Source organism: Ictidomys tridecemlineatus, chromosome 3 (genome assembly GCF_052094955.1).
Source record: "Ictidomys tridecemlineatus isolate mIctTri1 chromosome 3, mIctTri1.hap1, whole genome shotgun sequence".
NCBI classification, from domain to species: domain Eukaryota; kingdom Metazoa; phylum Chordata; class Mammalia; order Rodentia; family Sciuridae; genus Ictidomys; species Ictidomys tridecemlineatus.
This window is the reverse complement of record NC_135479.1, coordinates 161,095,923-161,168,011: the sequence shown is the minus strand read 5'-3', so window position 1 is coordinate 161,168,011 and position 72,089 is coordinate 161,095,923. Positions and strand designations below refer to the sequence as shown.

At 35.3% G+C, this 72,089-nt stretch overlaps 1 pseudogene; it reads right to left on the bottom strand.

The window, feature by feature from the left end:
* Positions 1-22,546: 22,546 nt before the first annotated feature.
* On the bottom strand, positions 22,547-42,711 carry LOC101967524 (CDK5 regulatory subunit-associated protein 3-like; annotated as a pseudogene).
* Between the last annotated feature and the right edge of the window lie 29,378 nt (positions 42,712-72,089).

Below are 72,089 nucleotides of genomic sequence, written 5' to 3'. Positions count from 1 at the left end.
GCTTGATATGTACACAATATATAGTTGTAGATATGTAGAGGAAAAGCTAAAAATAAAAAAGATCAGCAAAAATGAATATACTTGTTCTCAAGTATTGAGATTGCAGATTGTTTTCCCTGTTTTCTAAAGTTTTCTGTACAGACTATATATTGATTCCATAATAAAGAGCACGCCATAAATGTTATAATAATAGAAAAACAGAGTTAAATTAGGTACCTAGAAATGAATACTACTTCAAATATAGAATTTTCAGTGAAATTTAATGTAGAATAACTTTTTTCCCTGCTTATTCATATTTCTATGAATGGGAGCCTGAGATTGTATCTGATGTTTTGAATAGCAGCAATATGTTATTATTGACTAATTTAGAGTTTACAGTCAACAAAAACTCCCAGATCTTTTCTCAGGAATTGCTTTCCAGCCCAAATTTTCTGCTTCCATTCCTTTTATGTTATTTGGAGAAAATGGAAACATTTTTTTACATAGCACTATATTAAAATTATTTGATGAAAATAAAATCCAATTAAAATGAAACAACATAAACATGCATGTAGTTTAATAAGAATCAAATAATCATGAAATTAATTATCTCTGCCCTATATAGTGCTGTGTAGTGGCAATTACTTTCATATATTTTAGTGGAATCTACAGATACTACCTATGTATTTAAACACACTTATATTAAAAGTATAATTTCTTGAGCTTTTTGTTTTAGGATTATTTATTGTGGTAGGAGGAATTTTAAGATGGCACTCATGATTCCCTTTCTATAGTGTCCATACTCCTATCCTCTTGAGTTTGGGAAGGATGTAAAACTTGCTTCTAAACAATTGAACTGGGAAAGCTTATGGAATATCACTTCTGTGGTTCTGTTACACAATATGGCAAAAGTGAAGAGGTCTTGCAGTATGATTAGAGCTTCTATTCAGGTATCTTCAAATTGTTCAGAAGACTGAATAGGCCTGACCTAATCAGGAAAGTATTTTAAATGAATGTCTGTAGGTAAGAAATTGAACATCTCTCCTTTTTTTTTCTTCTTTCTTTCTTTTTTTTCTTCATCTCATTCTAACCCTCTCACTGAATTTGAAGAATCAAATTCTATATCTGGAAAAAATGAATTATTTTAGCCACTTAAGGGAACTCAGAAGTTCATCCTTCCGTAGTCCAGTCTTCATATAAGAATGTAGCACACAGTTTACAACTTGATTTCAGCTTTGTGAGACCCCAAACCAAGTACCCAGCTAAAGTGTTTCCTTACTTCTTATGCACAAAACTTCATGACACAAAATGTTGTTGTAATTTTTGTGCAGAAATTGGGTAATTCCATAAGATAGAAATGGCAGGTTTGTAATCATTTCATATACTGGAACAGAAAACTAATGCATCTATTTGCTTCCTGTTAGGAAATAGTGATCTTTCACCCTTCATCCCTGATCCCACCCCAACTTTTTGTTCCTATCACCATATATTACATTTTCATGATAATTTGGGAATAGATCAGCATTAGTATATATATTATATTGACTATAAAATACTATTCACAATTGAGTCAAGGAACATATTATATTTCTTTAAATATTTATGTTTTTGACTTTCTTAGTTTTTAATGTAGTTGTTGCTAATTCACCCTCAACTTCACTCACAAGTTTTTAAAATATTCTCTCAAAATAGTCACATCCATTAGGTATTTTATTAGTTTCTTCTGTTTGAAAATGAAACAAACAAAAAATCCCACCTGCTTGATCTCTATGATTATTTCAGTCTGAACAGAGTTGCTTTTGCTTGGTGTTATCTTCTGTGAATTCCTTCATCTCATTGGCTGAATTTAGTCTCTTTCTTGGTTTATGCCCAAGTTTTGATATAGAAGATCTTCTACTAACTTCCTGAGGAAAAACATTTGTGAAAAACTTTATTTTTAATCACCATATATATATCAGAAAATATTTTATCCTTACAATTACTGGTTTGACTGGGATTAAATTTCTATAAGGAAAATTATGTTCCTTTCAGAATTTTGAAGGAAATAGAATTACTGTCTTTCATGTTATTACTTTTATAAAGTTAAGTTTGTTTGGATTTTTTAAAATTTTACATAAATTATGTTTTGTTTCTTACTATAAAGTCATATCTCTGTAATTAGTATTCTAACATTTTACATGATACACCTAATATTTGTATTTATTGTATAGGGACTTGTTGTGCTTTAATAACCAAAAATAAATTATTGATGAGTGAAATCTTCATTTCTCTCCTCAGTGATTTTCTATCACTGGTTTCCTTTTGGGGAGGACTTTCATTTGTATGTTGATATTTCTAGGATGCTATTTAATTTTTTTCCATTGCTTTTTCTTTTAAATTTTTAATTTAAATTTGTTATATATGACAGAATATATGTTATATATGACAGCATTACAATTCATATTACATATATAGAACACAATTTTTCATATTTCTAGTTGTATAAAAACTATATTCACACCAATTCATGTCTTCATACATGTACTTAGGGTAATGATGTATATCTCATTCCACCATCTTTTTTATACCCTTTTTCCTATCTAGAGTTCATCTAATCCTCCTATGTTCCCTGCTCCAACCCCTCTATGAATCAGCCTCCTTATATCAGAGAAAACGTTCAGCATATGGTTTTTTGGATTGGCTAACTTCACTTAGCATTATATTCTCCAACTCCATTCATTTACCTGAGAATGCCATGATTATAATCTCTTTTAATGCTGAGTAGTATTCCATTGTGTATATATACTACATTTTCTTTATCTATTCATCTACTGAAGGGTATCTAGGTTGGTTCCAAAGTTTAGCTATTGTGAATTGTGCTGCTATAAACATTGATGTGGCTGTGTCCCTGTAGTATGCTGTTTTTAAGTCCTTTGGGTACAGACCAAGGAGTGAGATAACTAGTGGTTCTGTTCCCAATTTTCCAAGAAATATCCATACTGCTTTCCATATTGGATGCACCAATTTGCAGTCCCACCAGCAATGTATGAATGTGCCTTTCGCGCCACATCCTCACCAACAGTTATTGTTGTTCGTATTCTTGTATGCAGCAGTCTGGGCACAAAATCACAAGCCACTCAAGCAGGAACAAACTTTATTTCTGAAACTCCTGCCAATGTTATGCGTGCTCCCGGGAAATATGCCGAACCACACACGCAGCGTTCTCCCAGGCCACACTACACCAACAGGAAGGTCCCTCCTCCGGTAATCCCTCTTACCGCATTTCCCCAACCAATGGGAACTCTCCGGGAGTCCAGCTAGAGCTCCAAAGTATCAGGCTGAGGAGGACAGCAGGGGTCTAATATCCAATTGAATGCAGATCTTAACGTAATCATATCATCTCAATGGCTTGCTGGCGTCACCTTTCAACCAAAAATGCCATGCATCATTCCTACTTGGCTACGGCTCTTAGCATCTCCCCCCTTCTATTTAATTAAGCAACAAGCAATGTGGCTTAAGGACCGTGCCTGGTAGGTTGCCCAATACAACATATGGTTTTTACCCGTCATTGGATGAGCTGACCTCTAGGCATTAGCCTCCTGTCTTAGGTTGGTACCACTGCAATTGGATCAAACCCGTCACTGACTACCGGTCCAGCATACAGCCATACTTGTGGATAGGCCTATGAACCAGTGGGGGGGGGGGGGTGAGGTTCTTTGCCTCCCCTCTGTTAGCCCCCAAATTTAGACCATCACTAGTAGAAGGGAGGAGGATACAGAAATGCCATGACACCAAGCCAATTGATGGCTCCTTTGAAAAAATTGTATCACTGGTGACACCATCAGCAAAGACACGCCAGCACTACTACAATTCTCTGCACCAACAGATAGTTCACAATGCATGCAAGTGATACATAGTCCAGGCAAGTTCTGCAAGCAGTTCAAATGGAGGCAACTATCAATATGTCCATTTCCTCCCAAAATAAATGGACTCCTTGATTGAGCATTTCTTGTTGAGTTATTATTCATTGATGCATCAGTTTATACAGTTTACTGTGATAGCTATCCAAGAAGTTGTAGCTTGGTTTTATTTTTGTCTTCACCAGCACTGGGATGAAGGTAGGAATTCTGACAATGATGGCTAAAAAAAAATTATGTAACATTCCAACAGGCAATAATAAAACAATTTTCTGAACAATTTACATTATTCTGAAAAGAATTATTAAATATAATGAGAAGAAAAGGTAAAAGTAAACAAACAGATCTGTTAACCTCCTTATTTGTTCACATATTAAAACAATCCTCAACAGCTGTTTACCCAATTAAAATTAAACTACTTAAATCATGTGAATAATAAAAAATATTTGGGTCCATTTTTTCATGAGCACTCCTCATATATGATCTATGAACATATGCACATATAGGCATACAACACAAAACAGAAGTGTGCACATATAACATACAACATGTAAGACAATAGTAAAGGCCTTGTAGCTTTACCTAGGTGAAATCCCCATTGCAATGTTTAAAAACTCCAAAGTCAAAAAATAAAACTGATCAGGAAAACATTAACCTAGGTTTGTTTGAGCTCAAAAAATAAAATAGAACTTTATGATGTGGGAAAAGGCAATAATAAAAATAGATATTGAAAAAAGCACCCTGGTTAATCACTGTCACAGATGTAAGAATAGCCAAGCTGGAGCTCTGGATATCAGCTGTTATGGATTTGAGTTAAATCATCTTCTTTTTGGTGTGTATAAATCGCTTTGGTTGGTCTCTCTGGAATCCAAATTGGCTGCTGTTCTCCCTGTGGAAACACAAAAACAGAACCCTGACTCCAGACAATCACTGGGTCAGGACCTTTCCATTGTCCTGTTAGAATATCTTTCCAAATTATCTTAGGCTTATGTACATTTTTTGGACACATATGCCTTTCCACAGCACTAAGCCCTGATGAATCCAAATTTAAAAAGTTTAGAGTAAAAAGCGTTATTTTAAGTTTATCTTTGGGGGATATATACCCTTTTCCAATTCCCTCGTTTTGCTTTAATAAGTTTATTTTAATAGTTTGATGAGCTAGTTCAACTATGCCTTGTCCCTGTGGATTGTATGGGATTCCTGATATATGAGTAATGCCAAATCATGAGCAAAATTGTTTAAAAGAGGTAGAGGTATAGCCTGGACCATTATCTGTTTTTAACTATTTTGGAACACCCACAGTGGCAAAATTTTGTAAGCAATGAGCTATAACATCTTTAGTTTTTTTCTCCGGCATGAAGGGAGCCCATCAAAAATCTGGAAGAAGTATCAACTGTAACATGCAAATATTTTAATTTTCCAAATTCTGGCAAGTGTGTGAAGTCCATCTGCCAAATATGGTTAGGTATCAATCCTCTAGGATTGACTCCAAGATTAACTTGTGGTAAAAAGGTCACACAATTTTGACATTGTTTTATTATATGTCTGGCTTGTTCCTTAGTTATTTTAAAATGCTTTTGTAAAGTATTAGCATTGACATGGAACCTTTTATGAAAATTTGTAGCTTCTTCTAGTGTAGAAAAAATATGTACGTCATGTGTAGTTTTATCTGCTAAATCATTGCCCAAACTAAGTGCTCTAGGCAATCCTGTGTGTGCCCTGATATGTCCTTTAAAGAATGGATCTTTTCTGTCTCAGATTAGACTTTGTATAGTGGAAAACAAAGAGAAAACAGTAGAGGAAGGGGAAATCCTACCAGAATCTTCAAGGGATACTGTAGCATTAGCTATATACTGACTATCAGAAAATAAATTAAATACAGAATCTTTAAACATCACAAAAGCTTGTAATACTTCATTAAGCTCTACCTTTTGAGCTGATTGTTTGGTACTAAAAATGGAAAAGTATGATCAGGGGCAACTACTGCTGCTGTACCATTATTTGACCCATCAGTGAATGTATTTGGAGCATTCATGATAGGGTTTTTCTTGTCATTTTTGGAAAAACTACAGGATGCGAAGACCAAAAAGACAACAAAGGATTAGATGGTAAGTGATTATCAAATGAAACATTAGATTTACATATGATTATTGCCCAAGTATTTAACTCATTAGTTAACTCATCCATTTGATCCATAGTATATGGAGTAATAATTTTATTGGGAGAAATTCCAAACACTCCCTTTGCTGCTTTTATTCCTTTGAGTATTAATTGTCCTACAGCCGCAGGATACCTAGTAAGAATAGTGTTAGGAGAATAAGATAAATGTATCCACAATAATGGACCTTCTTGCCAAAATACTCCTGTAGGAATATTTTTTGTTTGTAGTACAATAAATAATAACGGCAAACTTATATCAATTCTATCCAAATGCATATATTCCATATATATTTCAATGATTTTTAATGCCTTTCTTGCTTCAGGCGTTAACACGCGGGGTGAATTTGGATCTGATGTACCTTTTAGGATATCAAATAAAGGTCCCAACTCTCCTGTTCATATGCCTATATAAGGCCTTATCCAATTTATGTCTCCCAATAACTTTTGAAAGTCATTAAGTGACTTGAGTTGATCTACTTGTATTTGAATTTTTGGTGGACAGACCATGGTTGAGGATAAGAGAACTCCTAAATAATTAATTGGAAGATTTAATTGTACTTTATCTATTGCTATCTATAGATTATAATTTTTTAATAAATTTGTAAGTGTGGCATAACATTCTAGCAATGTGTTTTTATCTTTATGTGCTAATAATACATCATCCATATAGTGAAATATTTGTAGTTCAGGATTTTGATTTGTAAGTGGCTGGATTGCTTTGTTAACATAAATTTGACACATAGTTGGGCTGTTAGCCATCCCTTGAGGGAGTACTTTCCATTCATATCTCTGATCAAGACCTTCATGGTTCAGTGCAGGGATAGTAAATGCAAAACGTGGACTATTCTCAGGATGAATTGGAATTGAAAAAAAAATAAACAATGTTTAATATCTATAGCTAAAACATACCAGTTTTTGGCAAAGCAGACAATTGGGGAATCCTCAATTGAGCAGGTCCCATAATAACCATCTCTTTATTAATGGCTCTTAAATCTTGCAATAATCTCCATTTACCAGATTTCTTTTTAATGACAAAAATGGGAGTATTATGGGGAGATACGGAAGGTTGTATATGTCCCTCCACTAATTGTTGTTTGACCAGGTCATGGGCTACTTGTATCTTTTCTTTAGTCAGGGGCCACTGAGGAACCCATACTGGTCTTTCTGATTTCCAAGTAATTTTGATTGTCTCAGTGGCCCCTTCTGAAAGCCCAATCCATGTCTATTTATTCCTTGATCTATTTGAATTGGTGCTGCTATACCTTGTTCTTGTTTTCCTAATCTTTTTTCTTTCCTAAAACCTTGTCTATCCCTAGTAGTGGGCACATTAGGATTGATGTTATTTGTTAATGTCAAATCTAATTGATCTAGGACATCTCGTCCCCATAAATTTATAGGAAGATGATCCAATACATATCGCTGTATATTTCCTTCAAATCCTTCAGGATCCTTCCAATCTAATACTATTGCACTTCTATGGGGATTAGTCGCCACTCCTAGGCCTCGAAGCGTTTGAGTGGCTTGTTGTAATGGCCAATGTTTTGGCCATTCTTGACGAGATATGATGCTAAGGTCAGCACCTGTGTCTAGTAGCCCATTAAATTCATGTCATTGAATATTTAGTTTTAGCATTGGGCGAGAATCTAAATTTAAAGACAGCATAACCCAATGCACACCTGTGGAGCCTAATCCCCTGGAACCTCTTTCTACAGTACAACTGGAAAATTTATCATACAGGCTGGGTATTATTAATAACTGTGTTATTCTATCTCCTGGTGAAATTACTGATATACCTCTTGGAGAACTAGCTATAATTTTTATTTCACCGTCATAATTGGGATCAATTACCCCAGGACTTATCATAAGTCCTTTTAGTGTAGAAGAGCTGTTCCTTGAGGAAGAGGTCATTTTACTCCTGTGGGAATGATTTAAACTCCCATCTCTGGAGTTAGTACTGCTCTGGTGGAGGCACAGATGTACAACCCTGTGCTCCCTCAGGTTTGTCTGATGAGGGATTTAATGGAAAATGTGTCCTGGGCACTACCCTGATTGTGTTGTTTGGTTCCTCCATTGACCTGTATATTTGTGGTTGTGGCCCCCAGAGCATTGGGCCCCCCAGTCTGTTTTTTTTGGCAATGGAGCCTGATGCCTTTCTCCACGATATCATGGGTAAACACTTGGATTTTGTCCATTTTTTTGATAATGGAATACCCTCAATGGTGGTTTGAGAACGACATTCATTAGCCCAATGTCTCCCTCTATGGCATTATGGGCAAATACCCGGTATTCTATTCCTTTGATACCTAGCTTTGTTAAACCCTCCTCCTATGGGGCAACTCGTTTTAAAATGTCTTGTTTGTTCACAATTGTAGCATGTTTTTGGCCTGGCATCTAAAGCCTATTGTACTGCAGCTGCCAAGACTTACCCTTGTTCATTAATGTCTCTACATAATTTAATATATGTGTTTAAATCTTCATGTCTCCATGGTCTAATGACCTCTCTGCAGTAACAATTTGCTTGATCATAAGCCAGTTGTTTTATGAATGGCATTCCTTGTTCTGTATCTCCAAAAATTCTGGCAGCTGTTTGAATAAGCCTATCTACAAATTCAGCGTAAGGTTCATTAGCTCTCTGTATTACCTTAGATAACTGACCTTGTAAATCTCCATGTCCTTGTAAAGTCTTCTATGCCCTAACTGTGTCTGCAGCAATTTGTGCATATATAGCAGGATCATATTCAGTTTGTTGCTGTTGACCCTCATAAGGTCCTTTTCCTAACAACATATCTAAATTTCTTTGAGGGTAACCGGCTGCTGCATTTCGCCTAGCTGTCTTCGTGCAAAATTCCTCATTGGCAAACTTCCATAACAAATACTGTCCTCCATTTAGCACAGATTTACACGTTAGCCCAATCTGGTGGCATCATGTCCAAGTTGGTAATGGATTTAACCATGCTTACAGTGAAGGGTGCTTGTGGACCAAAGGTTGTTACAGCCTCCTTTAATTGCTTCACTGTTTTGAAATCTAAAGCACGGTGAATCTGTTGCCCTCCTGCCTGCTCAAGTACAGGACATGCTAATCTTTGGGGTCCTGCCTTAGGATTCTGTCTATCAAGTATGGGGGTTGAGGGCCACTCAGCTATCTGTATAGATGGAGCTATTGGTTGAATTATGCCCTCTGGTGATAGAATGGAGTTAGTAGTAGCCTCCTGTTGTAGCTTCCCTCCTGATAGCTGTTTGTCCTTTAAGCTTTCTTCCTTCTTAATAGCTGCCATTCTGACTGGAGTGAGATGAAATTTTAGAGTAGTTTTGATTTGCATTTCTCTAATTGCTAGAGATGTTGAACACTTTTTTATACATTTGTTGGTTGATTATATATCACCTCTGAGAAGTTTCTGTTCAGTTCCTTGGCCCATTTATTGACTGGGTTATTTGTTTTATTTTTATTTATTTATTTTTTTGGTGTGTAGCTTTTTGAGTTCTTTATATACCTTAGAGATTAGTGCTCTATCTGATATGCAAGTGGTAAAAAATTGCTCCCAAGCTGTAGGCTCTCTATTCACCTCACTGATTGTTTCTTTTGCTGAGAAGATGTTTTTTTAGTTTGAATCCATCCCATTTACATTTTCCATCTCTTATTTGTTTGTCTTCATTCTCCTTTAATTTTACTCTTCTTTCTGTTATCTTTTTTTCATCATTATTTTCTAAACTTGGGCTTTGTGATTCTTCTATCCTACATTCAATTCCTAGACTCTCTTTTTGAGTTCTCTGAATAATCCTTTTTATAGAAATCTGCTCTTGTTTTATGTTCTTCATTACTTTGAATATTGATTTTTTCAAAAAATTATGTTCATAGTCTGATATTGCTGAAGTTCTAGAATTCTAACAACATATCCCCCCAAAGATGTTTATAAACTCCATCCATTATTTCCTTTAGGATGAAAACTACTATGTATCATGTCACAGGCATCCTCCTAGGATGATGTTCATTAGTAATCGGCCTGCCTTTAGGGGTACTTTGGCTTGATTTTCTTTCACTATTTGCTCCCAGAATGGAGAGAATAATACAAATTGTTTTCCAGATAAGAGAAAGCTACTCTTCCATAGACAATCTCAGTTTTTCCTGAGAACCTAACCACCCTCTGCCCAAGGCTATGGATTCTCTACTGGTTTGTAAAATCAACCCTCTTCACTAGACCTGACTGCCAGTAGTAACATCATGTCCTATCCCTTAATCTGGCCTTCTCAAAATTAGGGACAAATTTGAATCTCTTTAGAACAGATAGAGACATTTCTTTATGAAGAGAATGATCATTTTTCTCCCTAATATTGTTTTTGACATGTCTTTACATGTTTGTATAGTTAAAATACTAATAATCATAAAGAGATTTAAATTTAAAATAGTAGTGAAGTCAGAAAATGACAGATAAGTTTCAAATGATGTTCTCTTCCTACTTTTCTGGGAAGAGACTTCCTGAGGCAAAATGCCTTTGAAAGCCTGTTCAGTTATCTTTACCTTGCTCCTTTTCTTTCTAGTAGTTGACTTAGAATGCCAACTGCAAACACACACACACACACACACACACACACACACACACACACTCCCTAAATACTTTTTGTAAATAAACATAAAAGGCAACATGAACGTGAAGATAAATAAATACAAATTTAGGAGGTTTAAAATTTGTAATGAAGTGCCAAGATGTCAAAATATATGTTCATCTGTGTTTAAGGACAAATGTTAATGATCATAAAATTGAGATAAGTACAGGATCACATATATCAGGTATGGCTGCAGGTTCTGTTATGGGGAGGTTTTTGGAGATGGTGGGAAGGGATTTTCCTCACCTTCCTAAGTCCTTAGGCATTGCCTATCAGTCAGTCTGTTCTAACATGTTCATTTATTACTCTAGAATCCATGAAGTATGGTTGGCATCAGGATGTGATTAAATGTAATATTTGCAAACACTAGAAAATACTAGGAACTAATATTTTTTATGTACCTTACACATTGTGTTTCTTCTGACTTCATCCAAATGAGAATGAAAGGGATCAGAACATGCAACTGGAAATATGCTACTTTAGCATAATAAGTATTTTGAGCTGAGGGCAGTTGAGTAATCATTGACGCAGGAAGGACTCTCCTTCCCCTTTTACTCCAAAGCAGGCATCAGATTTCCAATGAGAAGGATGCCCTCTCTGTAACAGAAAGAGGAGAATATTCTTTTTATTGAAAACGCAGTTGATATAGAGATTAATCTGTATGAGCACAATTGATAAAATAATCCTTGTGTTTCATTAGTTACCACCATATTTTCCTTGGCACTCACTCACAATTTATGATTCCTAGCCTGACCTCATTTTTCTGTTATCCTGTCATTTCTCTGCAGTTCATTGTTCTCTGTTAAACTGGTATACAAATAACCTCTTAGGTTTACTAGTTTCTTTGAGTCTTCATTTCTTATATATGAAGGCCTCCATATATATGTAAAAATATTAAAATTAAATAAAATTCATTTTTTTGTCATTTTCATTCTCTGGCTCAGCTACAGAGCCTCAACATGTAGGGGAAAAAAATCTTTCCTTCTCTGTAAGTAATGCACTTTTTGCTAATAGGTTAAACTATCCATATGCTAACTAAAATGAGACAGTCTTTACAAAATTATTTGACCATTATCTTTATTTTAGCAAGTTTTCAATTGCCTTAGAAGGAGATATCAGTATAGTGATAGAACTTCATTTTATAAATACATATGATAATTAAGGATTCTAAAAGGTATTAGCAGTGTTAATATAAATTTAACTACTGCTCTTACTATTATTACATCTGAATAACATGTATTCAGTAGATTTTATGTGCTATTTATGATTTTGAGCATTTTACAAATCATTTCATTTAATATTCTCAATAAGCCTCTCAGACATTCATGACTCACATCATTTTATGGAAAGGAACCAAAACTAACATAAGCACTTTTGACCCAGTTTTGATTAAGTTCTTTCTACTCTAATGTGTGAGAAAAAAATGTGATCTTCCTAGCTTTCATTCCAGACTATCTGGATTGCTGAAGGAACATATGCAGAAATAAAATCTTTGAAAGGCCTGTGAAGACTGAAAGTTCAAGTGTAAAAGGATTTCATGCTATAGGACTATGTCCTGTGGGATGGTTCCCACTGACAGGAGAGACAAAGGAGAGATCACCTCTAAATGAGAAACAAACAGGGCACCTGCATGCACATGTGCATACATTATTGTGAATAAATATGGTAACAGGCTAATGTATGCAGCAAGGAAAAGACATTAGCAAATTAATGTAATGGAGCCTGGTTTTCATTCCATTGTGAAGGACAATCATTTATTGTCTATTTTCATGTATCAAGGTCATCCACTTCTATCCCCTCCATTCTTTCTCCACCCCAGATTTCATTTTTTCCCTTATGAACTATACCCAGTTTTCTGCACTAAAATTTCAGTGAGTCTCCCTAACCTAAAACTCTTCCAATCTGTTTTCCACACTATCACCAGAATTATCATTTTATGACTCAGATTTGATAGCAATCTCCTGCTTGAAAATAGTCACTATCTGTTACTATTTGTTAATAGACTGATTTTTTTTAGAAGGATACCCAGCTTTCTTTAGACACCCTCTATCTTTTCATTTTTTTTATCATTACAAATTCTTCCCTTAAATACTACAGCCATATTTTTAGGACTCAGTGGCAGAGGAAAATGCAGCTACTATGATAAGCTCTTCGATTTAAGTGGCTTCTGAAAATTAGGAATCCTCTCCCTCCCCGCTAAGTATTATCAAGTTGGCTTTGGATTTGTTCATTTCATGGACTATGACCACGGCTTTAGATTTCAGTATCACTGAGAATGACTTCACTAACACAATAAGCAAGGATTTTATTAATGAGCAAATACAAAACAATGAGGGACCTAATTATATAGAGAATATGCAATTCATTTAGACTGAAGAAAAGTTCAATAAGTTTACTGTAAACTTAAAGATAAAAAAGTAAATTTAAAAACCTAGATTTAAACACATCATTTAGAAATCAGTCATGCTCAAAAAAATCCACAAAGTACTGGATTCTTTTTAAATTTTAGCATTACTTTCAAATCAGAAGGAATGGAAAAGTAAAAGAGAAGGAAAGAAAGAAAGAACCCAGATGTTGAGAGCCATCTGTGGGCAGTGTGTGGACTCTCGCACATCACAGCCTGATGAATAGGAGAATCTGGTTTCTGGGAACTTCAAGTGGACATTTCCTCAGGTTGACTGCCCAGACACATTGTGAGCCATGTTCAAGCTCTGCTAAAGGTCCCAGTCAGCACCAGAGATGGGATGACTGCTACAACCACCCAGCCACTCAGCCCCTCTGAGATGCTGGGTGTGACCTGCCAAGATGCCAGTCAACCTGCTGACTTCAAGACATCAGGAAGTAAGACTCCACCCTTGAAACCTTACCTCTGCTTCTGCTGTACCCCCTTAAATAAACCACTGGAGCCATTTTCTAATTGTCTAACTCCAGCTCCTGTGTGGACTGGACCTATCAGGGATCCATCTTTAAAACTATCCTTTCTGACTCTTTGTCTTTTGTTCCTCATTAATTATTCTAGACTAATTTCTCAGGAGACTTATCCGTCTAAGCAAGCAAGAATTCCCTCGCAAGGTGTTGGCCACTCCACAATACTTAGAAATACAGTTAAGAGAATGCTTAACATATTAGAGAATAAGCTGGTAGGAAAGTTATGAAACGGAAAATGAGATGTACCTGTTAGTCAAGGAGTCCTTCTCTCTCCTTTTCCCCATTTTCTGCTCACACACATTTTCTCTTTTTTACTTTTTAATGCGTTACTTAATGCCATTTTTAATTTTGAAATAGTTTCAAACTTATGGAGAAGTTTGAAAAATAGTTCAATTTTCATAAAATTACTCAAATATTAATATTTGCTATATTAACTTTATTTCTCTCTGAACCATTTGAGAGACAGTTGCTGATATGATGTCTTCTTAATCATAAGCACTTTAGCATGCATTTCCTAACACAAAAGACCACTTTTTCCACACCACCATACAATTACAAAAATCAACATGCTGACAATGATAAAATTAGTATGAGCTAATCTAAAGAACTCATTCAAATTTCACCAGTTCTCCTTCTAATTTAGCTAAAAAAATAAAATATTTTCAAGTTGGGCATCACCTTTTACATTTACTTATCCTATTTCTTTAATTTACTTTACTTTAATCCATGTCTGTCTGTCATGAGCTTGACATTTCTGAAGCGGTAAAAACCAATTATTTTGTAAAAAATCACTCATCTCTCTAAGGCGTATGCTAACGGCTTTGGTTTCATCACTCCACCAAAACAGCTCTTCTTCCTAAAGCCACAATTAACTTCCATGTGAATACACATTAGGGTCAGTGTTCTAACCTTACATGTTTGCATTAGGCAGAGTCAATCAATTGCTCTCCTGAAACTTCCTTACATTGGCTTCTATGAAATCATGTTTTCCTAGATAAACTTCTCCCTTGCAGGGAATTTCTCCTTAGCCTCCCTTCTTAGTTCTCCCCACTCACCATGTCTTTGACTTATCAACCTTGAAATGCTCCTGACTCACCCCTTAGACCTGTTTCCTTGGCTTTGAATTCATCTATTCTTTACAATTTTTATCTTCGACGAGGACCTCACATCTGAACCCGATGTATGTCCAACATCCCCACTCTGCTATTCAACTGGCATTTCAGACTGAACATAATTAAAATAGGATCTGATAGGCTTCATTCTAACTCAAGTCTGCCCATCTCAGTAAATGGCACCTCAGTTTTCTGAACATAGATCACAGATTTGATTCATCTTTCCAATTTATCTAACAAAATCCTGAGTCATAACTGACTTCTCCCTTCCTCTCATGCTGTCTGGAAAAGTGTTACAATATCTTGTTTTTCTGACCATCAATATATATATATATATATATATATATATATATATATATATATATATATATATATATAAAATCACATGACTATCATCACCTGGGGTCCAGTGTCCTCCAAATTCCTTTTATGTGAAATTTTACCAATATTGTGAAATTATTTGTGAAAATAACTCAGAAAATGCATAGCACCAAAAAAGAGAAAAATATTTAAAATTCCATCACCCAAGAAAACATTTTTTTGCTAATATTTTGACATTACCGATTGTACTTTTTAAATTTGTGCGCATATAGCTTGAGCATCCTTAATCCATAAATCCAAAATGCTCTAAAATCCAATATTTTTGACCGCTACATGATGTTACAATTTGAAAATTCATAGCATTAATCTTTTTGTTTCATGAACAAAATTATCAAAAATATTATATGATCTTATCTCTAGGCTATGTGTATAAAATATATATTAAACCTATGTTTAGATTTAGGTCTCATTCCTCAAGCTATTTTATTATTTGTATGCAAATATTTCAAGATACAAAACAAAAAAACCTTGGAACTTTCAGTTCCAAGCATCTCAGTTAAGAGATGCTCAAATTACACATGCTAAAAAAATAAGCCTTATTAATTATGTTAAAAATGCCTTTTTGATGTAAATAAAAACTGCAAATGAGGACATACTCGTGGCATGATCCTCAAACCAAAAAAAAAAAAAATTGTCTTTTTCATATGTTTTCACAAAACACATTTGCATATATACAAATACTCATACATGATTTATTTAATAAATGGATAGCATAAGTATCTGTTCAATCTCTAGTCTCTTTCAATGTAGTAAGTGCTTATTTTCATTCTTCCATTTATTTAGTGCCACATCTTTGGAGACTCCTTTCTTTTGCTATCTGTACATGTAGATACTTGTGCAGTCTTGCATAAACTCATTTGGAAATATAACCAGAACATAAGCACTTCTCATCCCTCCACTGATCACCTAAGGATAAGCTGTCCTCATCTCTGGACTGCACTTCTACAGGAGCTTCATGCTTCTCTTTCCTTACTGGTCCTCTGGCTTCCTCCATCAAAGGTGCTTACTCCAATCTTCACTTTGTAACCAGGATGGGAATTTCAATATTTTAAAAATTGAAGATCAGATCCTTTTAAAAGCAAATCCAATAATTTTACTTTTCTTCTCAAAATTTCCCATTGGCTTCTCACTAGACTAAAATTAAAAGTTACTGAGCAGGTCCACTATGATCTATTCTCTTATCTGCCTCTCTTCACCTTCTTTTCCTGTTCCTAGAGCTCACTATGCTTTTGTTCCACTTGTCAAACTCAGCACAAGGGTGATAATCAGCCTCCACTCCATCTTCTCTAATCTGCATTACTTTGCCTTTATTTTCACTTATTGTCAATAGCTGCTCGCTCACTCTATCTATCTATAATCTCTATCTATCTATCTATCTATCTATCTATCTATCTATCTATCTATCTATCTATCTATCTTTCTATCATCTAAGTACTCTTCGTCAAGCTGCCACTTATTATCTGTTTTCTACCAATATATATATTGGAAAGTACCAAGTGTGTGCTTGAGGTTTATTAAATAACTATTTAAAGCCAGGCTCTGTGGTGCATGCCTATAATCCCAGTGGCTCAGGAGGCTGAGACAGGAGGATGGTCAGTTCATAGCTACCCTTGGCAAAAAGCAAGGTGCCAAGCAACTCAATGAGAGCCTGCCTCTAAATAAAATACAAAATAGGGCTGGAGATGTGGCTCAGTGGTTGAATGTCCCTGAGTTCAATCCCTGATACCTATCCCCCACAAAGAAAACTTTTTAAAGTCAATAACTATTATTTTATTAGAATTCTGTTTTAAAACATTAAATGTTGTTTTTCAGATTTATATAAAGTTGACATATTTATATCTGTATTTTGGAAACATTATTGACTCAAACAAGATAATATTTTTCCTCTCTCAAATTTTTGATATTACAATAGGAAAAAAAGTAAATAGCAATTTTTTTCATATCCATTATTATCAGAAAACAAATCACCATAGTAATAAAATTATCAAGTCAATGCCAATGGATTTTTTAAACTTCTACTTCTTGAGTAATTGACCTCAAAATCCACATTTCTACCAGCCAGGGTTGCATATGATCCTATGCATGACCTCACAAACCCTGCAAAATATTATTTGAAAATAAATCTTCTAGTGTTCTCAGTTTAAAATATTTACCTTATTATTAGTATTAATGATTAAATTTCCATGTTTTGAGATAATTTACGAATATAGGTAAGTCATTGTGAATGGCCTATTTTCATTCTTAACATAATTTTTAAACAAAGTACATGATTTTTAAAATTAACTTATCTACGCACTTTATATTTTAAAAGAAACAATGATTTAATTTTATGTATACTCACTTTCCCCCCCACAATTAGTTGCATACCTTTAACTTTTACTCTTTTTTGATATAGCAATTTAAATTTTATTTTATATAGTCAAATGAATATTTTCTCTAGTGGTTTTTAAAAAATCTTATGGAAAATAATTTTACACATAAAAATTTACCCAATCACATATAAATATTTAGAAAGATTTTATGCATTACTTTATTCACTACATATTATTTCATCATGTTGATATACTGTGGAATTGAACCATGTAAGGAGTTTAATGAATAAAGACAACAATTTAAAATGTAAGACAAAGGTCACCTAAGGTAAAATTTTCTCCTACTCGCTCCTTTTTTTTTTTTTTGTATCAGAGATTGAACTAAGGGGGCACTGAACCACATACCCAGTCCTTATTTTCTACTTTATTTAGAGACAGGGTCTCACTGACTTTCTTTAGTATCTCACTGTTGCTGAGGCTGGCTTTGAACTTGTGATCCTCCTGCCTCAGCCTCCCGAGCCCCTGCAATTACAAGCATGCACCACCTGCCTGACTTCCTGCTCACTCTTGATTTAATGAGTACCAGATGAAGTCATTGATTAAGTTTAGAATGCTCACAAATCCAGGTTCACTGAGCAAGATGATCCCAAGTGCTTCAAGGGAAGTCTGTCAAAGGAGATTAACATTCTCTCCCAAATGACATTTTCTCTAGGACCAACTTTACAAAAAGCAGTGTGTTAGTTTGGACTGGATACCATAAACTGGATAGCCTATAAATAACAGAAATTTACTTCTCATAGTTTGGAGACTGGTAAGTTTAAGCTCAAGGTGCTGCTGAGTTGACTTCTAGTGAGGGCCTTCTTTCTGGTTTGTAAGCAAGGGCTCTTTTCTTTACTTATGAGGGCACTAAATCTCATCACGAAGGATTCATCCTCATAACCTAAATACTTGCCAAAGGCCCTACCTTCTATTATTGTCAATTTGGGGTTAAGTTTCAACATAAGAATTTGTGGTTGTGGTGATGGGGTCTAAATATTCAATTCATAGCAGAGCTACGTGCAAGGTTGCAAGAACATCACAACTAAAATTATTTTTCTTTCTTTTTTGAATTTATTCCCCTGTGTGTTACAATATTATTTAACATAAGTAAAAAATAATGTGCATATGCTAGAACAAGAATAAATGATTTATTTTTACACCGTATTTATTTTCAGAGTTTCATTATGGCATATAGTATCTCACATTTCTCCTTATTTCCTTATAATTCCTAAAATGTGTCAAAACTTATAAACATCATTTAGGTCTTTGTGTGATATGTTAATCAGTACTTTTCCAGAAAGTTTATCAATGTACAAGGAGATGCTTGATGGTATCTGTCTTAAGATAGGTAGGATTTAGAGCATTGGAAATGGAGGGAGATGCAGTACATGCGTCATGATACATATGTATCATGAACAAGACACTAAAATATGATAATGCAAGAATATTACCCTAAAGTAATATTACCCTAAAGAATATTACCCTAAAGTAATGCAAGAATATTACCCTAAAGTAATGCAAGAATATTACCCTAAAGTAAGCTATCCACTATAAGGTAGGATCTTTGCCTGGCAACTGATCTGGATTCATACACAAAAACTGATAGCTATATTGGAGCAATTCTCCATGAATAGTCTGGTTGCTTACTGCAATCCTAAGACATTTCACATTGTATTATAAAGTCACAGTGACAAATTCAGATTGTAATATCTTTGCAGAAAGGTTCTTATATTCATAGTTATCTATAATCTACCTATTATGTGCCTGACACATAGAAGGTACTTGAAAATATTTACTGAACAAATAAATTCAACTTTCATAAATATGGAACATATCTTAAATGTTAACTTTATCTTTTGACACTGAGTCTGAATTCCTGCAATTTTAATTGTCTATATAATTAAAAATTATTGGCAAACTTAATTTCTTTTGACATTTTAAAATGTTGTTTTTAATTATTATTTTATACCATTATTCAACTTTCATGTAACTGTTTTATTTTCACATTTTGATTCCATATGCTTTGAAATCAAGAATAATGTCTCATTTCATTTGGGATCATTTATTTTGATTGTCAATTGACTAAAATAACCAAAGGGAACAGACAAGTGGAAGACAAAGAGTCACTTGGAAAGGTTTCATGAAAATATGATTGTCTGCATTTTTTCCCCCTAAGTTTAGGGCCACAAATGAAAGGGCACAAAATTCAGTTAGGCCACTGTTTCTGGCCACAAATGCCTCTGGACTTTATTACAATTGCTGTATCTGAAAAATAAAAAATGCCTTCTATGCATCTTTCAATTGTTTCATGGCTATTGCAAAGCTAAATGAAATATGATGTGTCATGCAGAATTTGGTGATGACTGAATTTTATAAGGAAATTAAAATAATAAAATAAAATGGAAAATAAGTAAAAATGGTGGAAATTCTCAGCTTTCCACCACTATCCTTACCCCTGAAATTCCAAGATTTTTAGGCTTCTCAGAAGAACTTACTCTGATATATAGATTCTGAAACCATCAGAATATTCTCTCAAGGGAAACTTAGATGAGCAGAACCTAATTGTCTCCAAAGTTTTTTTTTTCTAACTGTTTTGTAAGATTTACATTTTACAGAGTGGCATGAATCTGGCATATAAATCTCTCTCTCTCTCTCTCTCTCTCTCTATATATATATATATATATATATATATATATATATATATTTATATCTCCAGCATAATATGGGAGAACCGCAAATAAAATAACAGGAGAACTTAGATGACCTTGAGGCTAAGTTACAACTCTTTGGATTCTAAGTTCCTCGTTCCATAAATTGAGTATGCCAATAGTTCATAAGCTTGTAAAACATTAAGTTTAAATGTAGTAGATGCATAAATCTTAGTGGAATGAAGTAAGTGGAAATGTGAGGGCTCAAGTTCACAGGAGAGTTAATATGTCGGTTATTTTCTAAGAAAAATGAAGACAGATTTTTGCTGTGGGATGTGGGCAGCGGGCGGATAAAGTGGATGCAAAGGTGCCTTCTATGCATCTATCAATTGCTTCTAATCAAATTTTAAGTAAATATCTCTGGAAGTAAGTATTGATTCTTGCTTACTGGTGAAGGCCAAAAACATTCATCAAAGAGGCAGATGGAAGATTATTTTTTATGTACATAAACACAGAAAATTAGGAATTAGAAGGCTTATTTTCACATTCTTATTATTTTGCCTTTATATTTAGAAATAGAGAAATAGAAAAGAAATAGAAAAATGTTCCCTTTTTTCCTTTCCTGTAAAATAACTAACCTTGCACTTGGAAAGAGAGTTTTCATTATTAAGGACTTTTATTCAGAAACACACAACGTGCACACACACACACACACACAAACACACAAGTATTTATACAAGTATGATTCCTTATGAGTATGCCTGTGGATGTAGATGGGTGGGTAAGTAGGTTCTGTGTTCATGCACATGTATTAATTAATAGGAAAATATAGGAGAGAGTGACTTTGAGTCAGAACTCATTCTGTCCTTGTCTTCTATATTAGTTGTCTTCTTTTAATCATTTGGCTTAGGTTGCTGGGATTCTACCTAGAATAAATTAGAATAATTTAAGAAATTCTTCTATCACTTCTTTTTCTACTAAGCCAGAAACCTCAAGAAATTTCTTGCAAGTTATCACTGTCCTAGGGACTAAGATTTCCTGTGTGCCTCCAAGTGTCCTTGCTGGTACCAAGTCAAGGTTACATTAGATTGATTAAACAAAACAAACAAACAAACAAAAAACCTGCAGGTTGCTACCTGTTAAGTTCTGTGCCCAAGGACACCAGAATCTAGAATGGCCCAAGAAGTAACAATAATTATACGATAGACATACAAAATTCTTTGCTTTGCATTTAACCATCATTCTAGAAAGGTGTAACTCTTCGGCCTCCCTCATTATGTAAACAGGTAGAAACAAGCATGTCAGCAGGGCATTTCTTAAGGAGTTTTCACCCTAGAAAAAGTGTTAAGTTCACAACATTTGAACACCATTCATGTTTCTCAGAAACACCTATTTTCCAAACGTGTCAACATTTCAACTTCTTATTTAAGCTAAGAGTTTTGAGAACTCTTCTTCTCAGGATTCAAGGAATCACCCTCTAAATCATGCTTGTCAGTTTGTGTTCCCTTCTCTATCCACCCCTAGATCTTTGAATCCTTTAACAAAGTAGTTTGCTATAATAATCATAATAAAAACTAAAAAAATGTGGTCCTGCATACAGAATATCATAGAATTATTAATTAGAAAGGATGATATTCCTTAATCTTCACTTCTTCCACAATTACCATGGCAACATGACTCTTAAATTACTCTTTCAAGGAAAACTTTGCCTAAGGTATGAACATGATCCCATGTGCCCTTTCCCAAATTAGTGAGGGAAGGAAGAATTGGCAGAGGTAAACACTCCTTTTTATTTTGGTACCAGGGATTGAACCCAGGGGCACTTAACCACTAAGCCACATCTCCAGCCCCTTTTTAATATTTTATTTAGAAACAGAGTCTCACTGAGTTGCTTAGGGCCTCACTAATTTGCTGAGGCTGGCTTTGAACTTGAGGTTCTCTTGCCACAGCTTCCTGAGCCTCTGGGATTACAGATGTGAGTCACTATGCCCGGAAAACACTCTTTTCTATAAAAAGTTTATTATTCATTCTGTCATGAAAGTATTGCATGTTCAGTATAGAAAAAGGAAAGAAAACCTCATGAAGTAAATCACTGATTTTTAATGCAGCTTTTTATTAAATTTTAAAGTTACAATTACTATTTCTACTAACTGTTATTAAAGTGCTTTTCCTGTTTTGATGAGCTTTCTGGTAGCATTGAGTCACTAAAATTAAAGGGACATTCTATATGTTGTTTGTTAAATGGTTAAATTATTTTTGATCTTTAGCTCCATAAAATTTTATCAAATGTAAATAAGTTGCAAGGTAACTGTTGTTTTTTCAGTCCCCAGAAAGTTTTTGCTTTCATTAGTAATTGTCTTCCTGGTCTAACCACCAGACACAGTGGACTAGTGGAGAGAGCCATCTTTTAAAATCCCTCATTCTTCTGTTCATAGTAATTCTTTTCAGGGTGGGCCCCTGAGTAAAAGCAGGTCACAGAGTGCTACTCTTCAGAATCTTTCAGCATTTTCATCAGAGTGCTTCCTTTTCTTTCTGGTAGTGGAAAGTGAAGCTCTCAGGTTGCCACCAGCCATTTCCCACTTCATGGAAGCATGCACTCTGCAGAAAGAAAAGAAAAGAGATGAGAGCAAGTTAGTGCTGGCAGCATATCAATTTTGGTTTTTGTTTTTACTGAAGCATAGCCACAGTTGTGTGTGTGTTCTAGGAAATGCTGCTTTTAGCCTAAGTTTGCTTACGAAGAGTTTCTGTCACTACCATCTAGAAAGCACTGATAAATACAATATATAAAGCTTCTACTTTATTCAGGAATGTTAAAAAGATGCCTTATCAGTATTTTGTATTTTTATTACAGCTTTATTTTATATTTGCACTATATGATTATTTAAGTGAATGATTGAAAACAGTGTATGTTATTTGGTGTATAACTATACTGTGATTTGCATCCTTTCACATTGTCAGATATGCTTCTTGTTATTATTTTTCATTTAATGTCTTTCTGACTAAATTCAACCTTCTCAGGAATTCAACTATTAACTTCTGCTTTCTTTTCTGGCTTGTAAAATGGGGACTCTTTTTATTTGGGCAACTCTGAATTAGTCAATTTGGAAGAATCTCTTGTAAAATATTCTGAATTGGATTTTGCTTTGTGATCAAATCTGAAAGTACAATGGATCCTCCCTATCTATAGATTCTACATCTGTGGATATGGCCAATTGTAGACAGAAAATATTATTTTAAAAAATAACTACTGAACATGTGTACACATGTTTCTTGTCACTATTTCCTAAACAATTAAATAACTATTTACATCATATTTATTTTTGTTTAGAATTATAATGGAGGCATGATTTGAAGCATCTGGTTATACGCAAATAATGAGGGTCATTATTAAAATGGCAAATAATGTGCCATTTTAATGAGGGTCTTGCACATCCTGGATTCTGGTGTTGAGGGTATCTTGCTGCAAATCCCCTGAGGGTAATGAGGGATGACTGCACTCATTTTAATATGACAGTTTTGCTCACCTACTGTTATTTTTGTAATAGACATGTTTAGTTTTAGTTCTACTGTATTATTTTATTGAGGTTTCTCTTTTTGTCTATAAAAATATTCCCCATGGGGTCTGTTTATCTAGCTTCATGTGCTTGTTGTGGGAACATTTGTACACATAGTACACATTCATATGGACTTCTAATATAGAACATGAGTTCCATTTTTTGTTATAATGGTTATCTTTTTAATATAATTTTTTCTTGGGACTTTATCTATTAATTTCCTTCTATAAACAATGGCAACAATAGCGTATTTCTTCTTCCTACTCCTTCCACCACCATTTAATGTTTGTTTTTCTGGCTGAAGGGAGGATAGTATGTTCAAACACAGTCTCTGCAAAAAACAAGGAGCTAAGCAACTCAGTGAGGTCTTGTCTCTAAATAAAATATTTAAAAAATATAGGGTTGGGGATGTGGCTCAGTGATTGACTGCCCCCGAGTTCAATTCTCAGTACTCAAAGAAAAAAAAAAGAGGAGATAGTAGCACCAAAGTTCTGTAAAAGCACAGTGCATAGTCACAAGTTCAATAGTTTTGCCATCTATATTTTAATTTTGGTTGTTGCTTTATAGGAGATAACACTTTACTATGATTTTAAAATTCATAGCCAATGGTTCAATTATGATTTTTAAAAAATTTACTTGCTTTTATTTTTAAAATACATGACAGTGGAATGCATTACAATTCTTATTACATATATAGAGCACAATTTTCCTATCTCTGTATATAAAGTATGTTCACACCAATTCATGTCTTCATACATGTACTTTGGATAGTAATGTCCATAACATTCCACAATCATTGCTAAGCCCTTGCCCTTCCCTTCCCTTCCCACCCCTCTGCCCTATCTAGAGTTTGTCTATTCCTCCCATGTTCCCCCTCCCTACCCCCTTATGGGTCAGTCATCTTATATCAGAGAAAACATTTGGCGTTTGTTTTTGGGGGGATTGGCTAACTTCACTTAGCAAAAGCAGTATGGAGATTCCTTGGAAAACTGGGAATGGAACCACCATTCGACTCAACTATCCCTCTCCTCGATTTATACCTAAAGGACTTGAAAGCAGCGTACTTTAGGGACACAGCCACATCAATGTTTATAGCAGCACAATTCACAATAGCTAAACTGTGGAGCCAACCTAGATGCCCATCAGTATATGATTAAAAAATGTGGCATATATACACAATGAAATATTACTTAATTGTGATTTTCATCTGCTCTGAAACAATATATTTCCGATATTTTCAGTGTGTGGCTCTTTTTTTCCTATACACATTTTTTATAGTTTTTTCTTATATTAATTTTATCTAGATTCCATTATTTTCTTTTTTACATAATGCCTATCACAGAAGGCTTTAGTTATTTACATAGAATCCAATTATAAGAGATTCAAATTGGGTAAGGAATGAAGAATGTAATTCTAGAAATAATAGGATACTCCATTTTTAGATCTATACTACTTTGGGTCCTTAATAGCAAATAGTGGAAGTAACACCTGTATAAGCAATCAATATTGGATCATCATACTTTACAACTTTATATAGGCAGTTTCCTACTATGGAAGAATATCTGTACACTGGATTTTCTAAGAACAGCATTCATTGTTGGGAGGATCAGTTTCACTAGTACAAAATTTAAACTTCATCAATTAAAACAAAAACAAAAATGAGGAGTACCCAAAACACTTTTTTAGTTTTTATAGTCTTCCCAGGGCCATTACATTCTAATATTATTCACACCAGGAAAAGCAGAAATTAAATCTTGCCATATCTAGTTATAATTTCAAGTGGGGTAATAATACTTCATGTTTACATTATGGTTACATTTTACAAAGTACTTTCTTACCCTCATTTCATTTCAATTTCAAAATTTCCAAAGAAATAGACGTTATTATTCATGTTTTATAGGGATGAAAGCATATATTCTAGATGTTATATCTCCATGTTTTATTCTAAATAAGTATAAGAGCTCAGATATGAACTCCAGCCTTTTTATCGTGTTCCTGATCACACAGATGATTAAAAGCATCAAGGATACTTTCAAGCAAGCACTGCAGTGGAGTAAAGAGGGTATAAGAAGAGAGTATGGTTTTAATGAGGTCAGTTTTCACTAGAATTTGGCTGTATCTATCTATTTGAAGTTAACTATGAAATTATAAAATTATAGAATTTAACACTGGAAGTAACTTTAAGATATTTTAAGCCAAGTCTCATTCCTTCAGGAAGATAAGAACTATTATCATGAATTAAACAGCTTGATGAAAACAAGATCAAAAAAGGCAAAAGAACTAGCCATGAATAGGTGATTAAATGGTGAATAGAACCTCAGAAATCTTATGTTATAATGTACGAAACAGGATATGTCATACATATCTTTTCACAAAACTACAATTCCTATTTTTAATATTTTAAGTTATCTTGGTTAATGCTTAAGGTTTTAAGGGAGACCTAAAAAGAAGAATTTAGAAATTGTGCTAACACTATAACTGAAACTTACAAACGGGATGATTTGAATTTAAAATAATCTATTTGTGTTCAAATTCATTGTTTCTTAAAATAAAGAGGGAATAAAACAAAAATAAACAAGTGAAAACAGCAAATATGCTTTCCATAAAAATGCTTAGATAAACAGAAATGAATCAATAACATATTAACAAGTATGTCCCTGGAATAGTTAAAACTGCCATTAAGAGAAGATATATTAGGAAAAAAACAGCTCTCTTAGATCTTGAAGTCATGAGGACTGGGCTAAATTGTTAATGAAATTCTAAGCAGAAACTTTTAATATTGCTTTCTTAATTTTCTTTTTTCCAGAAATGAGACAGTAGCAGTACTCATACCCCCAAGACTGTCGCAAACTCTAAATGAGATCATTTAGGTAAATTACTTAGTACAATTTCAGGCACATAATAAGCACTTGATAAATGTTAATTGTTGTTCATTTCTGTTTCGTTATGGAACATATTGAGACTTATAAAAAGGAGAGACCCTGGGGAAAACCGTGGTATTTCTGTACTTCTCAGTGAACACATACAACAAGCTGCTCCCTAGGCATCCCACAGGCTCCTGCCATGCAGATGTCCCAGGCCTGTGTTTCTTCAAATCTTGGGCTTTTTCACTCTTCAGCTATCTCTGAGAATTCCCTAAATTTCCTTTTCCTTATGCTGCATTTCAGAAAGTCTCAGTACAGCCATCACATTGTGGTGGTTTAACAAAGGTGGAATATTACTTTTAATATCAAATACATAGATATAATGGAAGAGTCTTTTGGAAACAATGGTCAAATGCAGTTCTTTAAAATCTTTTGGCTTAGCAGAGATGCCCATTGGACACTTAGGATGGATACTGGAATTGGTTATGTCGTCCACCAATAGATGCAAGTAAGAATAGGCTCTTTCCCTACCATCCTGAATTTGATTTGGTTTATATATTGTAATTCATTTTATATCACTACCCTAACTTAAAGTAGTAAATCAAATATTGAAGTCTAAACTTAGCCTGAAGGAAGAACTGCCTTTCAGGAGGTGAAAACACTAGAGTCCCTTGAAACAAAATATAATGGAAACCATATGTTCTGCCTACTTCAGTATAATTTTCTATAATCACTGGTGCTTATAATAGTTATTCTAGTTTATTGAGACTACATTCATGTTCCATGTCTCTCAACTTTGAGATCTTCTAGTATTCAAACACTAAAGGCAAACACTTAATCAATATATTCTCCACATGGAAAAGTTTGACCACGGGGCACTTCAAAGAATATCAGATTGCTGATGTGCCATTTTAACCTACTATCTCCTCCACTCCCTCTTATGTGTATACACATGTAAAAGGCTGTAGAATTATCTATATACTTGTCATAATTTAACAGTTTAAAACATTATGGTTAGTAAAAACTTGGTTTTATGGGGACAAATGTGTCTTCAACAGCAAATAGAAATATTGTCATTCTAAATTCAATACTAACTTTTAGCTAAACTCAAATAACAAAAGAAATGATCTAGTAAAACACCTCAACAGGATTAGTGCTCATAGGGCCTCAGACTGCTTTAATGACAAGTCTGTGATGAACATATGATGACATGAAGCTGAATAGTGAAGCTTTGTGGAGGGAAGTGGCATTTCTATAAATCTGTTTTAAATGGTATGGTCTTTGGTGCAGATGCCAGAGACAGTTATGAAACACTTCAAGCAGGGAGTGGATTTCCTAATCATTAGCTGGCCCTCCAGGCATTTTTATCTAACCTACTTCAATTCCAGGTCATGGAGGTTTTGTGTTCCCGTACTATGAAGTACACTGGCATAATTTTTAACTTTACACCTAGAAAGGGCAATATGTAAGAATAAATGTATACATAAAATTCTAGATTATCAAGTGCTTGTGCTACCATGTCAAGTTAAAACAGAAGAAACAAGACAAAAATGGTCTCTTACTTTTTAAAAAATATATATGAATGCTGTGCAGGGATTGTGAGAGTTTGGTGAGTATCTTTGTAAGTCTGAATGGTAACATTCAGAACTCTGTGTCTCACTGTCATCCTTCTCCCTACATCTTTTAATACAAAGATGGTGAGAAAAAATTTGGAGTATATTTGGAAGGACAGAAAGTAAAAGCAGGAAAACTGTAAAAACACTATTTTAAAAAAATAATGAGAATATAATTGCATATTTTCATAATATGCTACAAGTTTGATAAATTTTTAATCTAACACATAAAGGATGGATAAAAAATTATAAGATGTGAATACTGTGTGTGTTTGAAGGTACAAACACATGCAATGAACTCAGCTTGTCTATAGATTGAACTAATTACCATAATTGAAGCTTCGGGGAAGCTGGAGTCTGTGATTTCCATCAATAGACATGGATATAATTAACCAATAACTAGGAGGATGTGGTTCCATAAACTTACAGAATTTTTAGCATCTGCTAGAAGCACATCTGTTGTATTATAGCTTATTGGCACACTATGATTAACAATTCAGTATACTTTAAAATATTTGCATGATATGAGACTTCTATATGTTTGCATACTTATAAAGCTACCATGATTTTCCTTTCCTTACTTTGAAAATTGTTTTCTTTCCTCTAATCTATAAAATTACTAATAGCACTTTATCTTTGTGTGTGAACACACAAGGACACATGCAGATATTTCTTTACTGTAATGTGCACTAACTCAGGCTCAATAAAGATTTTTTAAAAAACTAGCATGTGTACCTAACTAAACCCTCTATTGCACTGTATATAATCTTTTATTAATAATAAGCATCAGGCTAGATTTTAGACACTTTGTAATCCCTCATATTTGCAAGGGATTGCATGCACACAAAACTCTTTTGTAAACATGATAAATCATTATTTATATTAAATGTGTATCTTGTCCTCTACATCATTCTTTCTAAATGAAATTTTCATCATGGGTGTGATGTTCTGTAGTTTTGAAATGGGTGATATGACTTCTCTTCCTTCTCACTTCTCTCCCCAGACCTTATATTTACTATGTTGCTGCTATTACTATGGCTGCTACAGCTACTGATAGTAGGGCTGCTGCTGCTACTACACTACCATCGCTGTAACCACTAGGCTAGAGAAACTGAGTGCTAGAAAATAAACTTTGCCTTTGGGGTTATTTACACATTTGCTTATTTTTTTTCTTTTTCTTTCTTTTCTTCCCTTTTTTTTTTTTTTGGTTCTAGGGATTGAACTCAGAAGTACTCAGCCACTGAGCCACATCCTCAGCCTTATTTTGTAATTTTTATTTATTTTTTTTTTTACTTAGAGACAGAGTCTCACTGAGTTGCTTCTGCTGAGGCTAGTTTTGAACTTTCCATCCTCCTGCCTCAGCCTCCAAACTGCTGGGATCACAGGCATCTGCCACCCTGGCACTCATTGTGTATTTATTGAAGGATTACTGTCTAAAAACTCTGTGCTAGATTCTTGAAATATATAAAGAGGAATTCATTCTTATACCTGCCCCAAAGAAATTGCTGAGGTAAAAAGAAAAACTGTACTACACAAAGTTTTAAACTGGACAAAATCAAGTGAATAGATGGCTAACTGCATTAAATTGAAAAGTGAGGCATTTGGCTTTCTCTGCAGACAATTGGTCACCTAATTTAGATCTGTACACAGACTTGATAAGATAAAATGATTTCTAATAAATAACTGGAATTTTTCTTATTTAAACAAATTATGCCTAAAATAATTAACTTTTCATTTTTTTTCTTTTTAAAGAGAGTTTGCTTAATTCTAATTGAATCTCAGAAACTGTTATGGATCTTCAGTAATAGATGTCACATGTAAGCATTTTAGTATTACATGACAGGCACATCGTTTACTTATAAACTGGGATTTACTTTTATAAAGTAAAAACAGTTACTTAGATACTGAAAAATATTTGGAAAAATAAAAATTACAAGAATTTAATCCTTCTTTTTGTCTTCTTGCTTGTATTTTACATGGGACCTTTCTCTAAAATCTTCACATTTCTTCATTTAAAAAATGCTTAAACAATACATTTGTTTCTCTAGTTATCTATATAATGATTGCGAAACTGTTCATTTTTCAATATGGAATATCATTGAATCAGATATTTAAATTTATTTTTAATTATAAAGGATGATTATACAAGAATTCAGTTGCAAAGAAAGTATAGATATATGGTTAAGTTCTTAAACTGTTTACATAACGTATGTTCAAAATTCTGTTCAACTGAAGAACTGTATTAAAATATTACAATTTTAAGCATAATATTGTTGATTTACTTCTGTTTGTTAAAAAAGACTAATAATATATCCCCAAACATTTCCCAATTGTATGGTAAATTTTTAAAGCTTATTTAACTTTAATGTTTTAAAATTTCACATTCCTTGAATTTCATATTACTCTGAACACCAGAATAGTTCCATTGAGCCAAATCTATTTAGACAAGTTTATTTCCTTTCCAGAATGAAGTCAAGAACAGATTAGGAAGTAAGAAATAAAATATATCATTTCATGTGGATATAGTTACATTTTCCTGCTGCACAGATATCATTGTCATCATGAGTTTTTGATTGGATGGAAGACTGCTCAAATAGCAATCATCAGTAGCTCAGTATAAGTTATATTTCAGTGCAGTCAATAGTAAAGCTGACAATGTGAATGAGTGAATCAAAAGAATATCATGGTTGAATTAGTGATAAAGCCACACTGAGCAGGATGTTTAGATTCCGAAGGGTCTTATTAGTGGGGATCATGTTTATAGGTCAAAAACTGTATACTGGAATCAATCAATCAATAAGTAGTCTAATATTGTTTAGATTCTATTGATTGAAGGAAAGTATACTTAAGGGATATACTTTGGAGGGATAATTCTAACACAATAGTGAAAAAGATTGAATGCAGGATAATTCTAGCAAAAGTGTCTCCTTTGCCAGAATAGGAAAAAATCTGAAAGGCTATATAATACAAATTCTAGGAACAGGGAGAGTGCAGTAATCTTAGGAAGTAAAATAGCAACCATGTTTCTGTACAAAGAGAATGGCTTTGTATTTAGTTCTAATTCAATATAAAGGTTAATACTTCCACAGAGAAAAAAATAGTGGTAGAATTGTTTTTTAATTTTATATCATAAGTTTTTTTCTTATCTCATTTGAATAAATTAACTAGAACTTATTTGGGGTTCTACTCAGGGAAATTTGTAAACAATAAGCAGAAAGTTTTTGAGGATAAAGGCATATCCTCTATATATTTTTTGAAAATGAAAGACCAAATAAACTGAGGAGGAAGAAGGAGGAATAACCTGAGGGACTGAGGAAGTGAGCTCAAGGAAAAGGACAATTCTGTACACTAAACAAACAGTTCGACTTCCTTGGGACCTTTGGTTGATGGTACTATGTAACAATTCCTCAGGAAGGTAACAAACAACCAGAAAACTGCTATATGAAATGTGCAGTTTTACCTCTGGATGGTAAATAATTTAATGTGTCAGCCTGACTGGTTGAATCATTCCACTGGCCTTCTTATGCCTCCAGCTTCCAAATGGCAGATAGTAGGAATTTTCAGCCTCCATAATCACATAAGCCAAACCTTCACATAACAATACCCGGATTAGTAGGTCAAAACTGCAGTCCACATTTTGTTTTATTTTTGTTTTTTGAAGATAAGTGGGAGGAAAAGAATCAAGTGTGAAGGGCTAGCATATCATGTAAGCTCCAGGGAAGGAAAGGTTTCTATTGAGAATGAAATTATCTGCCCTTCTAGTTTAGGAGGATGAAAGCTTAGATTTGAATTTAAGTAGATAAAATGCAAATGAATGGAGTGATATTTTTACACTTCTTACATGATTGAATTTGAGGACTGAGTTTTATATTTTTTTATTAATTCATGAGAAAAGGTACAGTGGGGGAAAATTATATATTGCAGAAGAGAATAAAATAGAGCCATGCGAGAAGAGAGAGATTCCAAAAACTACTGGGAAATAGGCAGATATCCTTTCCACAGATACTAGGCTTAAAGTAAAACTTATTAACCAGGTAAAGATTCATAAGCATAAAATGAGGAATTTATATAACCATACTAAGGAGAGTTTCAGAAAAATATGTCCATCACTCTAAGAAAAGCATAAGGTAAATACTAACACACGACACACAGAGGAGGACCAGCTGAACCTGGTATTGAAGAAGGTATGGAGTATACCACACTGTACACAGAATTTCTCTGACCATGAATCTCATAGAAAATACTTACTGATTTCTTAGTGAGGCCAACTTGGAAATAAATTTCATTTTATGTATAAATTAATATAAACTATTAAATTTCTGTGTCTTAGATTTGGTAATTTTAGCTATTACTACTACCATTAAACAAATAAGAATATAAAAAATGTGGTATAGCTGAATAGAAATAATATTGTTTATGGTAGAACACTTACAGATAGTGCCTGTCTCCTTAGCTTCTTGGCCATTCTTTCTCGGTCTTCTTTGCATTTTTTAGCACACCACACCTTCTCTGATCTTATGGCTTTTCCGGTACCCTTTCTACATAACTGCAGTATTTTTGCCTCAAATATTCACATAGAAGTAATGCCCTCAACTCCCTGGATCTTAGTTTAAGTCTCATCTCAATGAAGCCACCCTATAAAAACTGGAATACCTACTATTGCTTCCTTTTTTCTTTTTTATTAGTTGCTCATGACAATATAATGATCTTGACATATCATACATTTGAATAAAATGGGGTATAATTTCTCATTTTTCCAAGTGTACAGATTGCTTTCTTAATCTACTTGCCCTCTTCTATGTTCTCTTCCATGGTACTCATTACTACTTCCATTACCATGCAGTTTACCTAATGTTTACATTTGTTGCCTCATATATGCCTTCCTCAGTTTGAATATAAGCTCCATGAAGGCTGCTGTTGGTATAGGTAGGCTAGTTTCTGTAGCTCATTTGGAGTTAGAGTTCCTCTCTCACTTATCACATTCTTTGTCAGAGTTCTCCAGAGAAATTCAACCAAGGGAGTTTTATGAGAAATTGGCTTATATTATTAGGAAGGGTGAGAAGTACTACAATATGCTCTCTAAAAGCTGGATATCCATAGAGACACTGATAAAGTTCCAGTACAATCTGAAGGTGTGAGAACCACAGACGCCAGTTATATATGTTTATGTTAAAATCAAGAAGCCCAAGAACCAGAACAGCTATGGTATGATTTCAGCCTGAGTCTGAAGTCCTGAGTGTTGATGGTTTAAGTCCCAATCAGAAGACAGGGAAGACCAATGCCAGCCTAAGCAGGTAATTAGATAGAGATAGAAATAGAGATAGAGATAGAGAGAGAATGAATAAATTAATTACTACTTTCTTTGTCTTTTTGTTCTATTGCTGAATAGGTATTGGATAATGCCCATGCACATAGTCGGCTTTACTAAGTCTACCAATTCAAAAAATAATATCACTTGAAAACTGTTACCACAGAAAGCAGAAATAATGTTAAACCAAGTATCTAAGCACCATGTGATTCAGGCAAGTTGACATGTATAACTATCTGGGTGGTGGTACCAGATAGTTATCCAGGCAGTTTATTTGACCTAGAGCTCCAGGTGTCGAGGAAAGAATTTCTAGGGTTGGGGTGGGGCAATTTTGTCTTTTGAGGGAATCTAGGGTTTCCAGACTTTCAAATGGACCAACCCAGATATATTCATCCTATGTGTCAAGTCTACATAATTTCCAGGAAGCAAGAATATGCACACACATTTCAGGCTGAAGTACAGTTCAGAGAAAATCTTATTAAAAAAATGGGGAAACCCTGAAGCAAAGCTGTCCAGCAGAGGAGTCCTGCATTGAGAGGCAATAGCCTGGCTCTAGTCCTTGTGGCATGTCTAGTCACTGACTGTGTGCAGCTCTGGAGGATGTTTTCTTTGGTGCTGGTGCTCTGATGGATCTGAAGCTGTGAGAGCTGGAGGCTGTCAGTCTACTGTCTTTGCTGCCATACGTTCTCTGAAGGAAGATCTGATAGGCCACACGTCCATGAATACCCCATATGGTATGTGATACTATGTTATGAATTTAAAAGAGGGATATAGAACAAATCTTTCGAAAATTATTTTTGGCAATGGAACCCTCATAAAATTAGTGTTCTGTGACTCCCACATCTGGTGTAGAGAAGAGAAAATTATTTTATTTCTTTTTAGAATAACATATAAGAAAATTCAGTAGTCAGTCTTTTTGCTGGCAATAGAATAAAATGAAAATAGATGATGTCACCAAAGTAAGAATGTATATTACAGACTAGGACTATCAGCTGACATACTATGTGGTTAAATGGTAGATTAATCAAATACATTTCAGAATTTTGAATCCTACATTGGATGACTAAATCTTCCTCTCTAAAACTTTTTCTTCTCAGATTTCAAAAGCATGACTTTTGGCTGTGCTCGTACATTTCCAACTTTTTCTATTCAGAGTCTCTGATTCCCTGGTCTGTCGTTGGCAGCTACAACAATGCGTGCTCTTCTCTCCTGTCGAGGGGTGTATGGTCGGCTGACAGCCCAGCTTCTGTTGCCCTGCTCATTCCCTTGACCCTCACCTTCAATCAGATAACCTACCCTCACTTCATGCTGGGCATGACCCATTCTCTAGCAAGATCCTTTGTATAAGAAATTTCCTATCAGCTTGCCTAAAACTTTCTTAAAGCAGAGCTCTAGTGTAAAACTCTTCCAACTCAATTCTGCTTTTCCTCCCTTTAACCCCCAGTGGCATTTACTATTAAAAGATTCTTGCATGTCTAATCCCATATTGAAGTCAGCTTCTCCAAGAAGCCAAAACAATGATACAAGTCACTTATATTCTTTAGCACTTTATCCTTGGTTATCTTCCATTCTCACTTTGTTCTTTCATATTTTGCCATTATTTTATACCAGATGATCCTAAAGATACTATTTAAGATCTTTTAGAGTTAACTTACCTTCCCTCCCCCATCTCTCCATCTACTAGGTTTAAAAGGAACCTAAGGCAATTCTTTCGATGCTCACTAAAGACTCACTTTGTGCTTTATTATAACGGAACAATGTCCAGTTTCTGGAACATGACATATCTGTCACGCCATTGCATTTGTGTGCATGTCGTTCCTAAGTAAGGGACACCTTTTCCCTTTTTATGTTCCTGGAAAACTGTTCAGAATTCTGACTCTGTTACATATCATCACCTTTTTGAGATAGTTCTGTACTCTCTCCCAATCCATGAATTTTGTAACCACCTTCTTTCTCTGCTCATCTCACAGTTAGTCATTTCCAAAGCAACCTGTTCTAGTCTGTATTCTGGCTTCTATAGAGAACGCACTATAATACACACATATTTACCTCTATTCAAGAGCCGACAATAAGTACAATGATTTACTTGCCTGTTTCATTTACAAAGTTGTCAGTTCTTCTAAGGTAAGATGAAGACTTTATATTCATTTTGGTGCCCAACTTGACGAGGTCTGTGCCTAATCGTTAGAAGATACTTTAAAGTGCTAGCTAAATAAACTGCGCCATCTGACATATGATTATGCTAAACAAGGCAATGGCTTTTAATTCAAGAAAGTTGAGGACCCTACAGGAGAAAAAAAAACATAATGTTTGCTGATGCATTTTAATAAAAAAAAAATAAGAAACTCTAACAAACAGGAAAATAGTCCTGAAACAAGGAAATTAGAGACATTAACCATTCACTTATGTTTGGATTAAATTATTGAAAGGCCCTGGCAAATAATGCATGTAAGGTTTTCAACCTCATTTTTTTTCACAAACTCGTCAAAGCCTTCTTGTTTATACTTAAATAGTAAGAAACCTAAAGGATGTGGCTTGTTTTGAAATATGACCGTGTTCATGCTTTTGCTGAGAGGTCTGGTTTTGGCAGTCTAACCTATGTCATAAATTTACCACAAGCAGTTATGGATCTGCTCTTAGCAACCCAAATAATAACTACTCAGGAAGGACTAGATTTACAGGGGATTTTTGAAGGGAAAAATGAGCATATCAGTTCTACCCAGAATATTCATTGAGTATAAGTAGTTAGAATCAAGATATATTAGAAAATAAACTTAAGTAGGGATGTTTCAGAATTTGCAAGTCAAAACTAAGATTTCTTAGTAAATGGAATGAAAGAAGGTGAATGTAGACGGCTAACAGCTGTGTTAGCCCTGGATAATCATGGGAGTGTGTTCTCTGTGGGGAGGCTACAGGTTTTCCAGAGTTTGAGTTGAAACAAGCTTTCTCTTCTACTTTTTGTCAGGGCAGGAAGAGGTTCTGTATCACTCACATAATGAAAATTATCTTTCTTAGTTTCTTTGTAATTGAGGTGAAGTTCACCTACTGTAAGATTAACAATTTTGAATTGACCAATTTAATGGTATTTAGTATATTTACAGTGCTCCATAAACCTATATAGTTTCAAAATATTTTTATAACTACAAAATATTCATTAGACAGTTTCCCCATTTCTCTCTTCCGCCAGACTCTGGCAACCACCATTTTATGTTCTCTCTAGGAATTTACCTATTAAAGATATTTCTCATAAATAGAATCATACAATATGCTAACCTTAGTGTCTGACATCTTTCCCTCAACACAAGATTTTTGAGGCTCACCCATATTCACTACTCCATTAATGTCCATGTTCAGCCTGTGTCAGTACTTCACATCTGTGAGCAGAATATTGCCGCAACTCGGCTGAGCACAGAATCACAAGCCGCTCGAGCAGAAACAAAGTTTTATTTTAAAAAGGCCGCCAGTGCCCCGTGTGCGCCCTGCTAGCAAGCTGGTCCACACACGTGTGTGCGTCTACTGGAACCGGGGGGCCCGGACCTCCCCCGGAAATTCCCTCCTACTATCCTTCCCCAACCAATGTGAACTCTCCGGGAGTCCCGTAACATGAGTCCCGTAACAGGAGTCCTGTAGCAGGCGAGGTGAACAGCAGGAGTCTAATTTCCATATGAATGTAAATCTTAACATAATCATATCATCTCAATGGCTAGCTGGCAGTCACCTAAACCAAAGGTGCCATGTATCATAATACTTTTGCTGTGGCTCCTAGCAGAATATTACCCCACCACATGCATATACCACAACTTTTTTACCCATTCATCTGTTAATGAGCAGATAGACTGTTTATACCTTTGGCTATTGTGAATCATGCCTCTATGACACACATATGTATTTCTTGGGTCTATTACCATCATTTCTCATTTATTCAATCATGTGACTTGCAATGATGAGACCCTATGTGCTGAGGTCTATATAAGAATCCAGGAACAAAATGATGAATAATTTAAGGTTTCTGTCTTCTGGGAACTATCTACTGATAGGGAATGGTCATGAAAGCTAACAAATTTCAATACCATTTTTTACCTCTATAATGGGAAAATGAATGATGTCCTTGAGGAACATAAGATGCAGAAAGGATTGTTTTTCTCTTTACCTCTTTGTGTTCCTATATTTTGATATCTGCTGGCTTTCACAACCACTTTCACATTCATTCCATTAGAGTGCTCCTCCCTCTAAAATATAGATGATTATCTCTTTCATTTTACTTAGTATAGAGATCAAAACTAATGTATTGATATAACATATCAATACATTAGTTTTGATCTCTATCCTAAGTACTAGAAGCTATACTACTTTTGCCAGAATCATCAAGAGGATCTTGGCAATAGGGGCTCTGTAGAGTAATTAGTTTCAGTCAGGATATCAACAGAGAACAGAGGATAGAATAGAAGATAATTTAATAGTTGGACTATTTACAGAGTGTGGACAGGACCAACAGGTAGCAAACAATAGATGGGAAGTACCTAGGAAGTAACAAAACAAAGGGAATCTATTGCTACTAGAAGGGGAAATAGGAGGAAAATAATTTAGGAAGACCTATTGAGAGTCAGACCTATAGGAAGACAGCATCGTGGGAGGAGTTTCTGTGTTAAAGGGTTGTTTCAGTCACAAATGAAGAGCTGAGGCAGAGGAATCAAAGGATGGCCAACTTCTCATTTTCTGAACTGCTGGAGAATTTTCCTAGAGATTTCCATGGGCCAACTCTACTGTGCTGCCATCTATGTTAAAACCCAAGAACAAATTGATGAGTCAGGAGTCAGGAGAGCCTGCATCATTAAAGGAAAGTGCACCAGTATGGCAGAGACAGATAAAAATGGGTGAAGGCAGGAGGTGGAAAAGCAACCATCACACACTGACGAGAGACAATGAAAACTAGTTCTGTTACTACTTGAGTTATAAATATAGGGGCTTGTTGCTTCAACAAAGATACAAGACTTTACACAAGAGACTAGTTAAATTAATCCTTGGGAAAAGAGAACACAGTTACACCTGAGAGGTAATAAGGGGACATAAGCATGTGAACAATAGTAAAGACTGTGGCAGGATATTCAGACTGGAGCAATTGCAAAGGGTGGGAGGATCCAAAACTTCAGGACCTACTCAGAAACCAGGAGCTTGCATGTTATGGCCTGTTGCATGCTATAGAATTTGAAAGGACTTTATGATAAAATTTAGAAATGCTGGTGACGAAGCGATCCACAAGAACTCTGACATTCAGACATCATCAGATGAACCCTTTCAACAGGTTAAGGGAGAGAGACCTCTCTGTTGTGGAAGCCTATACCCTCCACCTATGCAAGTTACCCAACTGGAGAGTTTTCCATAAAGCCCTTGTTTATGTTATACAGGAGGAGAGGAGAGCTAGAGTAAACATTTCCTAGGATGGAATCACTGATTTGATGGATTTTCTGGGAAGTCTGTGTGGAGGTTCAGAGCAGACCATGGGTTATTTGAGTTTTTCTCATGTGTTTATGTGTATGTATACTAGTCCAGGAAAAAGAAAATACAGTTACCTAAGTCTCAATTTGTATTATTCATGTTTTTAAGTCCAAGTTCCTCTCTATAATTATTTCCCTTTCCCTTTTTAGGGGAGGGAGCAGGAGGTACTGGGAATTGAACTCATGGGCACTCGACCCACTGAGACACATCCCCAGCCTTATTTTGTATTTTATTTAGAGACAGGGTCTCACTGAGTTGCTTAGCATGTTGCTTTTGCTGAGGCTAGATTTGAACTTGTGATCCTTCTGCCTCAGCCTCCCAAGCTGCTGGGATTATAGGCACATATCACCACACCCAGCTATAATTATTTCTAATAATCATGATTATAATAATATAAAACTAACAAAAATATCATAGAACTTAAGATTCATAAAGCTTTAAAGGGAGAGAGAAAGCCACTGATATTCGTGGTACTTTCTGGTCTGCCTTCTCTGGAATTTGTTTGCTTTAAAGCATTTTGTAGTTAGAAAAAGGAATCCCTGCTTGGAAGCTGGATTTGTGAGGCTTCAAAATGTGGAACAGGGTTGAGCTGTCCCACTGCATGAGGCTCAACGGGTTGTCTTGTTCTCACCAATCAACCTGCCATTCCCAGGGACGCTTAAATCTATTATATTCAGACAAACAAAAAGTGAATCTTTGGACCCAGTCCATCTTCTTTAAATGTGAATATTTTGAACAATTTAAGCAAAGGTTAAAACATTCTCGGATCAGAGATGAAATATGCTATCTAGAAAGGATTTACTAATCACATTTATTGGTTTCATTTAATTCTACAAGAACATTTGCTAACAATAAGTCAATGTTAATGCTGATGATGCATGTATAAATAGCGTGACAAAATGTTTTCAAAGTGTTCTCATGCTTTCTTTCTCTTTTTCTTTCCTTCCTAATGTTGCAAATTGACTCAAAGATATCTTTACATAGTAGTTATACTAGAAGTACATTTTTTTAAAAAAGCAACTGGCTATTTATGACTTTCACACAATATAAGTCGATCTTAGCAGTTTTGAAATGTTTCTATAACTACAAAAAATACAAAATCATGCAATTCTGTTGGTTCAGTTTTAATTCACATATTCAATAATGAATTTTAATTTTGAAATTGAATTTTGAGGTAAAATATTCTATATAGTCATTTGTTTATATATTATATAGACTATCCAGATACATGCCTCAATCTATAACATATTGCTTTAAAAATTCTGTAAAATCTGGTTGCTGATTTTTGAATTATTTTTCTCAACATAATTGCCAAATTTTCTCTATTATTAAAATAAATGTTCTAATAATTCACTTTCCTTTCCATTAGTGTGGATGTAAGATGGACAAAATTATGAAGCATGGTTTCATGAGATGTAAGATCTTCAGCTCTAACCTTTTATATTTTTTGTTTCATAGTAAAAAGCATAAGCCCTGTGTAATATAAGGTCCTTCATTGTGGACAGGAACTTTCAAACTGGTGAAAATAGTGTCTATTGTGATTTTCTTACACATAAGCTAGCATAATAATTGTACATTTTGTGATTATTCAATTAACGGCTGTCTGTTCCAATGTTTTCTAACAGTCTTAAGGACAAAGACTGTGTGTCTTACTTAATATTTAATATCCATGTTATATAGAATCATGCCTTCAATCTGTGGAGAGAAATATGTTTGAAATTAGAAGAGGCAGCCTGATCTCAACTCCCCTGATCTCTTCTTTGGAGTACACATAGGTCTCTGGACTTTTTTTTTTCTTTTTTTTTTTTTTTTTGGCTTTTGCTCTTTTATTAAGTCCAACTCAATTAACTAGCAACAGCAGCAGCTGTGGTTTCAGGCTGATAGGCCACAGGGCCAGGCAAGACAGTTTCTTGCAGAGTGAGTGCCACATCCCCACCCAGGGGAAGGTTCCATCCTGTGGCTCTCTGTCCTCCAGCCTGCCTGGATTCTTGAAGGGAAGGGCCCCACAATATCAGCCATGGTGGTCCCAACTCCCCCTGAGGCTGGGAAGATGGACAGGTAAGAACACACAGGGAGAACATGAGAGGTTCCCATCAAGTTAGCAGGGTGCCTGCTGAACCTCTTGGAGATGTCAGCTTCAATCAGCTTCTGAAGCTCCTTGGTCTTCTCCGCAGCAGGTGTAGCTTGGGCTCTGGAACTGCCTGCTCCTGAAGTGCCTCCTGCTACTTCTGCACCATCAGCTCTTTCTTCAAAGCCAGCAGTTGGGACTGTTTCAGTTTTTGCTAGGGGAATTACATCACTCAGTCCACCTATCTTGGTGTGGCCAGAATCATGAACAGGTGTTGGATCTAAAGACCAGTGAGCTGACCAATAAGATCCTGAAGTATGGACACCATGGTAACCATCTTCTCTTTGGACTGGCCTTGTAAGATGGTGGGAGCCAACTGGAACTGGCTCATGGATGGGATGTCGGCCTTCTCACTCATCTCCACTGCTCTCTGGGACAAGAAGGTCTCAAGCTCTGTGAATTGATTCTGGGTCTGAGGGTATTCAAAAAGTGTCAGAGCATCTGGGCCCCTAGCAACACCTTCTGGAGCCTGGGTTCCTGCTTCAAGCCCTGTGATCTGAAAAGCAGCAGCAGCATCTCCTCAGTCTTTCCCCTCAACCCCAGGGGGCTTTGCCTCCAATTCCAGGAAGATGTCCCAGTTGATTCCAGAAGCCTCAGCAGAGATGCCTGCACTGGAAACTGCCTCCACCCCAAATTTCTCTAGTCGATCACATCTTCTTCCAACTGCTCAGGAGACTCCTCCAGGTATGGCCACTCTACTACAGAAAGCTTTGTTCCTCTCCTCCATTCCTACACCATTGAATTTCCCTGTTTCTGCAAGTACTGCAGCATAGGCAACACCTGCTTTGTGGGACTTTCACATAAAAAACCCTACACAGGCCTGGTATAGGTCCCTGGCTTCCCCCAGGGACTGAGCCCCTACTTTAATCTCAACCAGCCAACTTAGCAGGTCCTTCATCAGGGCCAGCAGTTCTCTTCAGATATTGTCTCTCATGATGCCATACTGCTTGCAGGAGTGATAGAACTGCTCACGCATCTCAGCTGGCCCTCCTCCTCGCAGCTCTATTCTTGTTTACAGCAGTCAGGCTGCAGCAAAATAACCGGGGGTGACGAATAACTTGTGTACCTTGATACAGCAGGAGTAGGAGCCGTTTATTGTAGGACAACAGAGGTATTTATACATTCCACACAGCTTATCTTAATTAACATAAACTAGATACAGCAGTCAACCAATAAGGAATCTCCACACTTAATGGCTCGCTGGTGTTACTTCACAAACCACTCCCTCTGGCAAAATGCCAGGCACCATCCAGACTTGTTTACAGACTCTAACACTTGTTGACAGCTGCTGGAATTTAGCAATCTGCTTCTTCAGCAAGGGGATCTCCTAGTTGACATACCGTACCAAGAGGCTAGAGAGTTCCACTAAGTAGGTGCTGCCCTTCTCATACAGGGCTCCGATTTCTTGCTAATCCTACATCCAAGAACCAGCCAGAAAGGTTCTATGTGGAAGCTTCATTACCTTTGACAAGTTCCAGGATTCTTAGTGGAAATAGGGAATAAAGGATTCAAAGAGCAGCTGGACAATCTCTTCTCTCTCTGGCATGTCCTGGATGACATCATTGATCTTCTCTTGAGTCTTCAGCACTAGACTCTGCCATATCAGTTTGCAATGACTTTCTTTCCACCAGCCAGTCCAGTGGCTTGCTGGTCTGGATGTCAATGGGCAAGTGCTGATGATCCTGCATCCTTCCTCCACTTCCCCTTTTTGTTATCTTGATCCAGATCTTTGTGTGCCATTCCTTTGTCCCAGGAGGGTTCCAGGGCATTCTCTACCTGATCTATGGCTCATCCTAGCACAGTAATGAAAGGTACATCTAGTTGCAAAATAGAAATGGATTAGCATGTATTAGAAATTGCTTATCAGTAACCAGTGCTGTACTGACTGCCTTTTCAAATAACTCCTCCCAATCTCTTGAACAGCTTATACTACACAAGCTTTGGGTCTGTGATTGTATCTCTGTGAGGTTTGCTCTTTTGATCTGAGTTTCCTGATTCATCCATCTACTGAACTCTGAGAGAAAGATTTTGCTATCTTGGCAATCAACATAAATAAAGAATTCTAGTTTTAATCCTCTGAAAATAAAGTTTCTTCTTATCTACCACTATAAGCTAAGATCTTCTATAAAGGCTTTTTTTGAAAATAACTCGCCCTGTGCTTGTACATTGCTTCTCTGAGTGCCTGAACTTTTGGTGACTCCCTCAGGTAACTTCAGTAATAGATTGATACCATAGACACCAGATGGGTCAGAAGCTCATTTCCTGGTTAAATGGATATTTAATAAATAGATGTGCGTTTTAATACTATTTTTTATATGCCATGCAATTTTTCTTCATTAGCAGAAACATTTTATGCAATATTTTATGCAATATCTAAATCAATATCTACAGAAAACTTCAACATGGTGATTTTTAATTAGATTCTTAAAGACAAAGGAAAAATGCAGCAGACATATTGAATGCCTATTCTGTGCTGGGCACCTTATTGGGCATTTTACATGGGTTGTAGCAAGAAAATCCTACTATTTAGGCAATCATATGGTACTATTCAATGACATAGTCATATTAATTCAAATGGACTTTTTTTCTTTAATATACCCCATAACTCTAGAAATAATATTAAAAAATGATGTCTATCAATGTTATTACTGATAGATTTCGCTTTTTTATGAAGAAAGTCTTCATACTCATATTTAACTATGAGATTACAGATCTACTTCAGAATTTAATCCTTTTGGACCCTTTTTAACAATATCTTTATTGGTTTTCAGTGATTCTTCACTTGGTTCACATTTTCTTAATCCTTGTGATATATTTTTAAGACAAATATTATTTTTAGGGCATATTACCCCTTTCAGAGATTCAGTTTAGTATTCTGCCAAATAAAATCATTATCAAAGCCTGGGTCACTGTATTGGAGATTCTAAAGGTGAGTATGAGCACATCGTAAAAAATTCTGGGATTGATTAACAGTGTCTGTGCTTTGTATGAAATGGGGGAGTAGTGGAAAGTACGCTCTATTGGCTGGTCAGGTGAGACATGGTTTAGAAAATAAATTTCTTCTTTCTTTTTTTTTTTACTTTAAAAAATTTGTTCTAATTGGTAAAAATCAATTTTTGTCTTTTTCAAAATTTATTTTAAAGTTGATATGTCACCCAATAAAATGGCACATATTCTTTCTTTTTTTCAGTATCTTCAGGAAGGAAGATACATTCTACAGATAAAGGTACTCTTCACCTCAACCTACTGAATTTAAAGATGGATTATTAAGTGCATTATGTTATTGCTTATACTTTCTTTTTAAAAGAGTTAATTTGGGATTGGAGGTGTAGCTCTGTGGTAGAGTGAAGGTTTGTATTTGTGAGTCCCTGGATTCAATTCAATCCTTGGCAACACACACACACACACACACACACACACACACACACACACACACACAAGTTACCCTGTACTTTCTTTGACCTAACAGATTCTAATTTAATATAAGATCTATAAGTGCTGAATTGGATGACATTAAAAAATGATGTATGGGCTTTTACTATTACCAACAGAACTTATCTGCCTCTATTGAAAGGGATTGGAAGAGAAAGACAAAAGGGCTAAAGTAGAGAAAGGCCCACTTTCACTGAAATCCTAAGAGCATAAATTCTCTAACTGTACTGGCAAATATGAGCTATAAACATAGCCTACATTTTCAGCATCTAGAAATAATTTTTAGTTGTTATATATCCTCTATACACTTCATGATTCAAGACACAAACTGGAGTCTCTGAGAGAATTTACTATGTCTAAAGTACCGGGAATTTGAATTTTCCCTAAAAGCAATCACATGCATGGCTTAGAGAACATCAAAGCCAAGAGAGTAGCACCATATAATAAGCTTTCTGTCAGCGCTTTGTAAGTATCTAAGTCAGGTCAAATATGGAAGGTGTCCATTAGTGGTAATGAGAAAGGAAGACAGGATAAAACTTGCTACCACTTAAAGGTGTGCTGGTGTACATAGCTTCACTGGGAAGTCAACACATCAAAAGGGTCTAGCTAACCCTCTATATCAATGGCTATGTTTTTCCACTTAAAACTATGGTAAGGTATACTTTTATTCTGTGAGTTACCATTAAAGAGAGATTTTCCTGGAGAGTTGGAAAAAAATAAAGAGAATGGACATTTGGCTAATTGTACATACAATGTGGTAAATGAAGGAGAATGCATAATAGAATTTCTAACAGCATTGTTTCTAAGATGAGGCTCACTTCAGTTTGCACATGTATGTATGTTATTGGGGACTAAACCCAGGGGCACATTACCTCTGAGCTACTTTCTGCATATTTTTTATTTTATTTTGAGACAGGGTCTTGCTAAACTGCTGAGACTGTCCTTGAATTTGCAATCCTCCTGCCTAAGCCTCCCAAGTAACTGGGATTACAAACAAGTGCCACCATATCTAGCTAGAGTGATTTTTTTCTTTAAATGGTAGTAACCTTTTAAATAATGACCAAATTGATGAACAAACACAATAAATATTTTCTTGCAACTTTGATACTGCTTAATACCTAAGAAATATGGAGAATAAATAAGAAGTTTCAGAGAAATAAATTATCCTTTATGTTAACTTAATTTTAGAAATCATTCAGCTGACATGAAATGAACTTTCCAAGAAGATAAAGTGATATGCTAATTATCTCTGTTAATTAAGTTCTGAGGTTTTAATTTTCAACATAGTATGGTCCAAAAATTAAGTTACAAAATATTTAATAAATGTTATAAGGTGGAGTATTGTGAAGGATTTGATAGTAGAAGATATTATATTTTCCCTCAAGGCAGCAGTTCATTTGTTGCAGAGAAAAGGAATACATATATACAAATGGCTTAAAAAAAAACAACAGTAAAAGGATGAAGTTTAACACCACCACCACAATATGAATCCTAAAATTAAATTCATATGACTGAAAAAATTCAGAAGTTCTCAGAAATGTCTATAATTTTAACTTGTACCCATTAAAATAAATAAATATTTAACAAGGTATTTTATTCCCTTAAAATTAATCTGTTTGAGAGCCTTTTACTTCATTCTGAATGAGTATAGACAGTAGTTATTTGAGCTCAGGTAAGTATCATTATGACTCATTCAGTCTATGATATACTCTTCAGTTGAATATTCTGGTCATAGTGACAATTTTGACTATTACAAAGAATAAAATTGCTTTTATTCTTGGTTACAAACATTATAATGAACTTTGAAATAAAAACAGATAAAAACAAGAAAAGTGTTGTTGGAAAACAAGTAAATCTTTCTTGACAAGTGAACTCTCATGAGCAAGAATCATTACAGTCTCCATTTTTGCATTCAATGGATTCCATGAAACCAGGTCCAATAGCCATTACTTTTTTTAAGACTCAGAAGAATTTGTGGCCTGTTCAATGGAAATAATTAAAGCTGGGAGGGATTTTAGTATTTATTGTTTTCAAAATTTCTAAATGTTTTGTTGATGATTTTGGCACCTAGAGATTTGAGGTTATTTTGTCAAATCTCCTTTCATGTTAGAGCATCAAATATGATTTTATAATAGTGCATGGCATATTGGATATGCATTTGTGAGACTATTGATTCTAAATCTGCTTGATATAAATTTCCTTCTTGTAAACAAACATGCCAGGAAAGTTTAATAGTAGGCTTTTGGGTCAAAGTTCCAGATGGGTAGAGGTAGTAGCAACAGGATACTGGATAGACAGACTTTTGGGAAACTTAATAGACTTAATATTCTGGATAGACTTTTGGGAAACTTAATCTCAGTGGTCCAAACAGCAAGCATTGTTTGAAATATCCTTGATCTTTGTATGTTCTACAAACATCCTAGGCTTCAGCAAAAAATAGTCAAATATAAACACTCAAGAAATTTGGTCAACATTGATAGATAACTTTGGTGAATATATAAAAAGGTGGTATGTACTACTGAATCTCAATATAATCTACCATACAAACAAAAAAAGAGACAGGATCTAAGAAGAGAGTGGAATATTGCAGGCTAAGTCTTTCTACAGAAAAGCAATCTGAGACCAAGTAATATCATTTTTCAAAAAGACCCAAATCAAAGACAAAAAAAAAAAACAACAAAAAAAGATGAGCTGAAAGAGGACGGACTGGAAAGAGGACCTGAGGAAGAAGGGGTTGATGGCAAAATAAGAAGGGATGGACATGATCCATGCCCAGTGCATGCATGTATAGAAATATCACAGTGAATCTCATTAATTTGTACAGCTAGTGTGCATTAATAAGTATAATAAAAATAGTATCACCCCCCCACAAAGTTCAAGTTCCTAGTAGCATTCTACCCTAATCTATTAGAGTATAATGCAGATCAGTTTTGTCTTCACAGTATACTTATTTTAAAAACAACAGCCTTCCCTGCAGAATACATGCTCATATTCAGTGTCAGCTTTGCAAAGGGAGCAATTAGCAGGCTACCAAATATTTTCTCTTCTAATGCATGAAAGAACATTTGAAGGTACTGAGAACAATAAAATGTGCCACTATCCTGTGGCATAATCTTTGACTTTAGTTATAATTAGTCCTCAGCCTTAACTCTATTTTGCAAGAAACTAGTTAAAGTGCCTTCAAATCTACACCATAGGGATTATGTAATTTGAATGTCTATTTTATGTATATCACACATTTTTCATATCAAAAAATAAAAAGAAAATACACATTGTAACATCTTTCTGTTTCAGGATAGCAGATGTTATTATATCAAGTGACTTAAACTCCATGGGTAAAGACAGTTTACAAAGTATTATGTTATATTGCTTTCAGTGGAATTTTCTGTATTGTGATACCATATGAAGACCTGCCCGTAGTATGGTCACAAATAAAATATACACTGGATTATTAAACAGTCAAAAATGGCATAATGCACAAAGCTATTGCATATGGGAAATCAGCCAACAAATAAAATGTCAGCTCTGCCTGCAAACAGCACATGGATGAAAACAAGCGGTGCTCAGCAGCAGGAAAAGTAGTTCTGAATGATAACAATTGTGTAAAAATGCGATAATGCAAGAGCCTTTTTCCAAATAAGAAATAGATGTGATTTGTCATGCTTTTGAGCTTTAACGATATTTTTAGCACATTGTAGAAAAATAAATATATTTCAAAAATGAGGTAGATCATCCATCAAGTGTATTTCATGAAATAAAAGTGTACATAAGAGCTTTTTCGTAGTGGAAGGAAAGCATTATGTCCTGAATTTTACTTGATGCCTGAGGAGTGAATGAAGCTTGTTTCATCACTTGTTACATTTTTAAAATATTGATATTAAATAATATGATAATCAGTCCCTCATAGGAAAGAATGAGATAATAGAGGATTTTTTTATGAGAGAAATCACATGCATTGTCAAGCTAAAAATAGCTCTAGGTGTTAATAACTATAAAGGTATCATGTTATTTTCTTTTTTCTCATTTTTCTTCCTTCTTTATACTTTTGTCCAAATGTAATTATGCTTATTCATGTTAGATGATGTTTTGGTAATACACAATTCATACTCATATTATTTTCAAAATTCTATACCTACCTAGTGAGGCCCAATTAACAGAAAACTATGTCAGAAATTTGTCTATCAATCAAAACTTATTTTTTCATATTTTTCCTCTATGAGTATTAAAATAATAAAACATAAGTATAAAATTTTTACCAACCTGATGCATACCCAAATTTCATAAATTCCAGAATATAGGCAGATTTAAATAACTGGCAATATCAATTTGAAGAAATTAAATTTATTGGCAAGATACATAACTCATAAAAAAGAAGATAAGAATTAACATTTAAAGTCATTTATCTGAAATTTTCACTCTTCCTGAAACCAATGAGACTAAAAAGGTTCTTTCTGACCCAGACAGCTTAAAATATGTTCATTAAATCACACAAAATGTAATCTTCTACTAGATCTTTGACATTGAGGAGATTACATTAAATTAGGGGTTGAGACCATTAAACAAAAATTTTGTGAGGTCATTGCTTTGGACTAAGCTCCTGCACTAGGCACTAATAGAACAGAGCAAACTAAAATGAACTCACTCATACTAAATGCATATGTGTGCTTGTCATCGCTGTGACCAAGAGACCTTACAAGAACCATTTAGAGAAGGACAAATTTATTTTGAACTCATCTCAGTCCATACATAGTTGGCCGACTTCCTTGCTCTGGGCCCAAGGTGAGGCAGAATATCATGGTGATAGGGCATGGCAGAGAGAAACTGTAGGGTTTATGTCAGACAGGAAGGAAGGAGAGAGAGAGGTGGCTGGGAGGGGGGAGAGAGAGAGAGAGAGAGAGAGAGAGAAAAGAAGAAGAAGGAGGAGGAGGAGGAGGAGGAGGAGGAAGAAGAAGAAGAAGAAGAGAAGAGAAGCAGGGACAAAATATAATCCCTAAGAGCATGCCCTGAGTGACATACTTCCTCTGGCCAGACACCACCTGCCTACAGCTACCACCCCAAAATGCATGAAATGTATTAATCCACTTATTGGTTACGGCTCCCATAATCTAAACATTTCACCTCTGAACATTCCTGCATGGCCACATGAGATTTTTCAGGGGACATCTTATATCCAAACCATAACAATACACTTATCAAATGGCAACTTTCAGGAAGCAGATAGATCTCAAAACAAACCAGTTTTTCCTCCAAATGAGTGATTCAAGTTTAGCTGACTCAGCATAAAAATTCTGTCTGCTTTACTCCTTTAAGGAAGTAACCAACCTGAAGTAACCTGATGTTTAGTAGTCAGTTTTGTTATTATTGTTACAGGTCCTTATTTTCAGCTTACAAAAGCTTCTACTTTGCCACCGCTGGGTAGGAGCTCTCGACCCATTTTGTAGTAGGGAGGCTACCCTGATTCATGATTCATGAGTGTAAGTCAGATAGATCCATAACAAAACTTACAGTGATGTCCTTTGTGAAGACTTTCTAATAATGAACAGGATTTAAAGTAAAAGTGTTGCGACAAAGTACATCTGTAACTGCTAACTGCTATTTACAGAGTTCAAAGTGGGAGCTGTTGTCTTTGGGCAGCCACTTGGACTTATTCAGGCACTTGAAAGTTGGTACCTTGGGAATGGGATGAAAGCTAGGCATGTGCAGAGGGAACGAACTGGACAAATGGTGAACTATCAAGTTGCAGTGATGCCAGTTATGTGATCACTTTGATTACAGAAGAGTGGGGACACATTATTAAAAAGATGATTTGGGCAGGAATGAGTTGGTTAGTACAATGTCTGGCCATGAACTCTTGATGAACCAAATTGATATTGACAAGTTCACCCTAAACATGAATTTTGAAATCAAGTAGAACATAAAGCTAGGGATGTGCTACATTTTTTTTTAAACATTTTTTCCCCTTCTTGGTGGGGTTAAATTCATTCAATAGCAACAGGATAGGGTGATGTTCCTCAGCCACTCCAAATAGTAACCAAACTGATGTCCTCACTTCTCCACAATACAAGAGTTTACAAATCCCAGTGCCATCTGTGTTCTTTAGCCAGAGATTCTATTTTCTTTTGCACTAAATGATCATCACAGTTTTGTCTTTGCAATTGGTCATGGATTCGCTCTGTTTTTTTTTTAATAAAAGCTTTAATTTATGAAACACAGTTTATATATACATATATGTAAAGTTATTTAGTTATAAATTTATTAACTCATTGCTTTAAACAATGTTTTTTTAAAATTTTTTACATACATGACAATAGTGGAATGCATTACAGTCATTATTACCCATTTACAGCACAAGTTTTCATAACTCTGTATATAAAGTATGTTCACGCCAAATTATGCCATTATACATGTACATTCTCTTTTTTTTGCATTACAATTCTTAATACACAAATATACCACAATTAATCATATCTCTGTTTATATATAAGGTATGTTGACACCAAATTCAAATCTTCATACATGTATTTTGTATAATGATGACCATCACCTTCCAGGTCATGAATTTGCTCTTTCGGTACAAGGTCCACATGGCCCTGAAGTCTCAGCTCCCTAAGCATGAGACCAGTCTTTAGAGTGAACCACAAAAGACATGTTAATGATTTGTAAAAACACAAAGCAGGGGGTTAATGATCATAGTTGAAATTAAGGACTTCATTTCCATCAGCTCAGCAGGATTGAAACATCTAAAGAAAGCTCAGCAGAGACCCTGCTAATGCAACTGCTCACAAGCAGGAGGGCAGCTGAGCATTAACTTTCAGTAAATGATCCACAGCTCTCTTAAGGAAATGCCACTCTCCTGTTCGCTGAGATGTGCTGCTCCCCATGAGCTTAGGATGGCTCCCCCTGATTCAGATACCAGCTGGGGCCTGAGACCCAGTTAAGTTTTTCATTTATGAGATACTTGGAAGATAATGGAGTCAAGCAAAGATTTTTATTTATATCTATGAGGTGATTATAGTCTGCTTTAGAAAGAAATGAATAGCCACGCGGATGGGAAAATGGCTCTACATATTTTTTCTAAGGGAATCTTGTCCATACCACCCTCTGTCTTCAATCTGTTTTGTGGCTCACCATTGCTCTTAAGATAAAGACTTAAGTTTCTTATCATGGTCTATTCTCTTCTAACTGACTTGGTCTCAGCTGGTATCTCTATTGAATTTAAATTGAAATTCCCTCTAGTCTCTCTTCTAGTCCCACTGGCTTGTTTTCTGCAATCCAATATACCATTCTGGGCCTTGCCACAGGACCTTTGCACTTGTTGCTGTAGTTTTCCCACATGCTCTTCCTGCTTCTTCAGAAATGTTAACTTGTGTTTATTATCAAGGAAGTTTTTCTCTGATCTTCCTTGTTCGGCCAAATTAACTGCTTTCTTGAAATAAATGCAATCATAGCATTCTGCACCGTGACTTATTTGATTTTATTTGTGTTGTTGTTGTTATTATTATTTTACTAACCATTTCTCCTATAGATGATAAAATTTATGCAGATAGGGAGAGTTAGTATTGCTTACCTCTGGGGACCCAATCACCTAGCACATTGATGGGCAAGTAGGGAATACTCATTAAATCTTTATGAAATGATATGAAAGGTACTCACACACACATATGCAGTACTTCTACAACTGTGGGATTTGTGGAACACATTGAAGGAAGTTAGATTGTGAAAAAGAGGCACAAGACTATATAAAAACTAAGGAGAATTAAACAAAAGGAAAAAAACAGCAATTAAAAGGAATTTTGCAATGAAAAACAAAATACTGTCTACATTGGTCTTCCGGTCTAAAATTCACACAAAATCTGACAAATTCATATAGATTATTAAATAATACCATTTTAACTCAATCTGTGAAATTGAAATATAATCATGATACAAAGATGAATGCACTTCATGTTTGAAAATCATGCTAAAAAGAATGAACCTTCTCTGAGAAGAAAGTAAAATTATGCTTTCCTGCCTCTTGATAAATATAATTTTTTTCTATGTAAAATTCATAAGTAGTCTGAAAGGAAGATGGCCCAGCACTAGCACAGGTGAGGATAATTCAAGGTTATGATCACAATCTTGGTCTTTTCTTCCCAGCGAAAGGCCCATGACAGCTGTGTGCTGGCACAGGCAGATACGTGCTGCATCTCAAACACCACTGCTGCTCTCTTCCTGCTTGTCAAGGACACATTCAATTCCTGGACCCTGCCCTCTTCACCATTAAGCTGACAAGAATAAAAGGTTCCATTTCAAATGGATTCTAAGCTTTCAAAAAATGAAAGCATGAAGAATATACTCTGAGATTTCACTTGAAAACACTGCTTGGCAGTGACAATACTTAGTAGAAGTCAAGCCATTTTCTGCTTTTCACTTAATGCCAAGGGTTAACAAAATAGAAAAATGATCACTATGCTGCCCGCTCCATCTCCCCCGCCACCTACATTTTCACAATATACTCTTTATACACGAATAAGCATTTATTTAGAACTTAATGGAAATGGAAAAAACTTTTGGTTTGTTTGTGATGAAATTGAGCCATATTTACCAAATTTAAAAAAGTATGTCCATTAATAACTTTTAATACACTTACCATATTTTGGGAATATGTTCCATATTTTTGGAATACATGTGTAGTTATGATTGATATGTGGAACCACAGAGTTTTTTTTTTTTTTTTTTTTTTTTTAAGAGAGAGTGAGAGAGGAGAGAGAGAGGAGAGAGAGAGAGATAGAGAATTTTTAATATTTATTTTTTTTTTAGTTCTCGGCGGACACAACATCTTTGTTGGTATGTGGTGCTGAGGATCGAACCCGGGCCGCACACATGCCAGGCGAGCGCGCTACCGCTTGAGCCACATCCCCAGCCCCGAACCACAGAGTTTTTAAGGTAAAACCAATCTGAAGAGGTTATTGATTATGACATTTTTCATTTTGAAGATTATACTGGTTTTTATAATGGTAAATTACAGTTTAGAAACATAAAAACTTAAAGATATATTATTACATTTAAAAAATGTACCTAGACTTCAAGCTCTTTTAATATAGGCTTATGTTCTTGTCATGTCTCTGAACAAAATAACTGAAGTAGGCCACTTTAACAAAGATCATGGGCTTAACAAAATAAAGTTGTACTTCTTACCACCCCCCCACAAAATCCAGTACAGATGTTGTTGTGTTGGCAGATGCTTAAGTGACTTAGCAGGGTGGGTCTCCTCTAGGGGGTGACTCAGATGCAGTTCTTGAAGCCATCATCTTTAACAACTGACCTTCAAGATTGTAGCAGAAATTGAAGAATCAAGACTTGTGTGTGAGGTTTTATGAACTGTATCTGGAAGTGGTATATATCATTTCCATTGGCCAGAACATAGTCACAGAGCCCTACCAAAATGAAAGGAACTTGGAAAATATATTTTGGTTCTGTGCCCAGACTTTCAAAAAAGAGGGAAGAAAAATGCCTTGAAATGCCGAACATATAGTAATTCCAAATCAGTCTCTACATAGAGAGATGATATAAAAAATACACAGAAGGATGTGTTTTCTTTCTTTTAATGAAATAATTTATAATATAATTAAAGGAAAGACATATGTAAAACAATTTGCAATCAAAACAATGCAATATATACCTATCAGACAAGAATGCTGTACTGACAGATATAATTAAATATCAAGTTTTATAGTACAATCCACTAGAGGTTGAAGTAGTATCTAAGTATGTGCTATTATTATTGTTTTGGTAACACAACTCTTGGGTGAAATGCAGATTTGAGATTAAGAAAGTTTTGTGGATAAATGTCTTCAAAAAAGTCTTCTAAGTAAGCAAGAACTAAAGTTGGACTAGAAGATTAGCCAAGCCATGGGTGTTAGTGGTGGCTGTGGTTGAATGAGTTGGAACAGAAAACCCGGGTGAACATAATTGACAAAAGCCCTGATAGGTGAATCTGGAAGCCAGGGTTAGTTGTTTTATAACTTTAGTATTTTAAATAATAGTAAAATAAGGCTAACCAGACCAAAATGAGTCATGTGGATTATCAACACTGAGAATCTTTAAATCAGAAAATAAGTGTTTGAACTCAGTGCAGGAAGTGTCAGTGAACTGCTATAAGTTTATAAGCTGGGGACTGAACTGAAAAGATAAACATGGCCATGGAGCTCTGGACAGTGTGCCATCGATACAGACTTGAATGGCAGGTTGGGGTGGAGGGGGACAGCTTTAAAAGTCATCAACCCAAAGACACATTCAGTATATAGATAGCAATGGGGAAATAAAAATAAAAAATATCTTCATGATAATTTTGTTGGATACATAAATTAAACGGCTTGTGAATTCTTTTCCTTTCCAAGGATATATTCACTTTTGAAAACAGAAAGAAATAACATTTATCCTTCTGGGGTGTGTTACTTCTCTATGCTAGGTAACAAAATAATCCTAAAATATAAAGATTAGGACAAGAGTACCTATCTGAAGCAATTTTTTGTTTGTTTGTTTTGTATCAGAGAATGAACCTAAGGGCCCTTTACCACTAAGCCACACTCCCATCCCCTTTTTTTATATTTTATTTAGAGACAGGATCTCACTGAGTTGCTTAGGGCCTCACTAAATTGCTGGGGCTGGCTTGAGGGTGATCCTCCTGCCTCAGCATCCCGAGCCACTGTGATTATAGGTGTGTGCCACCATGCCAGCTCTGATATAAGTTTTGAGGGCTGAGAATTTGAAGGCATCATAGCTGGGACGTTGTACCTTGGTGTCTCTTATGGTGTACAACTCAAAATACTGTTTTCAAATAAGTCATCTGCAGACTAGGTTGAGACTAGAGGTTCTACTTCTAACACAGCTCACCAACATGGCTGCTGAGAGCCTCAGGTCTTCATCACAGGAACATCTCTATCGGGTTTTACTGGACTGAATGATCCAAAAGGCAAAAAGTCCACAATGTCTTATGTGACACAGTCTCAGAATCCATGCACCATCATTTATGCATATATTACTTGTTAGGAACAAGTCATTAAATGTATTTCCAGCAGCAGGCTTATATTGACCTATATTGGAAGAGACATTACTTTTCTTTTTTTCAAATTGAAAGTTTAAATTTTTTCTTCCTTCCTTCCTTCTCTTTTCCCTCTCTCTCTCACTTCCCTCCTCCCTCCTTCTTTCTTTCTTTCCTCTCCTCTCCCTTTTCCCCTCCATTTTTCTTTCCCTTCTTTCACTAGAAATGAGAAATAATTTGCATAATTAAGGGGAAAAGAGTCATTTAATTGCACTTAATTTTTCATCTTCTCTCCTCCTAGCCCCATGGAAACATTTTCTACAATAAATACATTTAATATACCCTCACATGCTTCATAAAACACTTTTCTTCATTTCTTGCCCTAAATGAAACTGGGTCCCCTTTGACAGTATTGTTTTCCTGTAGCACTATTGTGTGGAGGCTACTAAATCTTCTGTCTCATCCATCTTAAGAGTCTAGTGTTAGAAATACCACCTTTCTGATTTTCTATGCCACCCTAAGCCACCGCTCCTCCATTTTCCCAATAAGAAATTTTACTTTTAAAGTCACATAAGCAGGCTATACCACTTGCTTTTCTATACCACTTATAAACCTGATAACCTCCTTAGCTACACCACTACTTTTGCCATTCTCTTGCTCCCTAATCACATGGGCACTCCAGAATCATACTATAACAGCATGTGAGACATGTCATGTTCTTACCTTCCTAAGCTAGAGACCCTTACCTCTACTCTGCACCGGGTTCTCATATCTGCAGCCATACTCAAAACTATTTCACCTCTGAAATCTTTTTCTCAGTGTTCTCACTCTCATTATCCCACTATGTAGTGACCTCCATCGCTCTTTAATCCTTTGAAATATTATGTTTCTTTCTTCTCTAGTATACTGTTTTTAACTCCTATTCTTTCTCTAGCTAGTTCTAAACCCTAAATATAGTTATTTCAGTATTTCCTGACTTTATCTTTTACCTGCTTCCTTTTTACATACCTCCTATTCCAAACTCCAAATCACTCTAGCTATCCACTGTTTCTGACTTGTGTCTGAGTGATCCTAGAGAAAATAATTTGTTTGAAATAAATATAGATCCCTGGTCCTCAGCTTCAGTTAAGGGACTTTTAACATGAGTGCATTAGTAACTCATTGCTGTGTAACAAGCTTATACAAACCATTTAGCTAAAAACATTTACCTCACATGTCAGAAGCTTGGGAGGATTGCTCTGCTTAGAGTTTCAAAAAATAGAAATTAAGGTGTTGCCCAGCCTGGGCTTTGAACCAGAGCCTCTGAGGTAAGGACTTGCTTCCCAGTTCATTCCATCGTTGGAGAAGTTCTCTGCTGGAGAATCCAGAACAGAGATCCTGATCCTTCCTAGTTGTTTTCTCGAAGATGCTCCCAACTTTGATAGGCCACCCAGGTTTCTTATCATGTGGCCTCTTCCCCTACATAGCCAGTAACTGCATGTTGAAATCTTCTTTTACTCAAATTTCTGTGATTTCCTTTTCTGCCACCCACTGAAAAAAAAAATTTTATCTTTTAAAATTTCCTGTGATTGAATTAGGTTCATGCAGATAATCTCTATATTTTAAGGACAACTGACTTAGAGTTTCATAAAATCTGTAAAATCCATTCACATCAGTACCAAAATTAGTGTTTGACTGAATAACCAGGGCACAGAAATCTGAAGTGAGCCATGCTTGGAATTCTGCTGTAGTTAGTTCCATCAGCCACATAGCAACAGCTATTTCAGCCTTCTTAAGACCCCTATTATACAATATCCTTCCTCACTCTCCAAACTAACTCTTCACCTAACTTTTCCTGCACAGAAGAGAATAGAAACTGTTAACTAATGAGAGGCCCATTAAAGTTCTGGCCTTCTATCTGCAGCATGTCCTGGAAAATGCATAAATTACTTTTGCAGCATTCAAAATATCCTAACCCACTGCCAAGCTAAGTTTTATCCCATCATTTTCTCACAAGTGCTAACTATCTTTGGAGCTATTTCTTTGTTAAATATCACACCTCTCACCTGTCTTTTCCTTTCATCATGTCTTGTCCCTCCCCCTTCAGCGTATAAACATACCCAAGCATCCCTCCTACAGAAAACAAACAAAAAGATGAAACCAAACAAGCCCCTCCTTTTCCCTATATCCCTCTAGCTACATTGCTTCTTTACTCTCCCTCACTTTTCAGATGAGGGTTGTATTTTTTTTCTGTAGTCACTGATTTAATATCTATAATATTTCACAACTAAATTATTACTTCATCTACTTTAATTTCACTGATCTCCGGAGCACTTTCCCCGACCCAGTACTTTACTGAAACAGTTCTTTTAAAGACTGCTGATGCCCTTTCAGTATCTCATCTCATAACTACCTGTCAATACTTTTCACAGAAACTTTTTCATGGTATTTGAAAATATTGAGTTATTTCTTCTTTATTTTCTTCAGTTTCCAGGAAAGAGTTTGCTACTGACTTTTTGCCTTCTTTGCAAAGGCATGAAACAAAACAAATAATTATGGGTAGGAACCAATATGACATGTTAGGGATCTCTCTTTTTAGTTTACTCTGATTTAAAATTTGGAATATTCATAATATCAAAGATTGGATTAAACATCTTTTAGAGTTAAGAAAGGTAATTTCCAAGAGTCATGTTTTCTATTGGATCATGTCTTAGCCTTTTATTTTATTACTTATTTATTTATGTCTTCCAGATGTTCTGCTGTGTCAATGCTGTGGTGGTGGAAACCATGGTGCAAAGTACATTATGACGTGTGACAGGGAGTGATTCCAGGGTCCTGTCTTTGATTCTTTGTCATTCCTACTTCATGGCAACTCTTCAGGCTTCCATTTCTTCAATGTTTTTACAAGATGTCCTTTCTTGAATCAGCAACTCTTTTTCCTGAAACACAATTTCGTTAGATGATATTGTTTATGTTTATTATTTTAACTACTCTGTCAGCCTGGGTTGCCATGACAAGAGATTGTGTGCCTTAAAAAACAGATGTGCATTTCTCACAGTTACAGAAGTTCAAATGTCTAATAATGGGCTATGATATATTTTGGTGCTGGAGAGGGCTTTCTGGTTTTCAGACCTTGAATTTCTTGTTGCATTCTCATATGAAGAGAGAGAAAGAGAGAGAAGTTCTATGATATCAATTTTTATAAAGGTGCTAATTCCACCATGAGGACACTGCTCTCAGCTGCATCTAAACTTAAGTAACTCTCAGGGACTCTATTTCCAAATGTCATTTCTCTGTAGGAATTTGAGGGATAAGTACATATATTTATCCCATAATGTACTATGAAATTTTTTGATATTGGAAATTTCCAATTGAAATTTCCAATACCCAAATCTTACTTCTTTCTTCTGAGTTTGAATCCCTATGATTTATACTCACACTGAATATATAACAATAAATCCCACCATTATACAACATTGCACACATAACTCCAAATTTAACATCATGAAGTGGAATGTCATTGCTTCTTGGTGCTTTGGACTCCTTCTTGCAGAATGGCATTGATATCTATGCGGTTTTTAAAAAGTGGGATATCTTCTGGGATCATCTTTGCCTCATTGTCTGTATCATGCCAGTCACCAATTTTTATCAATTCTTACTCTTAAAGAGTATTTAGGTTCATCTTCTCCTCCTCAATTGCACTGCCCTTCAATTGGTCTCAATTGGCATGTTTTCCTGTCTTGATGACTATAATTTGTCATCACTTGTCCCATATCCAGGGCTATCCTCTAAGCTCTTGAGCTGTTTTTCAAATGCCATTCATTTCCTTAAATATGATCAATGTTTCTTCTCTTCATTGTAGGGTAAACCTGAAATTTGTAACCCTCACTTATAGCCCACCTTGATCTAGTTTTTGACCAGATCATTCTTATTCCTTACCATATCTTCCCTCAGGTACATTCCAGGCATACTTGTAGTAGCTTGAAAAAAAAAAAGAAAGAAAAAAAAAGAAAAAAGAAAGAAAACAAGTTCACAAGTAATAATAAATTCTGAAGAAGATGTGGAGAACAATTTTATGTGATTAGTGGGATTGTAAATTAGTACAATCACTGTAGATAGAAATCAGTACGCAGATTCCTCAAAAGAATAGGCATGGAACCACTATATGACCCAGCTATACCACTCTGTGGTATTTATCCTAAAAAAATAAAGTCATCATACTATAATGATTCTGGCATACCTATGTTTATAGCAGTACAATTCAGAATAGTCAAACTATGGAACCAGCCTAGGTGCCCACCAACAAATGAATGAATAAGGAAATATGGTGTGTATAAACATATGGTTTTATTCAGTCATAAAGAAAAATGAAATTATGTGATTTATATGAAAATGGATGAAACATGAGAACATCATGTAAAGTGAAATAAGCCAAACTCAGAAGGTCAAGGGTCATGGGTCTTCTCTCATATGAGAAACTAGAGAATAAAAGAAAGGTGGGGGAATCTCATGAAAATCAAAAGAAAATCAGTAGAATAGAGGAAAGGGACCAGAGAAAAGGAGGAGGGGAGGGGAAAAAAGAAATATTGGGGAATTATATTGGCTAAATTATATATTTTTTTATTGTGTGCGTGTATAAATATATAACAACAAATCCCACCATTCAGTACACCTATAATGCGCCAATAAAAAGGTAGGGGGAAATCATTTTAAAATAAAGTAAAATTGTATAAAATTTAAAAACAAAACAAAAAAATAATATTTCCTGTGCCTTTCAATCATTGTTTCCTGTGGATGCTAAATTTTACTTTCATAGCCTTTGACATAGTTTCTTTATTTCTTTTTAAAATTGATTCTTTAAATTGTACATGACAGTAGAATCCATTTTGATATATAATTGTATAATTACAAGTATGGAATATGTCTTATTCTAATCAGAACCCCATTCTCTTGGACGTAGAAGATGGTGTGATTTACTGAGACATATTCATAAACCTACATAGGAAAATTATTTCAGATTCATCCTAATGTCTTTTCTTTTCTTACTACCCCCTCCCTTTCCTTAATTCTCCTTTGTAAAATCTACTAAATTTCTATTTTTATTGTGGGTTAGCTTCCACATATCAGTGAAAACATTCAACCTTTATTTGGGAGTGTCGCGACCCCTCGCCGGCAAAGGAAACACGACGCAGGATTCTTCTTTCAGCAGTTTACTCAGGACCTTTGAATCATGATGAGAAAACAGGAACAAGAAAGGAAAGAGCGTGAGTGGTCAGTCTGCCCTAGCTTAAGTACCCAGCCCTGCCAATGAACTAGCACCACGTGGAGGAGTCTAATAGGTACAGCGCAGTGGAAGCAGGCCAGAGCCCAGCCCCACAGCCTTACAAGGAGTTGTTTACTTCTAACAACTCTCACCGCTAAGTCATCAGAAGCAGGAGGCCAGCGCCATTTCCAACATGGGAGGACTGGCTTATTTCACATAACATGATAGTCTTCAGATCCATCCACTTACCAGCAAATATCATAAAGTTATTCTTCTTTATGGATGAGTAATACTGCATTGTGCATCCATACTACATTCTTTTTTTCCATTCATCTCTTTAAGGGGACCTATGAAGGACATACCTTATTTCTTCATACATTATGTTCGCTTACATTTTGGGACACACTTTGTTTTCCTTTTGGCATTTACCACCATGTGACTTTATATAATACATTAACTTATTTATTGTTTATCTCTTCCACCAGAAATTTTGTTTAACTCAAGAATTTTGATTTTTTTCCCCTCTCAGAGATTAATGCTTAAAATAGTATCTGGAGCATAGAAGATATGTCAGCCAGCAGTTTTTTCCCAACTGTGAACAAAGGCCTGAGAAAAACAATTTTAGAGGAAGAAAAATTATTTGGGGCTCACAGTTTCAGATATCTCAGATGGCTGACTCCATTGTTCTGGGTGAGGCAGAGCATTATGGTGAACAGATGTGATGGACAAGAGCAACTAAGGACATGAAAATCAGGAAGCAGAAAGAAACTTTCCCCACCAGAGACAAAATATATATACCCCAAAGGCATGTCCCCAAGCACCCACCTACCCCAGCCAGACTACCTGCGTACTGTTGCCACCCAGTTAATCCTGATCAGGGGATTAATGCAGTCATTAGGTGAAGGTTTTCATAACCCAATCATTTCATCTCTAAACTTTCTTGTGTTGTCTCACACATGAGCTATTGAAGGATACTTTATATCTAAACCATAACAGTAGGTGACACTAAACCATTTGTTAAAAAGTTTCATGAATTTAGATGTCAATATGGCTCTGCCACTAAACTGCAGATAACTTGTTGAAGTGCTTTGTATACAGGTACTCAACTATAAAACAGGGCTAATAATTGTAACTACTAGCAGGCACGCTGGTGCACACCTGTAATCTCAGCAGCTTTGGAGGCTGAGGCAGGAGGATCACAAGTTAAAAACCATTTGAAGCAGCTTAGCACAGCTCTAAGCAATTCAGTGAGATCCTGTCTCTAAATAATATATAAAAAGGGCTGATGATGTGGCTCAGTGGTTAAGTGCCCTTGGGTTCAATCACTAGTACTCCATGCAAAAAAATTGTAGCTACTGCATGGAGTTGTTTTAAACCTCACAAGAATTGAGCCATTACATATAAAATGCACATATCAGAGCTCAATAGGAGTTAGCAGCCATGACTTTTGCAATGCTTTATATGACTCCTTTCATGTCCTCCTCTCTTTCATCAGAAAATATGACACACAATGAGGACTGCAAAAAGCATGAATGAGCTGGCTGAATCTGTCTCTGGAGGCCAGCTCATACTGTGCAGGGTAGAAATCAGAGAAGAGTTTCAGAAGCCTTTAGACGGTCGATAACATCTAAGCATTCACAAATCCCAAAACAGAAATTCAGAATCAGGAGTAACTGCATACTTTCTGCTGAAAATATCACTCAGCACCAGAGACTACTTTCTAGGTCAGCTCCACACTTGTACCTATCCACTGAAGCTGTTCCTTGTTGAAATAGTAATATGCATCTTTTTGTCATCTGGCACACTCCTCTCAACTCCTCTACCTGTGCAGTGCTACATCATTGCCAAGACACCAGACTTCACAAGCTAGAACTCTCATGATTGGGGGGAAAAAATCTAACTTAATTCCAGATGTATACTGATAATGATTTAAGTCTTTTCTGTTCCTGCAGATATTTGTATTTGAATACCAGGGTTTGAAGACCTAAATCTTTTAATCAAAGGACTAATAAAGGAATACTATGTAGTCTTTAAAATCATGTTATAAAATAGGAAATTAAAGGGAAAAAAGTTCATGGTGTATTGCTAAGGGAAAACTACAAGTTTCAAAAGAATATGTGAAACATGACCCTCTGCACATTTTTGTAAAGTCTATGTGTTAACCTGAAACATCTAGGAATTCACTATGTATGATAAATTATATTTCCATCATTATAGCATCTTAATTCCAAAGAAGTCATTTGAACAAAGACATTTTAGCACAAAACAAAATATGCATTGTTATAAAAAAACTTTTAAAAATATAAATATGAGAATCAACTGAACAATGTACTGAATGCCTGTCATCAGGTTGTATTAGTCAAAACATCTGAGTATAAGTATTTCAGTTAGGGTTATAATCATAAAATACTTATGTTTTCAAAAGGAGAAAATTTACAAAGGATAAAAGACATAGGCAAGAACCATAATAAATCGAGAAAATGAAAGGGATAATGATATGGAAAAATGTCACTATTCTTAAAATTTAATACACAGGTCAATATTTTTAGAATCAATACTACAACCACATTTTTCATGGAATATACAAACTTCATTGGAATTCATACTAAAGAATAAATATCCACAAATAGCTAACATAATTTTGAAAAATGCAAGGAGTGTAGCTGACTTTAACATATTTCAAAAATTACTAACTAAAAGAGTATACAAATGCAAACATTTTATTTCATACTTGTAAATGAAAAGAGTGTTGAAAGTATTTATTTTCTCATGGTAGAATTTCAGAATAATTGACACCTGGGAGAGATACACCTGTCCATTATGGTCACTCAAAATATCTCTCATTTCATTTCAAATGGCAGAACTATCAAACATATTATTCACTTTCATATTCTTGATTTGGACGTTGTCTCTATACTATCAATATCTTCTAATAAATAGTGGTTTGGGAATATGCAGAATGACTTAATGTGTATTCAATCCAAATGTATTAAAAACAATAAAATATTGATTTAACCTATATTGAAGGAAATCCTAAAAATTAGGATAATTTTTCATAATAGCTAAATTATGGAATCAACCCAGATGCCAGTCAATATTTGAATGGATTAAGAAATTGTGATATATATATATATATATATATATATACACACACCATATATGTTTGTGTATATCATATATACATTATATATGCATATATGTATATGTATACATATATGTAGATACATGTATATGTGTATATATGTAGATATATGTACATATGTATAACATATATATTATATCATATATTCATATATACATATATATGTATGGTATTTGATCTTTGGGTATGATATATACCCAAAGAACAAATCAACATCCAAATAGTAGAAGACAGGAAATAATTAAAATCTGAGCTGAAATCAATGAAATTGAAATAAAAAGTCCAAAAAAATTGACAAAACAAAAAGTTGTTTCTATGAAAAAAATCAATAAAATTGATAAACCCTTAGTCGAGCTAACAAAAAGAAAGAGAAAACTCAAATTATAAAAAATTGTGATGACAAAGGAAATATCATGATAGACGTTACTGATATACAGATGATAATTAGAACCTACTTTGAAAATTTATGCTCTAATGAAATAGAAAATCCTAAAGACATCGGCAAATATCTACAGACATATGACCTACCCAAATTGAATCAGGTGGAGATAGAAAATTTAAACAGATCAATTTCAAGCAATGATACTAAAGATGTCATCTTTAAAACCCTACCAAGAAGAGAAGCCCAGGGCCAGACAGATTCTCAGCCAAGTTCTGCAAGATCTTCAAAGGAGAATTAACACCAATCCTCCTCAAATTATTCCATGAAATAGAAGACAAAACCCTTCCAAACTCCTTCTATGAAGATAGTATCACAGTGATACCAAACAAAAGACACATCAAAGAAGGAAAATCTTAGACCAATATCCCTAATAAATATAGACGCAAAAATTCTTAATAAAATACTGGAAAATTGCATACAATAACATATTTAAAAGATAGTGCACCATGATCAAATGGGGTTCATTTCAGGAAGGTAAGTTGGGTTCAACATAGGGCAATCAAAAAATGTAATTCATCACATCAAGAGACTTAAAGACAGGAATCACAAGATTATCTCAATATATGCAGAAAAAGTGTCTGAGCATGGAGAAAATTGATAACATTCCCTCTAAAAACTGGAAAACAAGGGTGCTCTCTTTCACAATTTTTATGCAGTATTGTCCTTGAAACTCTAGCCAGAGTAACTGGAAGAAAAAAAAAATTAAAGGAATACAAATAGGAAAAGAAGAACTCCAACTATCCCTGTTTGCTGACAACAACATTCCATATTTAGAAGACCCAAAATAAATTCCACCAGAAAACTTCTAGAACTCATAAATGAATTCAATGAAGTTGCAGAATATAAAATTAACATAAATATAAATCAGTTACATTCCTATACATCAGTGATGAATCTACTGAAAGAAAAATGAGAAAAACTACCCCATTAACAATAGCCTCAAAAAAATTGGTAATCAATCTAACAAAACAGCTGAAATATCTCTACAATGAAAACATTAAGAAAGAAATTGAAGAATACCTTAAAAGATGAAAATGTTCTTATATAGGCAGAATTAACACTGTCAAAATGGCCATACTATCAAAAGCAATATACAGATTTAATACATTCCTATTAAAATCCTGATGGCATTCTTCATAGAAAAAGAAAAAGCAGTCATGAAATTCATTTGGAAAATAAGAAACTCAGAATTGCCAAAGCAAGGAAAGTGAAGCAGGCAGCATCACAATACAAGACTTTAAGTTGTATTACAGCTATGGTAACAACAACCGCATGGTATTGGAACCAAAACAAACATGAAGACCAATGGTAAGGAATAGAAGACACAGAGACAACCCTACATAAATACAGTTATCTCATACTAGACAAAGGCACCATAAACATATATTGAAGAAAAGATAGCCTCTTCAACAAATGGGGCTGGTAAAACTGGAAATTTATATATAATAAAATGAAATTAGACCCCTATCTCTTACCTGCACAAAACTCTAAGTGGATCAAGGATCTGGGCATTAGACCAGAGACCCTGTGCCTATTAGAAGAAGAATTAGGCCCAAATCTTCATCATGTTGCCTTAGGAACAGAATTCTTCAACAAGACTTGGAATCAAGGATCAATAAATGGGATTGAATCAAACTAAAAAGCTTCTTCACAGCAAAGGAAACAACCAAGAACATGAAGAGAGAGCCTACAGAATGGAAGAAAATCTTTGCCACCTACACTTAGAGCACTAATTTCCAGGATATATAAAGAACTCAAAAAACTTAACACCAAGAAAAAAAAAATTACCTAATCAATATATGGGCAAAGGAACTGAACAGACACTTCACAGAAGAAATATGAATGGTCAACACATTTGTGAAAAATGTTCCACATCACTAGCAATTAGAGAAATGCAAAATAAAACTACACTGAAGCCGGACACTGTGGTGCAGGCCTGTAATCCCAGTGGCTCCAGAGGCTGAGACAGGAGAATCTCGAGTTCAAAGGCAGCCTCATCAAAAGCAAGGCGCTAAGCAACTTGGCGAGACACTATCTCTAAGTAAAATACAAAATAGGGCTGGGGATGTGGTTTAGTGGTTGAGTGCCCCTGAGTTCAGTCCCTAGTACCAAAAACAAAAACAACAACAGTAACAAAAATACCACACTGAGATTTCATCTCACTCTGGTGAGAATGACAATTATCAAGAATACAAGTAACAATAAATGTTGGTGAGGATGTGGGGAAAAGGTTCACTCCTACATTGCTGTTGGGACTGCAAATTGGTGCAGCCACTCTGGAAAGCAGCCTGGAGATTCCTCAGAAAACTTGGAATAGAACCACCATTTGACCCAGTTATCCCACTCTTTGGCATATAACATAAGGACTTAAAACCAGCATACTATAGTGATACAGCCACATCAATATTCATAACAGCTCAATTCAGAATATCTAAACTGTGGAACCAACCTAGGTGCCCTTCAGTAGACGCCTGGATAATGAAATATCATATATATACACAGTGGAATATTTCTTAATCATAAAGAAGAGTGAAAATATGGCATTTGCAGGTAAATGGATGGTGCTGGAGAATATCATGCTAAGTGAAATATGCCAATTCCAAAAACTAAAGGCTGATGTTCTTTCTGGTATGTGGATGTTGACTCACCATAAGTGTTCAGGGAGGGAGCAGTATAGGTTTACCAGATTGGACAGGTGTGAATGGGTTGAAGGGAGAGAGGATGGAAATGGGAAAGATAGTAGAATGAGTCTGCTATAACTTTCCTATGTTCATATATGAATACACGACCAGTGTACCTCCGTATTCCATGCAAACCACAAGAATGAGAAGTTATATTCCATATATGTATGATGTGTCAAAATACATTGTACTGTCATATATAATTTAAAAGAACAAATAAAAAAAGAATTTCATATCATGGTATTATTTCACTGACTTTTTATAGAGACATATGGTGAAAATAATAAAAGATAGTGTCTTTGGTTTGAGGCGGGGGAAAAATTACCACACCTTTAGTTTGGTGGTGGTAATAGTGACAACAAGCTGCAGAAGAAGATATTCCTACAGAAGAGCAGATGGGAGCCTGAGAGATTAATATGAAAAATTAAAAATGAATAAAATAAAAATTGAAAATTTCCTCTTCAAATTATTTATACTATGAATTCTCAAAATCTTCTCAGATTGCTGCAGTGCTGAGGCTTCAGATAAAGACAGAAACCCAGTCATGTTAATTCTGGGCCTTATTATAGTTTATTCATGATACTGAATTCTTGTCAAAAGCCAATTCCTGACATGGTGTCTCTCAGCCCCGACCTGGTTTTCAAGGTTCCCAGACTTATTCATTATTTTTAAATGAGAATCACAGCTGTAGGCCTTTCATTTCTTAATCAGAGCCAGGCTAATAAATAAATTTCCCCCTTATTTCCACTTCAGTGACAGGATTCTGAGTGTGACTATCTTTACCTCTGAAATAAAATGACACTGATGTATTATCCTTAAACATATCTCCAACAAGGGTCAGACCATAGAAAGTCTTGTATTTTTAAAAGTCAGTATTACTGGGGCTAGGGCATAGCTCAGTTGGTAGAGTGCTTGCTTTGTATACACTAAGAACCTGGGTTCAATCCCTAGCACCAAACACACACACACACACACACACACACACACAAACACACACACACACACACAATTACTAGTTTATACCATGATTTTTACCACTGAAGATACATAGTACTCAAAAACTGATCATTTAAAAATCTCTTTAAAAGTAGTAGTTTAGTAAATTGAGTCAATTTTGTACTTTAAAATTTGTTTTGATACTAAAAACCTTGCTCGTATTCATAGGTAGGAAAACAACCATAAGCAGCTTTCATGTCTCATTCCTTACGAGACCACAGCACAGTGTAGGCGAAGCATAATTTGGAATAAAAGGTTGGAAAAATACATCTGGAAAATTCAAGGCAAATGGTATGGTAATATTTTTTGTTACGGTCATGGGGTTGCAGAGAATAGGTCTGCACACTCTCTCATGTAATGAGGGTTTATTATGGGATATATAAACTGAACAATGAGGCCACATCTTAATGGAAATTGTAACCAGTGGGTTCTTTAGAACAGGAAAGCTCTAGGGAACAGAGACTCAGGAATTAATTGCTATTTATTCTAATTTTCTGCCATTAGAACAACCCAGCTGAACAGGCAGTCAGTTATGTCCTGTCCCTTAAATTGTCTCCCAACTGGTCTTCTACCCTTTACTCCCAGGGGCATAAATTGCCAGACGTGCACAGAATAAGTCCAAGAGACAATTCTTTGATAGGGAGCACATTGAGTTTTTGTTTGCTGTTTTTAAAACTGAATTTGAATGTCTTTCAGGCAATATTTGGATTTTCTAGCTTTTCACAAGCTGTCCACAGCTGCTTCTCAGCTGAGGGGTGGGGGATTCCTCTAGGAAGAACTCAAGCAAAGTATGCATGACAGATGAGTCTACTGTGCCCTATTGTCATAGGAAGAACACTTACTGATTGACACCATAACTCACAAGCAGTGCTGTCTTGGTTAGTTGCTCTACTTTTCTCTGCCTCTGCTTCCTTATACAGATGGTTCCAGTCTACTATGATTTGGCTTGAATGATTTTTTTTTCACTTTCCCGTGGTGTGAAAGTGATTCACATTCAATAGAAACTGTACTTCAATTGAAAAGTATGATCTTTGCTCGTGATATATACGGTATGATACCCTCTTGTGATGCCTGGCAGTGGCAGCAGACCAAAGTTCCCAGTTAGCCACACAGTCATGAGGGAAACCAACTGACATGCTCCAGTGCATTGTGCTGCAAAGGTAAAAAAGATATCAGGTAGTTCAGATGTATTAAAAATATTTCCAGCCTATGGTATTTTCAACTTATTATGGGTTTATTGGGAAGTAACTCCATCACAAATTGAGGCCCATTTGTATACAAAAGTATGTAATTTAAATTCTACTTACCATGATGATTAATTTTTGCATTAACTAGATTGGGCTAAGAAGATGCCCAGGTAGTTGGTAAATCATTGTTTCAGGATGTCTGTGAGGGAAATTCTTAAGGATATTAGCATTTGAAAGGGTAGACTGGGTAAAGAAGATCCACTCTCAACCCTGGTAGGAGGGCATTGTTCAATCAATTGGAGGATTGGATAGAACAGAAAGGTGAAGAAAAGGCTAATTTATTTCCTCTGAACTGGTAATTTATCTTCTCCTTGGATCAGAGCTCCTGTTTCTCAGGTCTTTGGATTTCACAGAAGGTTTACACCATCAGCCTGCTATCCTACTTCTCCCCAAATGCCAGTTGTCAGGCCTTAGAACTTGGACTGAATGACTCGCCTGGCTTTCCTGGTCCTCCAGTTTTGATGCAGCAGATTGTAAGAATTTTCAGTTTCACTTGAATAAACTCCTGTAGTCTAGCTACCTTACTTTCTCCTACTGATTCTGTCCCAGGAGAATCCTGATGAATAGAGATATTTATATCAAGAGTGGTCCTAGAGGAAGAAAATTTGAAGGATGAGATTTCTGAATTGATTCTTGTTTCTGGAATTGGCTCTCTAATCTTCTTAAAGAGGTTAATGATTCTGTTTCCAGTAATAAATAGAACACTGATAGTGAATAGAGACTTGTTTATAGAGACATTCAAAATATCGAATTTTGCATTGGATAAATCTAATCAATATCTTGTAAAAACAAGGAGGAAAGTGGCATATCTGCTACTTTGGAACATTTTTGAAAAAGTAAGGAATTTAATGACAATGTTTGGACAAAGTGGAGAAAGACAAGGAGAGCCTTAGCTCCTATATCCACAGGGCCAAAACTGGTATTTAGGTAATCATGGTGTTTGTAGAAATAAAATAGGATCCTAGTAAATTCTTACTTGCTATTCTGAATAGAAAGCTTCTCAGTAAACTAAGCAAAAGCCTAACTTAAATCATAGAAACAGAGCAACATGGTCCCTATTTTCTATTTTCAGACATGAGCCAGTTTACAGGCTAAGACCCTTTGAAAGAACAGGTAGATAGATTCCCTCCAGGAAAGAGTACACTACTAAAATGGATACTATTACTCTTTTTCCTGGACTTCCCCCAAAGAACTCTGGCCTTCCCCAAAGACCCAAGGTAACTGTTCACTGAAGAAAAGGAAATAATCAAAACTTTTGGGAAGAACTGATTACTGCCTCTGACATAACACTGATTCCAGGAAACCCCAAACATTACTGTAGTCAGAGTAGGGCTTTTTTGTTTGCTTCTTTTTTTTTTTTTTTTTGTTTTGGTGCCAGGAATTGAACCCAGAGGCACTCAACCACTGAGCCACAACCTCAGCCTTTATTTATTGTTTATTTATTTATTTATATTTTGAGACATGATCTCACTAAGTTGCTGAGGTTGGCTTTGAACTTGTATTTCTCCTGCCTCAGCCTCCTGAGTTGCTGTGATTACAGGCATGTGCCACCATACCTGACACTCACAGTGTTTTCACTGAGCCTCAAACTCATCTTGCTCACTACCTCTGTTCTATGCTTAGCAGTTGGGAAATATACTGAGTCCCAGGACTATGGGGTGAAGTTTATTAAGTAGAAAAGGCCAAGGGGAAACCATTAGAATTGCCTATACCTAGAGTGTAATAAAAGCAATACCACATTCCCAAAGGAATGTCAAAGGACTTGAAGGATGCAGGGATGGTGATATTCACCACATTCCTATCCAACTCTCCTATCTGACTTGTGGAGAAGACAGATGGATCTTGCACCATGAGAGTGAGTTATTGTAAACTTAACCACATTGTGATTTTACTTGCAGCCTCTGTAATAAAAGTGCTTGTAATTCTTGGGCAAATGAACATATCCTCTGGAAAATGCCTTTTTTTCTATCTCCCTTCATTAGGCCCACTAGAAGCAATTTGCTCAGTTCAAATTGTTTCTTCCTCCTCCTTTTTCTTCTCATATGTAGTTTTTTGCTCTGCTGCCAGGAGTGCATTTTCCACTTTTAGTCTTATGCCAGTTTTAACATAAGTAAGATCTGATATATGCCAAGGGACTCCAACTTTTAAAATTTATTATGTGTTACACCCCATTTATCTCTTTAAAGTGCATGAGGTTGGTGACAGTTGTTCTTTGGTTACCCAGGTCTTACTGCTGTTGTTTTGTTTTCCTTTCTTTGCACTTACTTTTTTGAGTTAAGGCAGTGAACATGACTTCTGCCATGGAGTTGGGAGAATACCTCTGTGCATTAGGGCACTTTAAGAACATTGAAAAATCTCCTACTCTCTATCAATTTTGATTTCTCAAGAGTTTTCTCACAAATGCCAAGAGGCTAGAGATTATAATATTAGGCATTTTCAGATTTAATATTCCAAAAATAGTGTATCACAAGTAGCAATTCTAAAAAATCCAGTTGATGAAGAACTTGGCAACTCAGTTGTCTCTGAATCAAATATATTTTATTTTTACTTTTATTCATGATATCAGGTAAAAGATTTCTAAATGAGAGAATGATTTCTAGGTACTTTTACATTGGAATGTTGGGTATAATCTAAAAGATTCTTCTGGGGTTATCTGTCTCTATAAGGATATGAGTTTTTCATTGCAACACTGTGTAGATAATTTGTGGGGAGACAGTAGTGATGCAGATAGCTTCTGGCTCTAGAAGAGTAAAAGGATTTTGTGTTATGGAAAGAAATTGGTTTCTAGCCTATTGAATACACCAATTTTGTGCCTCTTGGCAAGTGCATTTCCCATTTCTTCATGTCCATCTATGTACCTATTA